Source organism: Sceloporus occidentalis, unplaced genomic scaffold (genome assembly GCF_023333645.1).
Source record: "Sceloporus occidentalis isolate IW3139 unplaced genomic scaffold, rSceOcc1.0.p SCAF_56, whole genome shotgun sequence".
NCBI classification, from domain to species: Eukaryota; Metazoa; Chordata; class Lepidosauria; order Squamata; family Phrynosomatidae; genus Sceloporus; species Sceloporus occidentalis.
Genome location: NW_028317036.1, coordinates 4,713,404 through 4,782,825, shown reverse-complemented (window position 1 = coordinate 4,782,825; position 69,422 = coordinate 4,713,404). Strand labels below are relative to the sequence as shown.

General features: G+C 44.2%; 3 protein-coding genes across 3 annotated transcripts; all 3 read left to right on the top strand.

Moving 5' to 3' along the window:
- The first annotated feature begins 8,753 nt into the window (after nucleotides 1–8,753).
- LOC149287849 (protein kinase C theta type-like) lies at nucleotides 8,754–15,160 on the top strand. The gene is made up of 8 exons (XM_089492442.1): nucleotides 8,754–9,035; nucleotides 9,924–10,085; nucleotides 10,224–10,315; nucleotides 10,691–10,799; nucleotides 11,422–11,613; nucleotides 11,919–12,047; nucleotides 14,867–14,890; nucleotides 15,107–15,160. The coding sequence occupies exons 1-8, from the start codon at nucleotides 8,754–8,756 to the stop codon at nucleotides 15,158–15,160; spliced, it is 1,044 nt and encodes a 347-aa protein (XP_089348568.1).
- A 5,467-nt stretch (nucleotides 15,161–20,627) lies between these two features.
- Nucleotides 20,628–27,033, top strand: LOC149287848 (protein kinase C theta type-like). Its single transcript, XM_089492441.1, has 8 exons — nucleotides 20,628–20,909; nucleotides 21,798–21,959; nucleotides 22,098–22,189; nucleotides 22,563–22,671; nucleotides 23,294–23,485; nucleotides 23,789–23,917; nucleotides 26,740–26,763; nucleotides 26,980–27,033. The coding sequence occupies exons 1-8, from the start codon at nucleotides 20,628–20,630 to the stop codon at nucleotides 27,031–27,033; spliced, it is 1,044 nt and encodes a 347-aa protein (XP_089348567.1).
- Nucleotides 27,034–37,004: 9,971 nt separating this feature from the next.
- Nucleotides 37,005–43,407, top strand: LOC149287847 (protein kinase C theta type-like). The gene is made up of 8 exons (XM_089492440.1): nucleotides 37,005–37,286; nucleotides 38,175–38,336; nucleotides 38,475–38,566; nucleotides 38,940–39,048; nucleotides 39,671–39,862; nucleotides 40,166–40,294; nucleotides 43,114–43,137; nucleotides 43,354–43,407. Exons 1-8 carry the CDS (start codon nucleotides 37,005–37,007, stop codon nucleotides 43,405–43,407), a joined length of 1,044 nt encoding a protein of 347 aa, XP_089348566.1.
- The last annotated feature ends 26,015 nt before the right edge of the window (nucleotides 43,408–69,422 follow it).

The window sequence follows — 69,422 nt, the reverse complement described above, 5'->3', positions numbered from 1 at the left end:
CTCCCCTAAATCATGCTGTGCCCCCCGGTGTGCCCCCCCAATTGAAACGCCGTCTTTTTTTTTTTTTTTTTAATAGATCCGGAGGAGAGAGAGAGAGGCGCCGAACTTATTCCTCAGCGACCGTTCGGCGCCTCTCACTCTTTTCCGCGACCGCGAGGCCTCTGCCTTGGTCGCAGTGCCGGCATTTCAAGCCGAGCGCCGGTATATGATGTCATATCCGGCGCTCAGCAATGAAGCCGCGCACACTGCGGCAGAACCAGGAAGACAGAGACCTCGCGATCCCGCCGCTGGACTTCTACAAGCCCAAGGTAAGTGAACTTCAAAGGGGGGGGAGGAGGGTAGAAAGTTAGGAGGGGGTTAGAGAGTGAAAAGAGGTAGATAGGAAGTGAGAAGAGGTAGATAGGGATACATTGGGAGGGAGAGAGGGGGTAGATAGGATAGATTGGGAGGGAGAGGGGGTAGTTAGGATAGATTGGGAGGGAGAGGGGGTAGTTAGGATAGATTGGGAGGGAGAGGGGGTAGTTAGGATAGATTGGAAGGGTGAGGGGGTAGTTAGGATAGATTGGGAGGGAGAGGGGGTAGTTAGGATAGTTTGGGAGGGAGAGGGAGATATTAACATATATTGGCAGCAGGGGCTAATATTAATATTAATTGGCAGCAGGGTCTAGTATTTATATTCATATTGGCAGCAGGGTCTAGTATTTATATATATATCGGCAGCAGGGGCTAATATTAATATATATTGGCTGCAGGGGCTAAGTTTATATATATATTGGCTGCAGGGACTAATAATATATATTGGTAGTAGGGGCTAATATTAATATATACTGGTAGCAGGGTCAAATATTAATATATATCGGCAGCAGGGTATAATTGTTATGTATATCGGCAGCAGGGTATAATATAAGTATATATCCGCAGCAGGGGCTAATATCAATATATATCCGCAGCAGGGGTTAATATTAATATATATCAGAAGCAGGGTGTAATATTTCTATATATTGTCATCAGCAGGGGCTAATATTAAAGAATGAGAAATAACTGCCTAACGTGTGTGTGTATATATGTGTATATATATATATATATATATATATATATAGTGTATATGTACCGTTTTATAATTGGCCCCCAACTTTGGTTCCTGGCCCCCCATGTGCCCCCCCTAAATATGAAAGCTGGAGACGCCACTGGGTACAGGGCATCCCGTCACATTGGTGGCAAGCGGCGGGACATTTCCTTTCTACCGTGATTGACTGACAGGACGGCAGACTTTGGTCGCCTAGACTCAGGGCTGGTGCAACGATTTTTTCCACCCTAGGCAAAACATAATTTTGCCACCCCCTGGCTCCACCCCCACAAGCCCCTCCCATTTTATCACACACACTTATACCCCACCTCATTTAATGCTTGTTATGCTGGGCCGCCCCCAACCAAGCCTCAGCAGACAGCAGCTCAGCAACATCTATGCGCAGGGCAGGGGTGTAATAACAATAGGCCAATGCCACTAGTTTGCCCTGAGAAGGAGCAAACTGACCTGGAGATGCGGCGAAGTATGATGTTTACCATAAATGCCAAAGGCCGCAATTTTCCCACAAACAGCTAAAGAAGTCCTACATGTAGTAACTGTAACTGGAGTTTATATAATGTTTAGCCCTTGATTTCGAGATATATACACATACAAAACCATTCTATAAAATCCAGTTACAGTTACCACATGTATTTGCTGTGAAGGATACATGTTCTGCCCTATCGGATTGTGTCTCTATGAGCCCAGGCTGTGCATTTTATGAAAATAACATCAATTTTGCATAGGTGTCACATTATTCTGCCTCACTGCCGGGACTGGAAACCTGTGGACACCGAGGAATACAGAAAACTTAAATGAAGCTGCATTCGCCATGCACAGGGAGGCGATAAATCTCTACTGCCCACAGAAACCTGTGAGTGATGTTCGCGGAACCGCAAAAGGTTTAAATGTAACCGAAAGTGGTATATCTGACGTCGCGTGCCGCGACGCTCTCATAAGGTCCTCCTAACCGGCTGACTCGCTCCCACTCCTTCCCATAGTGACTGCGAGCCGCGGCCGCGCTTCTAATGAATGACCGCGGCCGGGGCCGGACTGGGAATGAAAAGCAGTCCTGGAAACATTTGAAGACCAGCACCATATTTTAGTTTATCTCGCGGTGAAGCTCACGTACCCACACGCACCCCTAATGCATACCCGAGTCACACTATTTGCCATACAAATAACTATAAACCATTGTTTTTATCACACTATTTGTATTAAAATGCCAGAAAGCAAAAGTGTTAAAAGGCCCTAATAAATTAAATTTGAAAAGTTCCATTTTATTCAGTGATCACATTATTCTTCACGATATTCTTGTAAGAAACTTTTATTTCTTTATTAATTCATTTAAACTATTTTTTAATATTTAATAAAAGCTATGATTGAGAAATTTTTTTTCTTGTTTTTATTTACTTTTATTTGCCAGCCTGCCCCCCCCCAGTTATGCACATCTGCCCCAGGCTTGCCACTCTGCCCCCCAAAATGCCTTATACACCCTATATGCCACTATGCCTCCATAATATGCCTTATACACTCCTATATGCCACTCTGCCCCATGATATGCCTTAACCCCCTATATGCCACTCTGCATCCAGAAATGCCTTATACCCCCTATATGCCACTCTGCTTCCAGAAATGCCTTATACCCCTATATGCCACTCTGGCACATCATGGGACAGAGTGGCATGTAGGGGGATATAAGGCATTTCTAGAGGCAGAGTGGCACAAAGGGGGTTAAAAGGCATTTCTGGAGGCACAGTGGCATAAAGGGGGTTAAAAGGCATATTATGGGGCCCCTCTGCGGGCGCCTACTTTGCCTATAGGTGGCGCCGGCCCTGCCTAGACAGGGACACGGACGTGGCCTCAGAATACCAGGGGCTGCTGCGGGTCATCCCCTCCTGCTCTGCCTCCGGAACAATATCAGGAACTGAGGCAACAGATTCAAGGGTCACTATGGGAGGTGGCCCTCCAGGAGGCTATTAACCCCTTAATGACAAAGCCCGTACATGTACAGGCTCAAAATGCATTGTTTTCAATGGGTTTAGGGACCGCCCATTGTCCTTAAGGGGTTATATGCTGAGGTCAGTGTATTCCAAGCTCCAGACAAAGGATTAGGGACCAGCGGGACCGATGGATGACATTCCTGGGATAGCAACCCCAGGAGCAATGGGTATCCGAATTGGACAAGCTGGTACAACAGGAGGTAGAGCTGGACAACCGATATCGGGCTCTGCAGCGGCATGCACAGCAAGCATATTTGGGGAATGTGACAGAATGGTCTCCAGAGGGAGAGGATTTTGATGGCCCTGGATTGTTGTGGGAGAGTCTCACTGATTTCTTTGAATTCCGCAGTGAAGGGGACTCTGATCTGGAGGACATTGGAGAATACAGAGGCTATGCTTGGTCTCGAAGAAGACCTGATCTGGACTATCTGGTCATAAAAGGGCGGCAGCTGGAAAGGGCATACCGACAGCTGCTAGACAGTGTTTGGCGGACTGCCCCAGAGCCTGGGTATTACAGCACCAGCAGAAGAGCTGGCATCGGGGCAGAGTACCGCTGGCCTCTGCTCACCTCTCTCTGTGGCCCCAGAGACTGTGGTAGTGGATGGGACTGCGGTCTCCACTAGCACAGTACCAGTGCCAGCAGAAGCACTTGCCTCTGCCCTCACCAGAGGATTGTACAAGACAAGCACTGGGGGAACATGTAACTCACACAGGTGGGTGAGACTGTGGTTATATCCGCATAAAATACATTTAAAACACTTGCTTGCCTAAATGAGGGCTCAACAAATCCCGGGTGCCCTCTGTAAAAGATGACAGGCACCTTAGCACACTCAGCACTCTTCGGATCTAAACTTGGAGCATTAGCCGCAAGTGCTAAACTCCTCTGTACTATGCACTGGATACAAAGTTATACCGTGCAGCTATGACGAAATACTTCAGAAATCAATGTACCGCAGCTACTGTTTTCTATATGTTATGCGTCAATCTGTATTTAAAGAGATTAATGTTATATTTGACGTCAGATATACCACTTTTGGTTACATTTAAACCATTTGCGGTTCCGTGAACATCACTCACAGGTTTCTGTGGGCAGTAGAGATTTATCGCCTCCCTGTGCATGGCGAATGCAGCTTCATTTAAGTTTTCTGTATTCATCGGTGTCCACAGGTTTCCAGTCCCGGCAACGAGGCAGAATAATGTGACACCTATGCAAAATTGATGTTATTTTCATAAAATGCACAGCCTGGGCTCATAGGGACACAATCCGATAGGGCAGAACATGTATCCTTCACAGCAAATACATGTGGTAACTGTAACTGGATTTTATAGAATGGTTTTGTATGTGTATATATCTCGAAATCAAGGGCTAAACATTATATAAACTCCAGTTACAGTTACTACACGTAGGACTTCTTTAGCTGTTTGTGGGAAAATTGCGGCCTTTGGCATTTATGGTAAACATCATACTTCGCCGCATCTCCAGGTCAGTTTGCTCCTTCTCAGGGCAAACTAGTGGCATTGGCCCTACAGAGATCACTGCCTATCCTACTCCACTCCAACATAAGGATGTCTGGAGATAGCCCTCCTTGTGCCCTCAGCATGCATGGATCTTCCCGGAAGTGAGGGAGCCTTCACAGGGAAGGTCCCAGGTTCTTAACAACATCCATCCTCTCTTATATCCATCAGTTAGTGAAATCTCATAAGCACAGTGTCCATAGCGCATCATTAAGTCTCCCACCAGAGACCCCTGTAAATGCCCACCATGAGCAATGTGGGGGGCCTCGATGAGATTTCTCCAGAGTCCCCTCACCCATTTTATTATGAAGTATACAGGCCGGCTCAGCCCTTCTGCTATGTAAATATGTTAGCGTTGGACCATGATAATGAATAGCGGAGTGAGAATGTTCAAACCAAGCCTCTCCTACAAATGCTCCTTACCGTCTTCACACCCCTGGATAAATTCCCCAACAAGGATTTGTTCCCTTCTATTATCAGTGTAACCCATTTACCAATTCCTCTTTTGCCCCCTCACCCCACCTTTTGGGACTCATTAAAACAATTTAACAACAAAACAAAACGAAAATGACCTCGAATAGGTTTCTTCAAAAGCTCCAATAACTGAAAATGAGTTTGAGGATTCAGTTTCAATTCCATACAGAAAGCTATATCCATGCATTTGAACTTAATTGGTTTAACTGGAAAGCTACAGGAATATACTTTCTTATGATCATATGATTCATATTATCCTTGAGTACTTCTCTCCAACCTAGTGCTGTAACACAAACCAGTATTGTTCCTCTGTCAGCTTTTCTAAAGGTCCTACTCCATGACTATGTGTAAGAACACATGTGAAAATTGCTATATCTAAGTTAATTGCTTCACACTTATCAAAAGGGGGACACTGGCATTAGCTATTCCCACTTGAGGCATCTGGGGGCAGAGTGGCATATCAGGGGAGCAAAGGGAAATCTCTGTAAGTCAGGTGCATTATGAATTAAGGGGGGACCTTAAATGGCTATTGGTTTTTCCAAATTTCTGTTTGTATATAACATATGCTGACTAACTGCATAATAGATAACAAAAATGTAAAAATACTCGTATTCCTGTGTATTAGGTAAAATACCGTTTTACCGTTCCACTACGGTGTATTTTTTCTTTACCCATAACTGCCCCTAAATTAACCCTAAACACCCCATTAACCATACCTGCCCCTAAATTAACCCTAAACACCCCATTATCCATACCTGCCCCTAAATTAACCCTAAACACCCCACTAACCATAGCTGCCCCTAAATTAACCCTTAGCAGCCCATCAACCATAATTGCCCCTCAATGGGGTGTTTAGGGTTAATTTAGTTGCAGTTATGGTTAATGGGGTGTTAAGAGTTAATTTAGGGGCAGCTATGGTTAATGGGGTGTTTAGGGTTAATTTAGTGCTGAGGACCGAGGGTTAATTTAATTAATTTAATAACGTTAATTTAAGGGGCAGTTAGAGGTAAAGGTGGGCAAACTAAGGGGAATCTAAATCCTGGGGGGCAGTGAAGATTATTAATGTATTTATTTATAAAAGTATGGTGTCAGTGGTATTCTCTGAATGATTCGAACCTCTGTAAGATACGATTCTCTGAACGATTCTCTGCCTTCAGTGACATCACCAGAGTAGGCAGGCAGGAGGGTTCATGAACTCTAATGAAAGGGGCGGGGCCAGTCATCAGTGTGACTGCAGGGAGGGACTGGGAAACAGTAACTCCTGTGAGGCACACTGCGTGATCCAAAGATTCGGATCATGAATCGGATCATTTCAACGAACGACTCGAAATTATCCGATTCACTTTACTGATCCAAACTTCCCATCACTTAGCCAAACTAACCCTTAAGAAGGGACCAAAGTGTCCTGAATGCCTGAGTTTATTGTCCTCTCACTTAACCACTAAAATTATTGTTTTGGCTTCACTTTTGTGACTTCTTTCTCAGTCTTCATGTCAGATACTGGCCCTAACCACTCACAGACCACTTTAACCATGACCTACCTATTTCTAGTGATCCACTGCCACCAACTGTCTCCTGGCTCCGAAGAATAACCAGCTGATAAAACTGCTTTAAAAGTATTTAAACCTAGTAGTTCTGTAACAGTAGGAACGTACTTCAAAGTGTATTATCCATATACTGCGACAAAAACCCTACATAAAATTGGGTGAGCTGTATTTAAAGAGATCAATGTTATATTTGACGTCAGGTATACCACTTTCAGTTACGTTTAAACCTTTTGCGGTTCTATGAACATCACTGACAGGTTTCTGTGGGCAGTAGAGATTTATCGCCTCCCTGTGCACGGGGAATGCAGGGTCATTTAAAGTTTCCGTATTCCTCGGTGTCCACAGGTTTCCAGTCCCGGCAATGAGGCAGAATAATGTGACACCTATGCAAAATTGATGTTATTTTCATAAAACGCGCAGCCTGGGCTCATAGGGACACAATCCGATAGGGCAGAACATGTATCCTTCACAGCAAATAGCTGAAGAGATGGTCGGAAAGGATAACAGCATATGGGGGATTCTACAGAATTTCCCCAACTATGTATAATGGGGGGGGGGGGGGATGTGTCAGCACAAAAATTAGAAGTTACCTCCCAACTATCATATGCATTTAACTGTATGTGATGGCTGCAATGTTTATTGAAACCGTTCTATGAAGATAGGGATCGGTGCTATGAATCAAGCCTCCTGCTGCTTTGAGTTTTGTTTTCGATTCGACAGGACCTTGTTGGGCATGTTCCACATGTGGTAACTGTAACGGGATTTTATAGCACGGTTTTGTATGTATATACCTCGAAAGCAAGGGATAAACATTCTATAAACTCCAGTTACAGTTACTACATGTAGGACTTCCCTCTAGGACTTTGGACATATTGAATGCATTGTCCATAATGATTTTGCAATAAATAATTTTTATTTACAAATGTTTTGGTGACAAACTTGCTTTGAGGATGACAAACACTGCCTGTAGAAACCAGGTGATCTCGGCCCTACAGAGATCACTGCCTATCCTACTCCACTCCAACATAAGGATGTCTGGAGATAGCCCTCCTTGTGCCCTCAGCATGCATGGATCTTCCCGGAAATGAGGGAGCCTTCACAGGGAAGGTCCCAGGTACTTCACAACATCCATCCTCTCTTATATCCATCAGTTAGTGAAATCTCATAAGCACAGTGTCCATAGCGCATCATTAAGTCTCCCACCAGAGACCCCTGTAAATGCCCACCATGAGCAATGTGGGGGGCCTCGATGAGATTTCTCCAGAGTTCCCTCACCCATTTTATTATGAAGTATACAGGCCGGCTCAGCCCTTCTGCTATGTAAATATGTTAGCGTTGGACCATCATAAAGAATAGCGGTGTGAGAATGTTCATACCAAGCCTCTCCTACAAATGCTCCTTACCGTCTTCACACCCCTGGATAAATGCCCCAACAAGGATTTGTTCCCTTTTCTTATCTGTGTAACTAATTTACCAATTCCTCTTTTGCCCCCTCACCCCACCTTATGGGACTCTAAAGGTAAATACACACACATATACACACAACTATATATATATATATATATATATATATATATATATATATATATATATATATATTTAAATAGTGAAAAATAGATTATTTAACTAAAGTTCAAAGGGTGCACAGAAAATAGTTATTTTTTGCAACATACTTTATAAGAGATGGCTATATGAAAAGTGTTATAATTACCCATTAGCCTAACTTACCTGCCTTTAAAAATTATATACATACAGTTAGAGACACATGAACCTCTCTACATCATCATTAATATATATATTTTTAAAAAACCACACACAAAACTCCATAATATTTAATAGTTAAAAAGACAAAGCATGGTTTGCACGTGTTAATAACAAAGCAGTTTATCTTACATTTGTTTTGGTATCATTTTTTTAATTAGGGATTTACTAACATACATGTTTGTAAGATGTACAAAAAAAACAACTGAGAAAAAAAAACCAAACAAAGATGGCCGCCATCGCCGCATGCCAGTTTACTGGTCATTTGCGATGACATCATCAACACAAACCTATATATATAGGGCGCCGCCTGGCATATCCTTGTGCTTTTCCGAGCACTGTACGTGGCAGCTGAGTTTTTCGAGGCTTTGCACGTATACCCAAGGAATGGCTTTTGTTGCTATTTGGAAGACCAAGAGAAGAGTTGAGGAGAAGAGCCAAGCTTCACCTGAGCAGAGAGACCTTCAAGCAAGATCAAAGAAGAAGACCGGAGACGGGAACCCCAAGAAGAGGAAGAGGGAAGCGGACGGCGACGACAGCAGCAGCCCCCGAAGAGATGCAGAAAAGAAGAGGAGGCCATCGAGCGCATCAACGGATGGACCGGCGAGGAGCCTCTCTGTACAGGACTTCGCATACCACCGCCAACTGGGGAGAGGAGGATTTGGCCGAGTAAGTCCATAAGCTTTTCTTCTATCCAGTTTAAATTCCATCCAGAAAGTTATATCCATGTATTTGAGCTTAATTGGTTGATCTGGAAAGCTACAGGAAGATAGTTTGTATGATAATCATTACATGGGAGGGAGCAGACTGAGGAGCTAACAGACATTTCCGTGGCAGTTAGGCAGCAGGCAAGGCAGCCATTGGCTGATGGAGCTTTCAATCACTACTGTATTGGGCATGTAACAATGTATCATTGATGCTAAATAGAACACAGAAGGAAATCCATATTTACAAATACCACATCAACCAGCCCTCAGAGTGCAACCCTTTCAGTGACAACCTTGTGAGTTTCCCATAGTTGGCAACATAATCCTGGAAAACCAGACATGTTAGCTACAATTTACTGTTCAAGGAAATCCCAGGATATCTAAAATATATTAGACTACATTAGAACATTCAGAAAGAGTGGGGATTGGATGAAAACATTTACTTTTTAAATAATAATTCAAATATCTATTATACTGGTTTTTTTGTTTTGTTTTCAAATAGAAAATGAGTAACAGTCTCACTGTAAGAAATACACTGCCCGTACTTCAGCTCATTGGCCATTTGTGCAGCCTAATCCAGATGCCAATTGGTCACTTCACATTAAATATGGCTATTTTTAACTAGGCTATGAAGCCTAGTGCTTAAAAGCGCTATGACCGGGTCATTTATTGTATATGTGCCACCAGTGCCAAGTTGCAGTAATGAGTAGCCAAATAACTGGGCACCCTGAGAACTGGGCCATTCCCTGGCCCAGGTCAGCCGTTTTATTAATGCTAAGCTTTAAGCAAATGCAATTACTGATCATCATGTACTTGACCTAACCGTATCTCCCATCTGTGTTTCATTCAGGTCATGCTGGCTTCCTGGAGGAACGCTGGACTGCTGGTGGCTGTAAAAGTCATCAGGAAAAGAGCGGCGAGTACCAGCAGCATCCTGCGAGAAAGAAGAATACTGGAGCTCGCAGGAGAGAGCGCCTTTTTGTGCCGTGGCTTTGCCGCTTTCCAGTCACCAGTAGGAGATTTCATTTGAAAGCCTTGTCCACTTGAATATATGGCTGGCATTATGCTCCTTCTCCAGATCTAACCGGGCATCTATATCTAGAATGCTTCAACATATGGTCATGTGCTTTTTTTGTGTCTTTTTCATCAGGACCACGCATTCCTCGTGATGGAGTACCTCAGCGCAGGGAGCCTGGACAGGTATCTCCAGAAAGCCGGCCGGTTGCAGCCCCAATCAGCGCAGTAAGTTATGACGTGAAAGAGAAGGGGTCTGAGAGAAGGGGAACTGTGACTGGGCAGAGGTAAAAGGGTCAGGGGTGGATACCTATTAGTGGACACAGTTTCATAATGTATATCACTATGCTCCATACAATGATCCATATGTCCGTAACTAGCCTGTTCATCTCTTTTTTTTTTTTTTTCTTCTACCAGGTTTTATTCGGCAGAGATCATCTGTGGCCTCCAATTTCTACACAGACGTGGAGTCATTCATCGGTTGTTTTTATAGTGACCTCTCATATCTGAACTCTCTTCTCTCTTCTGTTTCCCTGCTTTTGTTTTTGCACTTTTTAAAAAAATGTAATTTTAAAAATAAATAATGTTTATCTTTCGGATTAGGGACCTCAAGCCTGACAACGTGATGATGGACGGCGATGGACATTTGAAGATCGCGGACTTTGGCCTGGTTGCAGAGGACATCACCGGGGACACCACAACCAGAGGAGCAGCAGGGACACACACCCATATGGCCCCAGAGGTGAGAATTTCTATTTTTATATATTGTGCTTTCAAATTTTGCTGAATATTGGTAGAAGCAAAGGGAACACAAGGAAAAGGGAACACAATTTAACCCTCTGGATGCTAGGGTTAGTTAACAGGCATCTAAATTAGGATAAACTACTGCAGCACAACATATTGGTAAAAATGTTTAAAACACCCCATTATTTCCCTATAAACACCAAATCAAATAGTAAAAGTAATAAATGAAACTATTTAAAAGCCCCTCCCCCTTAGTAGATGTATCCAATGTATGTTGCAGGAATTACATGTAGATTACACGTGCAGCCCATGAACCTCAGAGTATACCATATAGTGCAGGGAAGGACTATACCAGAAAGGGTTAAATTAGAAATGTATACTAAAGACCAACGTCCACCAAGAAATGGGTTTGTTTTTAAGTCCAACAGGCTTACTTTTTGAATTCTTGGTATAGTGCCACATAAAAATGCCACATTCGTTTCTTTTGTATTATTCTGTAGTTTAGGAGCTGATATAATCATGAGATCTATTTTGTTTCTAAAGAAGGTCAGAGAAAAGGTTATCTCAAATTATAACTTTTTTTCTTGCAGGTGTTTCTTAACAAGGCGTACGGCGCTACAGCGGACTGGTGGTCTTTTGGTGTCATCCTCTACAGCATGTTGGCGGGGCGCCTCCCATTCTCAGAATGGCTGCCCAAGAGGGATTACTTCTACCTCATCGTCACCGAGGAGTACTGGTACCCAAGCCAGCTAACAGAAGAGAGCAAGGACATCTTAACTAAGGTGAGTGGGACACACCGATGTCTACACCTGGGGACCGTTCTGTAAAGAGGGTAATCTGACTAGGTACGTGGCAACAATGTTAAAGGCCACAGAGTCACGTTAGGGGCATTCATTTAGTTAGAGTGGGATCAGGATCCATATACTTTTTGACAGCAATTATCCCCTTCTGTCAACCATTCTCTTTGATGCGCCAGTCCTAATGGGAGTATAAGGTGTTCCAAAATGTTGGCAATGAGGGACAATGGGCCCAAGTGTCAGAAAAGAGTGGTATTCAGCAATTGCTTTTTTTTTTTTTTTATTTATAGCTCTTGATGAAAGATCCAAGATGCCGACTTGGTGCCAGCGATGACATCAGATTGCATCCATTCTACAGCAGCCTAAACTGGGAGGACTTGGAGGCGCGTAAAATCTTGCCACCGTACCTTCCACTGTCGGTAAGTACACACACGTTTAGGGCTGCAACTAACGATTATTTTCATAATCGATTAGTTGGCCGATTATTTTTTCGATTAATCGATTAATCGGGTAAAAAAAAAATATGCAAATTTTTCGTTTATTTTAAATAAAAACGTATAATTTACAATGGCATTTCACGATTCGCCTTCTTATTTTACTGACATAATAATTAAAGCTATATTTTAACAAGAACTAAAAAAATACCAAAAAAAGCTTTACTAGTAAATATTCATGTCAACTATTTTTGCCCAGTTATGCACATCTCACCCCCAGCTTGCCTCTCTGTCCCAGAAATGCATATCAGGAGGGGTATAAGGCATATCAGGGGACAGAGTGGCATATAGGAGGTATAAGGGGATACCTCCTATATGCCACTCTGTCCCCTGATATGCATTATACCCCTCCTGATATGCCTTATAGCCCCCTATATGCCACTGATATGCCACTTTGTCCCCTAATATGCCACTGTGCCCCCTGATATGCCTTATAGCCCCATATATGCCACAGTGCCCCGATATGCCACTGTGCCCTCCTGATATGCCTTATAGCCCCCTATATACCTTTACCCTTGATATGCCACCATGCCCCGATATGCCTTTTACCCCTATATGCCACTGAGATGCCACTGTGCCCCCTGATATGCCTTATAGTGCCTTCATGCCACTGTCCCCCCTGATACACCTTATAGCCCCTTTATGCCACTGTCCCCCCTGATACACCTTATAGCCCCTTTATGCCACTGTCCCCCCTGATATGCCTTATAGCCCCTTTATGCCACTGTCCCCCCTGATATGCCTTATAGCCCCTTTATGCCACTGTCCCCCCTGATACACCTTATAGCGCCTTCATGCCACTGTCCCCCCTGATACACCTTATAGCCCCTTTATGCCACTGTCCCCCCTGATATGCCTTATAGCCCCTTTATGCCACTGTGCCCCCTGATATGTCCTATGCCCCCCCCGATATAAGAAAAACTGACATCACTAAAATTGTTTTTTATATTTATATTTATTAAATATAGACAAAAAAAATACACAATACAATATAAATATATATAAATATATGGACAATAAATCAAATATTATAGACATAAAAAAACCCCACAAATGCACATAATTAATAGATCCCGCAAAAATTCTACCTGCCCCACCAGGGGTTAATATATCAACAGAAGAAACACAGGGCAAATGAGCATAAAAATAAAGATAATACTTACCCAGTGCTGCTTACTTGTCCTGTTTTTCTTCTGTTGATATATTAACCCCTGGTGGGGCAGGTGGAAGTGGCAGCGAGATGAAGTACCGGAGGTTGCGCACATCGCCCACTTAAATCCAAATCCCCTGCAGGCGCTGCAGCGGGACCTGGATCCTCTCCGGCAGCCGGTAGGGGTCTGTGTGATGCGCGCAGACAGCCGCTTCTCCCCTCCGCTTCCGTTGGGGCTTCCATGATGGAAGCCGCACCGGAAGGTCACATGACGCCGGGTTCAGTAATAGAAGCCCCGGCGGAAGTGGAGGGGAGAAGCGGAGGATGTCTGTGTGTTTTGCACAGACCCTCACCGGGTGGCAGAGAGGATCCAGGTCTCCTGCAGCTTTGCGGGGGGTCTGGATTCTACAGTTATAATCCGATCTCTGTTTGAGATCGGATTATAGAAGGACGGGAGTTTTTCAGAGCGTTTGCTCTGAAAAACATAATTTTATAAATCGATAAAAATCGATTCAACTAATCGATTATGAAAATCGTTGACAACGATTTTCATAATCGATTATTATCGATTTTATCGATTCGTTGTTGCAGCCCTACACACGTTATACTAAACCATCCGAGACTTTCTAGCAATAGTTCAAAAGTTTTGTAAGAACTGTTGACATGTTCTTTAAATCAGGGTATAATCTTTCTTCTTTCAACAGCTTTCAACAACTGAGGATCTCCATCAACAACTGAGGAACGACCTCTCATTCTTGGAGGCTAATTGCACCAGACCATCAGAGGACACCCATGCTGTGCCTGGACTGTCTTTTATCAATAGTAGTATAGTAGTAGTAGTTTAATCTTTTTTTTTTTTCTTCTTCAGAAATTAGTTACAGAAGATTGTTGCTGAAGTCACCAGATTGGGACACCACCTCCTTGCTGCATCACATCAAGCATTGAAGGCGCAACAAACGACAACAGAACCTACCATCCGAGCAGAGCATACCATCCTCCACCATCAACCATCGCAGCTGAGGACACCATCCTCCACCATCCAACCATCCCAGCCGAGCATACCATCCTCCACCATCCAACCATCCCAGCCGAGCATACCATCCTCCACCATCCAACCATCCCAGCCGAGCATACCATCCTCCACCATCCAACCATCGCAGCCGAGCATACCATCCTCCACCATCCAACCATCCCAGCCGAGCATACCATCCTCCACCATCCAACCATCCCAGCCGAGCATACCATCCTCCACCATCCAACCATCGCAGCCGAGCATACCATCCTCCGCCATCAACCATCCCAGCCGAGCATACCATCCTCCGCCAACAACCATCTCAGCAGAGCACACCATCCTCCGCCATATACCATCACAGCAGAGCATACCACCCTCTGCCACCTACCATCCCAGCAGGGCACATCACCCTCTGCCATCTACTATGCCAGCAGAGCACATCACCCTCTGCCATCTACCATCACAGCGCAGCTCATCCACCATCACACATGACATCATGCTTTTAAACTTTTAGAAATACCAAAATAGTTTCTATACTTGTAATGCATGACTCCTGAAACTGTCCTTTTTTGTTGTCCACAGGTGCGCAGCTGGTTTGCCCGCAACGTCAGTCGGACCACCTACACACATTCCGCAAGGGAGGGGCTCCGGGTAGCCGGAGCCAGAAAAATCGCAGATATGATCATCGCACTGATCATACAACAGAGTATGTCTGCTGGCCCCTACCATTAAACAACAGAGCAGCTCTCCGACCGCTTAACAGCGTTTACTGGATCTAGTCCTTTACATCAGTACTGCTTCTGTCTATATTATTTGTTCTAGGGCCCAGCCTGGCTGACGGAAAGAGATGGCATCCTTCTCAACACCAAGCTGTGAAATGCTGATCAAGTGGGCCCAACAAAGACCACTCATTCAGTAAATCCACTTCTACGGTAAGCTTTTAAACTTCTAGAAATAATAAAGCAGCTCCTGTACCTGCACTGCCTGACTCCTGAAACTGTCCTTCTTTGTTGTCCACAGGTGCCCAGCTGGACTGCCCGCAACGTCAGTCGGACCACCTACACACATTCCGCAAGGGAGGGGCTCCGGGTAGCCGGAGCCAGAAAAATCGCAGATATGATCATCGCACCATCAGAGTATGTCTGCTGGCCCCTACGATTACACAACGGAGCAGCTCTCCGTCATTGTAACAGAAGCCTCCATCACTGGGGCCCCTGAAGAGGCCTGAGGGCCAGCATTCTCCATACCGACTATGCGCCCTGGCCTTCTAAAAGACATCTGTGTTTATGTACAGGGGGTCAGTTCCTATTGATTTTCCCCTGGAACAGGTTTTACCATATTTCCCAAACATTAGAGACTCTGAGGACTGTGGAGCGGTACAATTCTGGAGCCTCATTAGATGCCTTCAAAAGGGGTCTGGATATTTTTTTTTAGAAAGGCATGACATACAGGGCTATAAGTAGAGTAACATTAATATCCTTGATCCAAGGAGAAATCCGATTGCCTCCTGGAGTCAAGAAGGAATTTTTTTCCCCTGATGGCAGAATTCGAATTAGCTTAATTAGGGGTTTTTTTTTGCCTTCTTTTGGATCAAGAGTAGGAAAGTTAGGTAGAAGGGTTGAACTTGATGGTCTTATTTCAACCTTATGAACTATGTAACTATGGAGCGCTGATATTGATTTGGGATTGGTTGTGTACTTTGCCAACACAGATGATGTTTTGCAATTATTTATTGTACGTCATAACTTTTGCAACCAGAGAGTGACAAACCATTGTTTCAGTTAATCTGTTTAAATGTCCGACCCCCCACCACCATGTTGCACTAATATGCTGTTAAAACCAGTCTTTCCCCTGCCTTCCCTTCATTGTATTACACTATGTTGAAAATGCATTTATGTCTGTATTTAAAACCCTGCATGTCACTCTGAATAAACAGTTCTTGTACTTCGTCCTGCATTAAGCTTCGGCTAGTGATTTGTGTGACTGGAGAGTCGGTGCTTTGGAGTGTGCCCCTATACAGTTCTTGTAAGAGCTGGGAAGCAGCGATTGAGGGATGTACCAAGTCGGGGTACAGGCAGTGGCGTCGGCAGGGGGGGGCCAGAGGGGGCCATGGCCTCCCCTAAATCATGCTGTGCCCCCCGGTGTGCCCCCCCAATTGAAACGCCGTCTTTTTTCTTTTTTTTTAATAGATCCGGAGGAGAGAGAGAGAGGCGCCGAGCGGTCGCTGAGGAATAAGTTCTCAGCGACCGTTCGGCGCCTCTCACTCTTTTCCGCGACCGCGAGGCCTCTGCCTTGGTCGCAGTGCCGGCATTTCAAGCCGAGCGCCGGTATATGATGTCATATCCGGCGCTCAGCAATGAAGCCGCGCACACTGCGGCAGAACCAGGAAGACAGAGACCTCGCGATCCCGCCGCTGGACTTCTACAAGCCCAAGGTAAGTGAACTTCAAAGGGGGGGGAGGAGGGTAGAAAGTTAGGAGGGGGTTAGAGAGTGAAAAGAGGTAGATAGGAAGTGAGAAGAGGTAGATAGGGATACATTGGGAGGGAGAGAGGGGGTAGATAGGATAGATTGGGAGGGAGAGGGGGTAGTTAGGATAGATTGGGAGGGAGAGGGGGTAGTTAGGATAGATTGGGAGGGAGAGGGGGTAGTTAGGATAGATTGGGAGGGAGAGGGGGTAGTTAGGATAGATTGGGAGGGAGAGGGGGTAGTTAGGATAGTTTGGGAGGGAGAGGGAGATATTAACATATATTGGCAGCAGGGGCTAATATTAATATTAATTGGCAGCAGGGTCTAGTATTTATATTCATATTGGCAGCAGGGTCTAGTATTTATATATATATCAGCAGCAGGGGCTAATATTAATATATATTGGCTGCAGGGGCTAAGTTTATATATATATTGGCTGCAGGGACTAATAATATATATTGGCAGTAGGGGCTAATATTAATATATACTGGTAGCAGGGTCAAATATTAATATATATCGGCAGCAGGGTATAATTTTTATGTATATCGGCAGCAGGGTATAATATAAGTATATATCCGCAGCAGGGGCTAATATCAATATATATCCGCAGCAGGGGTTAATATTAATATATATCAGAAGCAGGGTGTAATATTTCTATATATTGTCATCAGCAGGGGCTAATATTAAAGAATGAGAAATAACTGCCTAACGTGTGTGTGTATATATGTGTATATATATATATATATATATATAGTGTATATGTACCGTTTTATAATTGGCCCCCAACTTTGGTTCCTGGCCCCCCATGTGCCCCCCCTAAATATGAAAGCTGGAGACGCCACTGGGTACAGGGCATCCCCTCACATTGGTGGCAAGCGGCGGGACATTTCCTTTCTAACGTGATTGACTGACAGGACGGCAGACTTTGGTCGCCTAGACTGAGGGCTGGTGCAACGATTTTTTCCACTCTAGGCAAAACATAATTTTGCCACCCCCTGGCTCCACCCCCACAAGCCCCTCCCATTTTATCACACACACTTATACCCCACCTCTTTTAATGCTTGTTATGCTGGGCCGCCCCCAACCAAGCCTCAGCAGACAGCAGCTCAGCAACATCTATGCGCAGGGCAGGGGTGTAATAACAATAGGCCAATGCCACTAGTTTGCCCTGAGAAGGAGCAAACTGACCTGGAGATGCGGCGAAGTATGATGTTTACCATAAATGCCAAAGGCCGCAATTTTCCCACAAACAGCTAAAGAAGTCCTACATGTAGTAACTGTAACTGGAGTTTATATAATGTTTAGCCCTTGATTTCGAGATATATACACATACAAAACCATTCTATAAAATCCAGTTACAGTTACCACATGTATTTGCTGTGAAGGATACATGTTCTGCCCTATCGGATTGTGTCTCTATGAGCCCAGGCTGTGCATTTTATGAAAATAACATCAATTTTGCATAGGTGTCACATTATTCTGCCTCATTGCCGGGACTGGAAACCTGTGGACACCGAGGAATACAGAAAACTTAAATGAAGCTGCATTCGCCATGCACAGGGAGGCGATAAATCTCTACTGCCCACAGAAACCTGTGAGTGATGTTCGCGGAACCGCAAAAGGTTTAAATGTAACCGAAAGTGGTATATCTGACGTCGCGTGCCGCGACGCTCTCATAAGGTCCTCCTAACCGGCTGACTCGCTCCCACTCCTTCCCATAGTGACTGGGTATTACAGCACCAGCAGAAGAGCTGGCATCGGGGCAGAGTACCGCTGGCCTCTGCTCACCTCTCTCTGTGGCCCCAGAGACTGTGGTAGTGGATGGGACTGCGGTCTCCACTAGCACAGTACCAGTGCCAGCAGAAGCACTTGCCTCTGCCCTCACCAGAGGATTGTACAAAACAAGCACTGGGGGAACATGTAACTCACACAGGTGGGTGAGACTGTGGTTATATCCGCATAAAATACATTTAAAACACTTGCTTGCCTAAATGAGGGCTCAACAAATCCCGGGTGCCCTCTGTAAAAGATGACAGGCACCTAAGCACACTCAGCACTCTTCGGATCTAAACTTGGAGCATTAGCCGCAAGTGCTAAACTCCTCTGTACTATGCACTGGATACAAAGTTATACCGTGCAGCTATGACGAAATACTTCAGAAATCAATGTACCGCAGCTACTGTTTTCTATATGTTATGCGTCAATCTGTATTTAAAGAGATTAATGTTATATTTGACGTCAGATATACCACTTTTGGTTACATTTAAACCATTTGCGGTTCCGTGAACATCACTCACAGGTTTCTGTGGGCAGTAGAGATTTATCGCCTCCCTGTGCATGGCGAATGCAGCTTCATTTAAGTTTTCTGTATTCATCGGTGTCCACAGGTTTCCAGTCCCGGCAACGAGGCAGAATAATGTGACACCTATGCAAAATTGATGTTATTTTCATAAAATGCACAGCCTGGGCTCATAGGGACACAATCCGATAGGGCAGAACATGTATCCTTCACAGCAAATACATGTGGTAACTGTAACTGGATTTTATAGAATGGTTTTGTATGTGTATATATCTCGAAATCAAGGGCTAAACATTATATAAACTCCAGTTACAGTTACTACACGTAGGACTTCTTTAGCGGTTTGTGGGAAAATTGCGGCCTTTGGCATTTATGGTAAACATCATACTTCGCCGCATCTCCAGGTCAGTTTGCTCCTTCTCAGGGCAAACTAGTGGCATTGGCCCTACAGAGATCACTGCCTATCCTACTCCACTCCAACATAAGGATGTCTGGAGATAGCCCTCCTTGTGCCCTCAGCATGCATGGATCTTCCCGGAAGTGAGGGAGCCTTCACAGGGAAGGTCCCAGGTTCTTAACAACATCCATCCTCTCTTATATCCATCAGTTAGTGAAATCTCATAAGCACAGTGTCCATAGCGCATCATTAAGTCTCCCACCAGAGACCCCTGTAAATGCCCACCATGAGCAATGTGGGGGGCCTCGATGAGATTTCTCCAGAGTCCCCTCACCCATTTTATTATGAAGTATACAGGCCGGCTCAGCCCTTCTGCTATGTAAATATGTTAGCGTTGGACCATCATAATGAATAGCGGTGTGAGAATGTTCATACCAAGCATCTCCTACAAATGCTCCTTACCATCTTCACACCCCTGGATAAATTCCCCAACAAGGATTTGTTCCCTTTTCTTATCTGTGTAACTAATTTACCAATTCCTCTTTTGCCCCCTCACCCCACCTTATGGGACTCTAAAGGTAAATACACACACATATACACACAACTATATATATATATATATATATATATATTTAAATAGTGAAAAATAGATTATTTAACTAAAGTTCAAAGGGTGCACAGAAAATAGTTATTTTTTGCAACATACTTTATAAGAGATGGCTATATGAAAAGTGTTATAATTACCCATTAGCCTAACTTACCTGCCTTTAAAAATTATATACATACAGTTAGAGACACATGAACCTCTCACCATCATCATTAATATATATATTTTTAAAAAACCACACACAAAACTCCATAATATTTAATAGTTAAAAAGACAAAGCATGGTTTGTACGTGTTAATAACAAAGCAGTTTATCTTACATTTGTTTTGGTATCATTTTTTTAATTAGGGATTTACTAACATACATGTTTGTAAGATGTACAAAAAAAACAACTGAGAAAAAAAAACCAAACAAAGATGGCCGCCATCGCCGCATGCCAGTTTACTGGTCATTTGCGATGACATCATCAACACAAACCTATATATATAGGGCGCCGCCTGGCATATCCTTGTGCTTTTCCGAGCACTGTACGTGGCAGCTGAGTTTTTCGAGGCTTTGCACGTATACCCAAGGAATGGCTTTTGTTGCTATTTGGAAGACCAAGAGAAGAGTTGAGGAGAAGAGCCAAGCTTCACCTGAGCAGAGAGACCTTCAAGCAAGATCAAAGAAGAAGACCGGAGACGGGAACCCCAAGAAGAGGAAGAGGGAAGCGGACGGCGACGACAGCAGCAGCCCCCGAAGAGATGCAGAAAAGAAGAGGAGGCCATCAAGCGCATCAACGGATGGACCGGCGAGGAGCCTCTCTGTACAGGACTTCGCATACCACCGCCAACTGGGGAGAGGAGGATTTGGCCGAGTAAGTCCATAAGCTTTTCTTCTATCCAGTTTAAATTCCATCCAGAAAGTTATATCCATGTATTTGAGCTTAATTGGTTGATCTGGAAAGCTACAGGAAGATAGTTTGTATGATAATCATTACATGGGAGGGAGCAGACTGAGGAGCTAACAGACATTTCCGTGGCAGTTAGGCAGCAGGCAAGGCAGCCATTGGCTGATGGAGCTTTCAATCACTACTGTATTGGGCATGTAACAATGTATCTTTGATGCTAAATAGAACACAAAAGGAAATCCATATTTACAAATACCACATCAACCAGCCCTCAGAGTGCAACCCTTTCAGTGACAACCTTGTGAGTTTCCCATAGTTGGCAACATAATCCTGGAAAACCAGACATGTTAGCTACAATTTACTGTTCAAGGAAATCCCAGGATATCTAAAATATATTAGACTACATTAGAACATTCAGAAAGAGTGGGGATTGGATGAAAACATTTACTTTTTAAATAATAATTCAAATATCTATTATACTGGTTTTTTTGTTTTGTTTTCAAATAGAAAATGAGTAACAGTCTCACTGTAAGAAATACACTGCCCGTACTTCAGCTCATTGGCCATTTGTGCAGCCTAATCCAGATGCCAATTGGTCACTTCACATTAAATATGGCTATTTTTAACTAGGCTATGAAGCCTAGTGCTTAAAAGCGCTATGACCGGGTCATTTATTGTATATGTGCCACCAGTGCCAAGTTGCAGTAATGAGTAGCCAAATAACTGGGCACCCTGAGAACTGGGCCATTCCCTGGCCCAGGTCAGCCGTTTTATTAATGCTAAGCTTTAAGCAAATGCAATTACTGATCATCATGTACTTGACCTAACCGTATCTCCCATCTGTGTTTCATTCAGGTCATGCTGGCTTCCTGGAGGAACGCTGGACTGCTGGTGGCTGTAAAAGTCATCAGGAAAAGAGCGGCGAGTACCAGCAGCATCCTGCGAGAAAGAAGAATACTGGAGCTCGCAGGAGAGAGCGCCTTTTTGTGCCGTGGCTTTGCCGCTTTCCAGTCACCAGTAGGAGATTTCATTTGAAAGCCTTGTCCACTTGAATATATGGCTGGCATTATGCTCCTTCTCCAGATCTAACCGGGCATCTATATCTAGAATGCTTCAACATATGGTCATGTGCTTTTTTTGTGTCTTTTTCATCAGGACCATGCATTCCTCGTGATGGAGTACCTCAGCGCAGGGAGCCTGGACAGGTATCTCCAGAAAGCCGGCCGGTTGCAGCCCCAATCAGCGCAGTAAGTTATGACGTGAAAGAGAAGGGGTCTGAGAGAAGGGGAACTGTGACTGGGCAGAGGTAAGGGTCAGGGGTGGATACCTATTAGTGGACACAGTTTCATAATGTATATCACTATGCTCCATACAATGATCCATATGTCCGTAACTAGCCTGTTCATCTCTTTTTTTTTTTTTTTCTTCTACCAGGTTTTATTCGGCAGAGATCATCTGTGGCCTCCAATTTCTACACAGACGTGGAGTCATTCATCGGTTGTTTTTATAGTGACCTCTCATATCTGAACTCTCTTCTCTCTTCTGTTTCCCTGCTTTTGTTTTTGCACTTTTTAAAAAAATGTAATTTTAAAAATAAATAATGTTTATCTTTCGGATTAGGGACCTCAAGCCTGACAACGTGATGATGGACGGCGATGGACATTTGAAGATCGCGGACTTTGGCCTGGTTGCAGAGGACATCACCGGGGACACCACAACCAGAGGAGCAGCAGGGACACACACCCATATGGCCCCAGAGGTGAGAATTTCTATTTTTATATATTGTGCTTTCAAATTTTGCTGAATATTGGTAGAAGCAAAGGGAACACAAGGAAAAGGGAACACAATTTAACCCTCTGGATGCTAGGGTTAGTTAACAGGCATCTAAATTAGGATAAACTACTGCATCACAACATATTGGTAAAAATGTTTAAAACACCCCATTATTTCCCTATAAACACCAAATCAAATAGTAAAAGTAATAAATGAAACTATTTAAAAGCCCCTCCCCCTTAGTAGATGTATCCAATGTATGTTGCAGGAATTACATGTAGATTACACGTGCAGCCCATGAACCTCAGAGTATACCATATAGTGCAGGGAAGGACTATACCAGAAAGGGTTAAATTAGAAATGTATACTAAAGACCAACGTCCACCAAGAAATGGGTTTGTTTTTAAGTCCAACAGGCTTACTTTTTGAATTCTTGGTATAGTGCCACATAAAAATGCCACATTCGTTTCTTTTGTATTATTCTGTAGTTTAGGAGCTGATATAATCATGAGATCTATTTTGTTTCTAAAGAAGGTCAGAGAGAAGGTTATCTCAAATTATAACTTTTTTTCTTGCAGGTGTTTCTTAACAAGGCGTACGGCGCTACAGCGGACTGGTGGTCTTTTGGAGTCATCCTCTACAGCATGTTGGCGGGGCGCCTCCCATTCTCAGAATGGCTGCCCAAGAGGGATTACTTCTACCTCATCGTCACCGAGGAGTACTGGTACCCAAGCCAGCTAACAGAAGAGAGCAAGGACATCTTAACTAAGGTGAGTGGGACACACCGATGTCTACACCTGGGGACCGTTCTGTAAAGAGGGTAATCTGACTAGGTACGTGGCAACAATGTTAAAGGCCACAGAGTCACGTTAGGGGCATTCATTTAGTTAGAGTGGGATCAGGATCCATATACTTTTTGACAGCAATTATCCCTTTCTGTCAACCATTCTCTTTGATGCGCCAGTCCTAATGGGAGTATAAGGTGTTCCAAAATGTTGGCAATGAGGGACAATGGGCCCAAGTGTCAGAAAAGAGTGGTATTCAGCAATTGCTTTTTTTTATTTTATTTATAGCTCTTGATGAAAGATCCAAGATGCCGACTTGGTGCCAGCGATGACATCAGATTGCATCCATTCTACAGCAGCCTAAACTGGGAGGACTTGGAGGCGCGTAAAATCTTGCCACCGTACCTTCCACTGTCGGTAAGTACACACACGTTTAGGGCTGCAACTAACGATTATTTTCATAATCGATTAGTTGGCCGATTATTTTTTCGATTAATCGATTAATCGGGTACAAAAAAAATATGCAAATTTTTCGTTTATTTTAAATAAAAACGTATAATTTACAATGGCATTTCACGATTCGCCTTCTTATTTTACTGACATAATAATTAAAGCTATATTTTAACAAGAACTCAAAAAATACCAAAAAAAGCTTTACTAGTAAATATTCATGTCAACTATTTTTGCCCAGTTATGCACATCTCACCCCCAGCTTGCCTCTCTGTCCCAGAAATGCATATCAGGAGGGGTATAAGGCATATCAGGGGACAGAGTGGCATATAGGAGGTATAAGGGGATACCTCCTATATGCCACTCTGTCCCCTGATATGCATTATACCCCTCCTGATATGCCTTATAGCCCCCTATATGCCACTGATATGCCACTTTGTCCCCTAATATGCCACTGTGCCCCCTGATATGCCTTATAGCCCCATATATGCCACAGTGCCCCGATATGCCACTGTGCCCTCCTGATATGCCTTATAGCCCCCTATATACCTTTACCCTTGATATGCCACCATGCCCCGATATGCCTTTTACCCCTATATGCCACTGAGATGCCACTGTGCCCCCTGATATGCCTTATAGTGCCTTCATGCCACTGTCCCCCCTGATACACCTTATAGCCCCTTTATGCCACTGTCCCCCCTGATACACCTTATAGCCCCTTTATGCCACTGTCCCCCCTGATATGCCTTATAGCCCCTTTATGCCACTGTCCCCCCTGATATGCCTTATAGCCCCTTTATGCCACTGTCCCCCCTGATACACCTTATAGCGCCTTCATGCCACTGTCCCCCCTGATACACCTTATAGCCCCTTTATGCCACTGTCCCCCCTGATATGCCTTATAGCCCCTTTATGCCACTGTGCCCCCTGATATGTCCTATGCCCCCCCCGATATAAGAAAAACTGACATCACTAAAATTGTTTTTTATATTTATATTTATTAAATATAGACAAAAAAAATACACAATACAATATAAATATATATAAATATATGGACAATAAATCAAATATTATAGACATAAAAAAAACCCACAAATGCACATAATTAATAGATCCCGCAAAAATTCTACCTGCCCCACCAGGGGTTAATATATCAACAGAAGAAACACAGGGCAAATGAGCATAAAAATAAAGATAATACTTACCCAGTGCTGCTTACTTGTCCTGTTTTTCTTCTGTTGATATATTAACCCCTGGTGGGGCAGGTGGAAGTGGCAGCGAGATGAAGTACCGGAGGTTGCGCACATCGCCCACTTAAATCCAAATCCCCTGCAGGCGCTGCAGCGGGACCTGGATCCTCTCCGGCAGCCGGTAGGGGTCTGTGTGATGCGCGCAGACAGCCGCTTCTCCCCTCCGCTTCCGTTGGGGCTTCCATGATGGAAGCCGCACCGGAAGGTCACATGACGCCGGGTTCAGTAATAGAAGCCCCGGCGGAAGTGGAGGGGAGAAGCGGAGGATGTCTGTGTGTTTTGCACAGACCCTCACCGGGTGGCAGAGAGGATCCAGGTCTCCTGCAGCTTTGCGGGGGGTCTGGATTCTACAGTTATAATCCGATCTCTGTTTGAGATCGGATTATAGAAGGACGGGAGTTTTTCAGAGCGTTTGCTCTGAAAAACATAATTTTATAAATCGATAAAAATCGATTCAACTAATCGATTATGAAAATCGTTGACAACGATTTTCATAATCGATTATTATCGATTTTATCGATTCGTTGTTGCAGCCCTACACACGTTATACTAAACCATCCGAGACTTTCTAGCAATAGTTCAAAAGTTTTGTAAGAACTGTTGACATGTTCTTTAAATCAGGGTATAATCTTTCTTCTTTCAACAGCTTTCAACAACTGAGGATCTCCATCAACAACTGAGGAACGACCTCTCATTCTTGGAGGCTAATTGCACCAGACCATCAGAGGACACCCATGCTGTGCCTGGACTGTCTTTTATCAATAGTAGTATAGTAGTAGTAGTTTAATCTTTTTTTTTTTTCTTCTTCAGAAATTAGTTACAGAAGATTGTTGCTGAAGTCACCAGATTGGGACACCACCTCCTTGCTGCATCACATCAAGCATTGAAGGCGCAACAAACGACAACAGAACCTACCATCCGAGCAGAGCATACCATCCTCCACCATCAACCATCGCAGCTGAGGACACCATCCTCCACCATCCAACCATCCCAGCCGAGCATACCATCCTCCACCATCCAACCATCCCAGCCGAGCATACCATCCTCCACCATCCAACCATCCCAGCCGAGCATACCATCCTCCACCATCCAACCATCGCAGCCGAGCATACCATCCTCCACCATCCAACCATCCCAGCCGAGCATACCATCCTCCACCATCCAACCATCCCAGCCGAGCATACCATCCTCCACCATCCAACCATCGCAGCCGAGCATACCATCCTCCGCCATCAACCATCCCAGCCGAGCATACCATCCTCCGCCAACAACCATCTCAGCAGAGCACACCATCCTCCGCCATATACCATCACAGCAGAGCATACCACCCTCTGCCACCTACCATCCCAGCAGGGCACATCACCCTCTGCCATCTACTATGCCAGCAGAGCACATCTCTGCCCTCTGCCATCTACCATCACAGCGCAGCTCATCCACCATCACACATGACATCATGCTTTTAAACTTTTAGAAATACCAAAATAGTTTCTATACTTGTAATGCATGACTCCTGAAACTGTCCTTTTTTGTTGTCCACAGGTGCGCAGCTGGTTTGCCCGCAACGTCAGTCGGACCACCTACACACATTCCGCAAGGGAGGGGCTCCGGGTAGCCGGAGCCAGAAAAATCGCAGATATGATCATCGCACTGATCATACAACAGAGTATGTCTGCTGGCCCCTACCATTAAACAACAGAGCAGCTCTCCGACCGCTTAACAGCGTTTACTGGATCTAGTCCTTTACATCAGTACTGCTTCTGTCTATATTATTTGTTCTAGGGCCCAGCCTGGCTGACGGAAAGAGATGGCATCCTTCTCAACACCAAGCTGTGAAATGCTGATCAAGTGGGCCCAACAAAGACCACTCATTCAGTAAATCCACTTCTACGGTAAGCTTTTAAACTTCTAGAAATAATAAAGCAGCTCCTGTACCTGCACTGCCTGACTCCTGAAACTGTCCTTCTTTGTTGTCCACAGGTGCCCAGCTGGACTGCCCGCAACGTCAGTCGGACCACCTACACACATTCCGCAAGGGAGGGGCTCCGGGTAGCCGGAGCCAGAAAAATCGCAGATATGATCATCGCACCATCAGAGTATGTCTGCTGGCCCCTACGATTACACAACGGAGCAGCTCTCCGTCATTGTAACAGAAGCCTCCATCACTGGGGCCCCTGAAGAGGCCTGAGGGCCAGCATTCTCCATACCGACTATGCGCCCTGGCCTTCTAAAAGACATCTGTGTTTATGTACAGGGGGTCAGTTCCTATTGATTTTCCCCTGGAACAGGTTTTACCATATTTCCCAAACATTAGAGACTCTGAGGACTGTGGAGCGGTACAATTCTGGAGCCTCATTAGATGCCTTCAAAAGGGGTCTGGATATTTTTTTTTAGAAAGGCATGACATACAGGGCTATAAGTAGAGTAACATTAATATCCTTGATCCAAGGAGAAATCCGATTGCCTCTTGGAGTCAAGAAGGAATTTTTTTCCCCTGATGGCAGAATTCGAATTAGCTTAATTAGGGTTTTTTTTTTGCCTTCTTTTGGATCAAGAGTAGGAAAGTTAGGTAGAAGGGTTGAACTTGATGGTCTTATTTCAACCTTATGAACTATGTAACTATGGAGCGCTGATATTGATTTGGGATTGGTTGTGTACTTTGCCAACACAGATGATGTTTTGCAATTATTTATTGTACGTCATAACTTTTGCAACCAGAGAGTGACAAACCATTGTTTCAGTTAATCTGTTTAAATGTCCGACCCCCCACCACCATGTTGCACTAATATGCTGTTAAAACCAGTCTTTCCCCTGCCTTCCCTTCATTGTATTACACTATGTTGAAAATGCATTTATGTCTGTATTTAAAACCCTGCATGTCACTCTGAATAAACAGTTCTTGTACTTCGTCCTGCATTAAGCTTCGGCTAGTGATTTGTATGACTGGAGAGTCGGTGCTTTGGAGTGTGCCCCTATACAGTTCTTGTAAGAGCTGGGAAGCAGCGATTGAGGGATGTACCAAGTCGGGGTACAGGCAGTGGCGTCGGCAGGGGGGGGCCAGAGGGGGCCATGGCCTCCCCTAAATCATGCTGTGCCCCCCGGTGTGCCCCCCCAATTGAAACGCCGTCTTTTTTTTTTTTTTTTAATAGATCCGGAGGAGAGAGAGAGAGGCGCCGAGCGGTCGCTGAGGAATAAGTTCTCAGCGACCGTTCGGCGCCTCTCACTCTTTTCCGCGACCGCGAGGCCTCTGCCTTGGTAGCAGTGCCGGCATTTCAAGCCGAGCGCCGGTATATGATGTCATATCCGGCGCTCAGCAATGAAGCCGCGCACACTGCGGCAGAACCAGGAAGACAGAGACCTCGCGATCCCGCCGCTGGACTTCTACAAGCCCAAGGTAAGTGAACTTCAAAGGGGGGGGAGGAGGGTAGAAAGTTAGGAGGGGGTTAGAGAGTGAAAAGAGGTAGATAGGAAGTGAGAAGAGGTAGATAGGGATACATTGGGAGGGAGAGAGGGGGTAGATAGGATAGATTGGGAGGGAGAGGGGGTAGTTAGGATAGATTGGGAGGGAGAGGGGGTAGTTAGGATAGATTGGGAGGGAGAGGGGGTAGTTATGATAGATTGGGAGGGAGAGGGGGTAGTTAGGATAGTTTGGGAGGGAGAGGGAGATATTAACATATATTGGCAGCAGGGGCTAATATTAATATTAATTGGCAGCAGGGTCTAGTATTTATATTCATATTGGCAGCAGGGTCTAGTATTTATATATATATCGGCAGCAGGGGCTAATATTAATATATATTGGCTGCAGGGGCTAAGTTTATATATATATTGGCTGCAGGGACTAATAATATATATTGGTAGTAGGGGCTAATATTAATATATACTGGTAGCAGGGTCAAATATTAATATATATCGGCAGCAGGGTATAATTGTTATGTATATCGGCAGCAGGGTATAATATAAGTATATATCCGCAGCAGGGGCTAATATCAATATATATCCGCAGCAGGGGTTAATATTAATATATATCAGAAGCAGGGTGTAATATTTCTATATATTGTCATCAGCAGGGGCTAATATTAAAGAATGAGAAATAACTGCCTAACGTGTGTGTGTATATATGTGTATATATATATATATATATATATATAGTGTATATGTACCGTTTTATAATTGGCCCCCAACTTTGGTTCCTGGCCCCCCATGTGCCCCCCCTAAATATGAAAGCTGGAGACGCCACTGGGTACAGGGCATCCCGTCACATTGGTGGCAAGCGGCGGGACATTTCCTTTCTACCGTGATTGACTGACAGGACGGCAGACTTTGGTCGCCTAGACTCAGGGCCGGTGCAACGATTTTTTCCACCCTAGGCAAAACATAATTTTGCCACCCCCTGGCTCCACCCCCACAAGCCCCTCCCATTTTATCACACACACTTATACCCCACCTCTTTTAATGCTTGTTATGCTGGGCCGCCCCCAACCAAGCCTCAGCAGACAGCAGCTCAGCAACATCTATGCGCAGGGCAGGGGTGTAATAACAATAGGCCAATGCCACTAGTTTGCCCTGAGAAGGAGCAAACTGACCTGGAGATGCGGCGAAGTATGATGTTTACCATAAATGCCAAAGGCCGCAATTTTCCCACAAACAGCTAAAGAAGTCCTACGTGTAGTAACTGTAACTGGAGTTTATATAATGTTTAGCCCTTGATTTCGAGATATATACACATACAAAACCATTCTATAAAATCCAGTTACAGTTACCACATGTATTTGCTGTGAAGGATACATGTTCTGCCCTATCGGATTGTGTCTCTATGAGCCCAGGCTGTGCATTTTATGAAAATAACATCAATTTTGCATAGGTGTCACATTATTCTGCCTCACTGCCGGGACTGGAAACCTGTGGACACCGAGGAATACAGAAAACTTAAATGAAGCTGCATTCGCCATGCACAGGGAGGCGATAAATCTCTACTGCCCACAGAAACCTGTGAGTGATGTTCGCGGAACCGCAAAAGGTTTAAATGTAACCGAAAGTGGTATATCTGACGTCGCGTGCCGCGACGCTCTCATAAGGTCCTCCTAACCGGCTGACTCGCTCCCACTCCTTCCCATAGTGACTGCGAGCCGCGGCCGCGCTTCTAATGAATGACCGCGGCCGGGGCCGGACTGGGAATGAAAAGCAGTCCTGGAAACATTTGAAGACCAGCACCATATTTTAGTTTATCTCGCGGTGAAGCTCATGTACCCACACGCACCCCTAATGCATACCCGAGTCACACTATTTGCCATACAAATAACTATAAACCATTGTTTTTATCACACTATTTGTATTAAAATGCCAGAAAGCAAAAGTGTTAAAAGGCCCTAATAAATTAAATTTGAAAAGTTCCATTTTATTCAGTGATCACATTATTCTTCACGATATTCTTGTAAGAAACTTTTATTTCTTTATTAATTCATTTAAACTATTTTTTAATATTTAATAAAAGCTATGATTGAGAAATTTTTTTTCTTGTTTTTATTTACTTTTATTTGCCAGCCAGCCTGCCCCTCCCCCAGTTATGCACATCTGCCCCAGGCTTGCCACTCTGCCCCCCAAAATGCCTTATACACCCTATATGCCACTATGCCTCCATAATATGCCTTATACACTCCTATATGCCACTCTGCCCCATGATATGCCTTAACCCCCTATATGCCACTCTGCATCCAGAAATGCCTTATACCCCCTATATGCCACTCTGCTTCCAGAAATGCCTTATACCCCTATATGCCACTCTGGCACATCATGGGACAGAGTGGCATGTAGGGGGATATAAGGCATTTCTAGAGGCAGAGTGGCACAAAGGGGGTTAAAAGGCATTTCTGGAGGCACAGTGGCATAAAGGGGGTTAAAAGGCATATTATGGGGCCCCTCTGCGGGCGCCTACTTTGCCTATAGGTGGCGCCGGCCCTGCCTAGACAGGGACACGGACGTGGCCTCAGAATACCAGGGGCTGCTGCGGGTCATCCCCTCCTGCTCTGCCTCCGGAACAATATCAGGAACTGAGGCAACAGATTCAAGGGTCACTATGGGAGGTGGCCCTCCAGGAGGCTATTAACCCCTTAATGACAAAGCCCGTACATGTACAGGCTCAAAATGCATTGTTTTCAATGGGTTTAGGGACCGCCCATTGTCCTTAAGGGGTTATATGCCGAGGTCAGTGTATTCCAAGCTCCAGACAAAGGATTAGGGACCAGCGGGACCGATGGATGACATTCCTGGGATAGCAACCCCAGGAGCAATGGGTATCCGAATTGGACAAGCTGGTACAACAGGAGGTAGAGCTGGACAGCCGATATCGGGCTCTGCAGCGGCATGCACAGCAAGCATATTTGGGGAATGTGACAGAATGGTCTCCAGAGGGAGAGGATTTTGATGGCCCTGGATTGTTGTGGGAGAGTCTCACTGATTTCTTTGAATTCCGCAGTGAAGGGGACTCTGATCTGGAGGACATTGGAGAATACAGAGGCTATGCTTGGTCTCGAAGAAGACCTGATCTGGACTATGTGGTCATAAAAGGGCGGCAGCTGGAAAGGGCATACCGACAGCTGCTAGACAGTGTTTGGCGGACTGCCCCAGAGCCTGGGTATTACAGCACCAGCAGAAGAGCTGGCATCGGGGCAGAGTACCGCTGGCCTCTGCTCACCTCTCTCTGTGGCCCCAGAGACTGTGGTAGTGGATGGGACTGCGGTCTCCACTAGCACAGTACCAGTGCCAGCAGAAGCACTTGCCTCTGCCCTCACCAGAGGATTGTACAAGACAAGCACTGGGGGAACATGTAACTCACACAGGTGGGTGAGACTGTGGTTATATCCGCATAAAATACATTTAAAACACTTGCTTGCCTAAATGAGGGCTCAACAAATCCCGGGTGCCCTCTGTAAAAGATGACAGGCACCTTAGCACACTCAGCACTCTTCGGATCTAAACTTGGAGCATTAGCCGCAAGTGCTAAACTCCTCTGTACTATGCACTGGATACAAAGTTATACCGTGCAGCTATGACGAAATACTTCAGAAATCAATGTACCGCAGCTACTGTTTTCTATATGTTATGCGTCAATCTGTATTTAAAGAGATTAATGTTATATTTGACGTCAGATATACCACTTTTGGTTACATTTAAACCATTTGCGGTTCCGTGAACATCACTCACAGGTTTCTGTGGGCAGTAGAGATTTATCGCCTCCCTGTGCATGGCGAATGCAGCTTCATTTAAGTTTTCTGTATTCATCGGTGTCCACAGGTTTCCAGTCCCGGCAACGAGGCAGAATAATGTGACACCTATGCAAAATTGATGTTATTTTCATAAAATGCACAGCCTGGGCTCATAGGGACACAATCCGATAGGGCAGAACATGTATCCTTCACAGCAAATACATGTGGTAACTGTAACTGGATTTTATAGAATGGTTTTGTATGTGTATATATCTCGAAATCAAGGGCTAAACATTATATAAACTCCAGTTACAGTTACTACACGTAGGACTTCTTTAGCTGTTTGTGGGAAAATTGCGGCCTTTGGCATTTATGGTAAACATCATACTTCGCCGCATCTCCAGGTCAGTTTGCTCCTTCTCAGGGCAAACTAGTGGCATTGGCCCTACAGAGATCACTGCCTATCCTACTCCACTCCAACATAAGGATGTCTGGAGATAGCCCTCCTTGTGCCCTCAGCATGCATGGATCTTCCCGGAAGTGAGGGAGCCTTCACAGGGAAGGTCCCAGGTTCTTAACAACATCCATCCTCTCTTATATCCATCAGTTAGTGAAATCTCATAAGCACAGTGTCCATAGCGCATCATTAAGTCTCCCACCAGAGACCCCTGTAAATGCCCACCATGAGCAATGTGGGGGGACTCGATGAGATTTCTCCAGAGTCCCCTCACCCATTTTATTATGAAGTATACAGGCCGGCTCAGCCCTTCTGCTATGTAAATATGTTAGCGTTGGACCATGATAATGAATAGCAGAGTGAGAATGTTCAAACCAAGCCTCTCCTACAAATGCTCCTTACCGTCTTCACACCCCTGGATAAATTCCCCAACAAGGATTTGTTCCCTTCTATTATCAGTGTAACCCATTTACCAATTCCTCTTTTGCCCCCTCACCCCACCTTTTGGGACTCATTAAAACAATTTAACAACAAAACAAAACGAAAATGACCTCGAATAGGTTTCTTCAAAAGCTCCAATAACTGAAAATGAGTTTGAGGATTCAGTTTCAATTCCATACAGAAAGCTATATCCATGCATTTGAACTTAATTGGTTTAACTGGAAAGCTACAGGAATATACTTTCTTATGATCATATGATTCATATTATCCTTGAGTACTTCTCTCCAACCTAGTGCTGTAACACAAACCAGTATTGTTCCTCTGTCAGCTTTTCTAAAGGTCCTACTCCATGACTATGTGTAAGAACACATGTGAAAATTGCTATATCTAAGTTAATTGCTTCACACTTATCAAAAGGGGGACACTGGCATTAGCTATTCCCACTTGAGGCATCTGGGGGCAGAGTGGCATATCAGGGGAGCAAAGGGAAATCTCTGTAAGTCAGGTGCATTATAAATTAAGGGGGGACCTTAAATGGCTATTGGTTTTTCCAAATTTCTGTTTGTATATAACATATGCTGACTAACTGCATAATAGATAACAAAAATGTAAAAATACTCGTATTCCTGTGTATTAGGTAAAATACCGTTTTACCGTTCCACTACGGTGTATTTTTTCTTTACCCATAACTGCCCCTAAATTAACCCTAAACACCCCATTAACCATACCTGCCCCTAAATTAACCCTAAACACCCCATTATCCATACCTGCCCCTAAATTAACCCTAAACACCCCACTAACCATAGCTGCCCCTAAATTAACCCTTAGCAGCCCATCAACCATAATTGCCCCTCAATGGGGTGTTTAGGGTTAATTTAGTTGCAGTTATGGTTAATGGGGTGTTAAGAGTTAATTTAGGGGCAGCTATGGTTAATGGGGTGTTTAGGGTTAATTTAGTGCTGAGGACCGAGGGTTAATTTAATTAATTTAATAACGTTAATTTAAGGGGCAGTTAGAGGTAAAGGTGGGCAAACTAAGGGGAATCTAAATCCTGGGGGGCAGTGAAGATTATTAATGTATTTATTTATAAAAGTATGGTGTCAGTGGTATTCTCTGAATGATTCGAACCTCTGTAAGATACGATTCTCTGAACGATTCTCTGCCTTCAGTGACATCACCAGAGTAGGTAGGCAGGAGGGTTCATGAACTCTAATGAAAGGGGCGGGGCCAGTCATCAGTGTGACTGCAGGGAGGGACTGGGAAACAGTAACTCCTGTGAGGCACACTGCGTGATCCAAAGATTCGGATCATGAATCGGATCATTTCAACGAACGACTCGAAATGATCCGATTCACTTTACTGATCCAAACTTCCCATCACTTAGCCAAACTAACCCTTAAGAAGGGACCAAAGTGTCCTGAATGCCTGAGTTTATTGTCCTCTCACTTAACCACTAAAATTATTGTTTTGGCTTCACTTTTGTGACTTCTTTCTCAGTCTTCATGTCAGATACTGGCCCTAACCACTCACAGACCACTTTAACCATGACCTACCTATTTCTAGTGATCCACTGCCACCAACTGTCTCCTGGCTCCGAAGAATAACCAGCTGATAAAACTGCTTTAAAAGTATTTAAACCTAGTAGTTCTGTAACAGTAGGAACGTACTTCAAAGTGTATTATCCATATACTGCGACAAAAACCCTACATAAAATTGGGTGAGCTGTATTTAAAGAGATCAATGTTATATTTGACGTCAGGTATACCACTTTCAGTTACGTTTAAACCTTTTGCGGTTCTATGAACATCACTGACAGGTTTCTGTGGGCAGTAGAGATTTATCGCCTCCCTGTGCACGGGGAATGCAGGGTCATTTAAAGTTTCCGTATTCCTCGGTGTCCACAGGTTTCCAGTCCCGGCAATGAGGCAGAATAATGTGACACCTATGCAAAATTGATGTTATTTTCATAAAACGCGCAGCCTGGGCTCATAGGGACACAATCCGATAGGGCAGAACATGTATCCTTCACAGCAAATAGCTGAAGAGATGGTCGGAAAGGATAACAGCATATGGGGGATTCTACAGAATTTCCCCAACTATGTATAATGGGGGGGGGGGATGTGTCAGCACAAAAATTAGAAGTTACCTCCCAACTATCATATGCATTTAACTGTATGTGATGGCTGCAATGTTTATTGAAACCGTTCTATGAAGATAGGGATCGGTGCTATGAATCAAGCCTCCTGCTGCTTTGAGTTTTGTTTTCGATTCGACAGGACCTTGTTGGGCATGTTCCACATGTGGTAACTGTAACGGGATTTTATAGCACGGTTTTGTATGTATATACCTCGAAAGCAAGGGATAAACATTCTATAAACTCCAGTTACAGTTACTACATGTAGGACTTCCCTCTAGGACTTTGGACATATTGAATGCATTGTCCATAATGATTTTGCAATAAATAATTTTTATTTACAAATGTTTTGGTGACAAACTTGCTTTGAGGATGACAAACACTGCCTGTAGAAACCAGGTGATCTCGGCCCTACAGAGATCACTGCCTATCCTACTCCACTCCAACATAAGGATGTCTGGAGATAGCCCTCCTTGTGCCCTCAGCATGCATGGATCTTCCCGGAAATGAGGGAGCCTTCACAGGGAAGGTCCCAGGTACTTCACAACATCCATCCTCTCTTATATCCATCAGTTAGTGAAATCTCATAAGCACAGTGTCCATAGCGCATCATTAAGTCTCCCACCAGAGACCCCTGTAAATGCCCACCATGAGCAATGTGGGGGGCCTCGATGAGATTTCTCCAGAGTTCCCTCACCCATTTTATTATGAAGTATACAGGCCGGCTCAGCCCTTCTGCTATGTAAATATGTTAGCGTTGGACCATCATAAAGAATAGCGGTGTGAGAATGTTCATACCAAGCCTCTCCTACAAATGCTCCTTACCGTCTTCACACCCCTGGATAAATGCCCCAACAAGGATTTGTTCCCTTTTCTTATCTGTGTAACTAATTTACCAATTCCTCTTTTGCCCCCTCACCCCACCTTATGGGACTCTAAAGGTAAATACACACACATATACACACAACTATATATATATATATATATATATATATATATATATATATATATATATATATATTTAAATAGTGAAAAATAGATTATTTAACTAAAGTTCAAAGGGTGCACAGAAAATAGTTATTTTTTGCAACATACTTTATAAGAGATGGCTATATGAAAAGTGTTATAATTACCCATTAGCCTAACTTACCTGCCTTTAAAAATTATATACATACAGTTAGAGACACATGAACCTCTCTACATCATCATTAATATATATATTTTTAAAAAACCACACACAAAACTCCATAATATTTAATAGTTAAAAAGACAAAGCATGGTTTGTACGTGTTAATAACAAAGCAGTTTATCTTACATTTGTTTTGGTATCATTTTTTTAATTAGGGATTTACTAACATACATGTTTGTAAGATGTACAAAAAAAACAACTGAGAAAAAAAAAACAAACAAAGATGGCCGCCATCGCCGCATGCCAGTTTACTGGTCATTTGCGATGACATCATCAACACAAACCTATATATATAGGGCGCCGCCTGGCATATCCTTGTGCTTTTCCGAGCACTGTACGTGGCAGCTGAGTTTTTCGAGGCTTTGCACGTATACCCAAGGAATGGCTTTTGTTGCTATTTGGAAGACCAAGAGAAGAGTTGAGGAGAAGAGCCAAGCTTCACCTGAGCAGAGAGACCTTCAAGCAAGATCAAAGAAGAAGACCGGAGACGGGAACCCCAAGAAGAGGAAGAGGGAAGCGGACGGCGACGACAGCAGCAGCCCCCGAAGAGATGCAGAAAAGAAGAGGAGGCCATCAAGCGCATCAACGGATGGACCGGCGAGGAGCCTCTCTGTACAGGACTTCGCATACCACCGCCAACTGGGGAGAGGAGGATTTGGCCGAGTAAGTCCATAAGCTTTTCTTCTATCCAGTTTAAATTCCATCCAGAAAGTTATATCCATGTATTTGAGCTTAATTGGTTGATCTGGAAAGCTACAGGAAGATAGTTTGTATGATAATCATTACATGGGAGGGAGCAGACTGAGGAGCTAACAGACATTTCCGTGGCAGTTAGGCAGCAGGCAAGGCAGCCATTGGCTGATGGAGCTTTCAATCACTACTGTATTGGGCATGTAACAATGTATCTTTGATGCTAAATAGAACACAGAAGGAAATCCATATTTACAAATACCACATCAACCAGCCCTCAGAGTGCAACCCTTTCAGTGACAACCTTGTGAGTTTCCCATAGTTGGCAACATAATCCTGGAAAACCAGACATGTTAGCTACAATTTACTGTTCAAGGAAATCCCAGGATATCTAAAATATATTAGACTACATTAGAACATTCAGAAAGAGTGGGGATTGGATGAAAACATTTACTTTTTAAATAATAATTCAAATATCTATTATACTGGTTTTTTTGTTTTGTTTTCAAATAGAAAATGAGTAACAGTCTCACTGTAAGAAATACACTGCCCGTACTTCAGCTCATTGGCCATTTGTGCAGCCTAATCCAGATGCCAATTGGTCACTTCACATTAAATATGGCTATTTTTAACTAGGCTATGAAGCCTAGTGCTTAAAAGCGCTATGACCGGGTCATTTATTGTATATGTGCCACCAGTGCCAAGTTGCAGTAATGAGTAGCCAAATAACTGGGCACCCTGAGAACTGGGCCATTCCCTGGCCCAGGTCAGCCGTTTTATTAATGCTAAGCTTTAAGCAAATGCAATTACTGATCATCATGTACTTGACCTAACCGTATCTCCCATCTGTGTTTCATTCAGGTCATGCTGGCTTCCTGGAGGAACGCTGGACTGCTGGTGGCTGTAAAAGTCATCAGGAAAAGAGCGGCGAGTACCAGCAGCATCCTGCGAGAAAGAAGAATACTGGAGCTCGCAGGAGAGAGCGCCTTTTTGTGCCGTGGCTTTGCCGCTTTCCAGTCACCAGTAGGAGATTTCATTTGAAAGCCTTGTCCACTTGAATATATGGCTGGCATTATGCTCCTTCTCCAGATCTAACCGGGCATCTATATCTAGAATGCTTCAACATATGGTCATGTGCTTTTTTTGTGTCTTTTTCATCAGGACCACGCATTCCTCGTGATGGAGTACCTCAGCGCAGGGAGCCTGGACAGGTATCTCCAGAAAGCCGGCCGGTTGCAGCCCCAATCAGCGCAGTAAGTTATGACGTGAAAGAGAAGGGGTCTGAGAGAAGGGGAACTGTGACTGGGCAGAGGTAAGGGTCAGGGGTGGATACCTATTAGTGGACACAGTTTCATAATGTATATCACTATGCTCCATACAATGATCCATATGTCCGTAACTAGCCTGTTCATCTCTTTTTTTTTTTTTTTCTTCTACCAGGTTTTATTCGGCAGAGATCATCTGTGGCGTCCAATTTCTACACAGACGTGGAGTCATTCATCGGTTGTTTTTATAGTGACCTCTCATATCTGAACTCTCTTCTCTCTTCTGTTTCCCTGGTTTTGTTTTTGCACTTTTTAAAAAAATGTAATTTTAAAAATAAATAATGTTTATCTTTCGGATTAGGGACCTCAAGCCTGACAACGTGATGATGGACGGCGATGGACATTTGAAGATCGCGGACTTTGGCCTGGTTGCAGAGGACATCACCGGGGACACCACAACCAGAGGAGCAGCAGGGACACACACCCATATGGCCCCAGAGGTGAGAATTTCTATTTTTATATATTGTGCTTTCAAATTTTGCTGAATATTGGTAGAAGCAAAGGGAACACAAGGAAAAGGGAACACAATTTAACCCTCTGGATGCTAGGGTTAGTTAACAGGCATCTAAATTAGGATAAACTACTGCATCACAACATATTGGTAAAAATGTTTAAAACACCCCATTATTTCCCTATAAACACCAAATCAAATAGTAAAAGTAATAAATGAAACTATTTAAAAGCCCCTCCCCCTTAGTAGATGTATCCAATGTATGTTGCAGGAATTACATGTAGATTACACGTGCAGCCCATGAACCTCAGAGTATACCATATAGTGCAGGGAAGGACTATACCAGAAAGGGTTAAATTAGAAATGTATACTAAAGACCAACGTCCACCAAGAAATGGGTTTGTTTTTAAGTCCAACAGGCTTACTTTTTGAATTCTTGGTATAGTGCCACATAAAAATGCCACATTCGTTTCTTTTGTATTATTCTGTAGTTTAGGAGCTGATATAATCATGAGATCTATTTTGTTTCTAAAGAAGGTCAGAGAGAAGGTTATCTCAAATTATAACTTTTTTTCTTGCAGGTGTTTCTTAACAAGGCGTACGGCGCTACAGCGGACTGGTGGTCTTTTGGAGTCATCCTCTACAGCATGTTGGCGGGGCGCCTCCCATTCTCAGAATGGCTGCCCAAGAGGGATTACTTCTACCTCATCGTCACCGAGGAGTACTGGTACCCAAGCCAGCTAACAGAAGAGAGCAAGGACATCTTAACTAAGGTGAGTGGGACACACCGATGTCTACACCTGGGGACCGTTCTGTAAAGAGGGTAATCTGACTAGGTACGTGGCAACAATGTTAAAGGCCACAGAGTCACGTTAGGGGCATTCATTTAGTTAGAGTGGGATCAGGCTCCATATACTTTTTGACAGCAATTATCCCCTTCTGTCAACCATTCTCTTTGATGCGCCAGTCCTAATGGGAGTATAAGGTGTTCCAAAATGTTGGCAATGAGGGACAATGGGCCCAAGTGTCAGAAAAGAGTGGTATTCAGCAATTGCTTTTTTTTATTTTATTTATAGCTCTTGATGAAAGATCCAAGATGCCGACTTGGTGCCAGCGATGACATCAGATTGCATCCATTCTACAGCAGCCTAAACTGGGAGGACTTGGAGGCGCGTAAAATCTTGCCACCGTACCTTCCACTGTCGGTAAGTACACACACGTTTAGGGCTGCAACTAACGATTATTTTCATAATCGATTAGTTGGCCGATTATTTTTTCGATTAATCGATTAATCGGGTACAAAAAAAATATGCAAATTTTTCGTTTATTTTAAATAAAAACGTATAATTTACAATGGCATTTCACGATTCGCCTTCTTATTTTACTGACATAATAATTAAAGCTATATTTTAACAAGAACTCAAAAAATACCAAAAAAAGCTTTACTAGTAAATATTCATGTCAACTATTTTTGCCCAGTTATGCACATCTCACCCCCAGCTTGCCTCTCTGTCCCAGAAATGCATATCAGGAGGGGTATAAGGCATATCAGGGGACAGAGTGGCATATAGGAGGTATAAGGGGATACCTCCTATATGCCACTCTGTCCCCTGATATGCATTATACCCCTCCTGATATGCCTTATAGCCCCCTATATGCCACTGATATGCCACTTTGTCCCCTAATATGCCACTGTGCCCCCTGATATGCCTTATAGCCCCATATATGCCACAGTGCCCCGATATGCCACTGTGCCCTCCTGATATGCCTTATAGCCCCCTATATACCTTTACCCTTGATATGCCACCATGCCCCGATATGCCTTTTACCCCTATATGCCACTGAGATGCCACTGTGCCCCCTGATATGCCTTATAGTGCCTTCATGCCACTGTCCCCCCTGATACACCTTATAGCCCCTTTATGCCACTGTCCCCCCTGATACACCTTATAGCCCCTTTATGCCACTGTCCCCCCTGATATGCCTTATAGCCCCTTTATGCCACTGTCCCCCCTGATATGCCTTATAGCCCCTTTATGCCACTGTCCCCCCTGATACACCTTATAGCGCCTTCATGCCACTGTCCCCCCTGATACACCTTATAGCCCCTTTATGCCACTGTCCCCCCTGATATGCCTTATAGCCCCTTTATGCCACTGTGCCCCCTGATATGTCCTATGCCCCCCCCGATATAAGAAAAACTGACATCACTAAAATTGTTTTTTATATTTATATTTATTAAATATAGACAAAAAAAATACACAATACAATATAAATATATATAAATATATGGACAATAAATCAAATATTATAGACATAAAAAAAACCCACAAATGCACATAATTAATAGATCCCGCAAAAATTCTACCTGCCCCACCAGGGGTTAATATATCAACAGAAGAAACACAGGGCAAATGAGCATAAAAATAAAGATAATACTTACCCAGTGCTGCTTACTTGTCCTGTTTTTCTTCTGTTGATATATTAACCCCTGGTGGGGCAGGTGGAAGTGGCAGCGAGATGAAGTACCGGAGGTTGCGCACATCGCCCACTTAAATCCAAATCCCCTGCAGGCGCTGCAGCGGGACCTGGATCCTCTCCGGCAGCCGGTAGGGGTCTGTGTGATGCGCGCAGACAGCCGCTTCTCCCCTCCGCTTCCGTTGGGGCTTCCATGATGGAAGCCGCACCGGAAGGTCACATGACGCCGGGTTCAGTAATAGAAGCCCCGGCGGAAGTGGAGGGGAGAAGCGGAGGATGTCTGTGTGTTTTGCACAGACCCTCACCGGGTGGCAGAGAGGATCCAGGTCTCCTGCAGCTTTGCGGGGGGTCTGGATTCTACAGTTATAATCCGATCTCTGTTTGAGATCGGATTATAGAAGGACGGGAGTTTTTCAGAGCGTTTGCTCTGAAAAACATAATTTTATAAATCGATAAAAATCGATTCAACTAATCGATTATGAAAATCGTTGACAACGATTTTCATAATCGATTATTATCGATTTTATCGATTCGTTGTTGCAGCCCTACACATGTTATACTAAACCATCCGAGACTTTCTAGCAATAGTTCAAAAGTTTTGTAAGAACTGTTGACATGTTCTTTAAATCAGGGTATAATCTTTCTTCTTTCAACAGCTTTCAACAACTGAGGATCTCCATCAACAACTGAGGAACGACCTCTCATTCTTGGAGGCTAATTGCACCAGACCATCAGAGGACACCCATGCTGTGCCTGGACTGTCTTTTATCAATAGTAGTATAGTAGTAGTAGTTTAATCTTTTTTTTTTTTCTTCTTCAGAAATTAGTTACAGAAGATTGTTGCTGAAGTCACCAGATTGGGACACCACCTCCTTGCTGCATCACATCAAGCATTGAAGGCGCAACAAACGACAACAGAACCTACCATCCGAGCAGAGCATACCATCCTCCACCATCAACCATCGCAGCTGAGGACACCATCCTCCACCATCCAACCATCCCAGCCGAGCATACCATCCTCCACCATCCAACCATCCCAGCCGAGCATACCATCCTCCACCATCCAACCATCCCAGCCGAGCATACCATCCTCCACCATCCAACCATCGCAGCCGAGCATACCATCCTCCACCATCCAACCATCCCAGCCGAGCATACCATCCTCCACCATCCAACCATCCCAGCCGAGCATACCATCCTCCACCATCCAACCATCGCAGCCGAGCATACCATCCTCCGCCATCAACCATCCCAGCCGAGCATACCATCCTCCGCCAACAACCATCTCAGCAGAGCACACCATCCTCCGCCATATACCATCACAGCAGAGCATACCACCCTCTGCCACCTACCATCCCAGCAGGGCACATCACCCTCTGCCATCTACTATGCCAGCAGAGCACATCACCCTCTGCCATCTACCATCACAGCGCAGCTCATCCACCATCACACATGACATCATGCTTTTAAACTTTTAGAAATACCAAAATAGTTTCTATACTTGTAATGCATGACTCCTGAAACTGTCCTTTTTTGTTGTCCACAGGTGCGCAGCTGGTTTGCCCGCAACGTCAGTCGGACCACCTACACACATTCCGCAAGGGAGGGGCTCCGGGTAGCCGGAGCCAGAAAAATCGCAGATATGATCATCGCACTGATCATACAACAGAGTATGTCTGCTGGCCCCTACCATTAAACAACAGAGCAGCTCTCCGACCGCTTAACAGCGTTTACTGGATCTAGTCCTTTACATCAGTACTGCTTCTGTCTATATTATTTGTTCTAGGGCCCAGCCTGGCTGACGGAAAGAGATGGCATCCTTCTCAACACCAAGCTGTGAAATGCTGATCAAGTGGGCCCAACAAAGACCACTCATTCAGTAAATCCACTTCTACGGTAAGCTTTTAAACTTCTAGAAATAATAAAGCAGCTCCTGTACCTGCACTGCCTGACTCCTGAAACTGTCCTTCTTTGTTGTCCACAGGTGCCCAGCTGGACTGCCCGCAACGTCAGTCGGACCACCTACACACATTCCGCAAGGGAGGGGCTCCGGGTAGCCGGAGCCAGAAAAATCGCAGATATGATCATCGCACCATCAGAGTATGTCTGCTGGCCCCTACGATTACACAACGGAGCAGCTCTCCGTCATTGTAACAGAAGCCTCCATCACTGGGGCCCCTGAAGAGGCCTGAGGGCCAGCATTCTCCATACCGACTATGCGCCCTGGCCTTCTAAAAGACATCTGTGTTTATGTACAGGGGGTCAGTTCCTATTGATTTTCCCCTGGAACAGGTTTTACCATATTTCCCAAACATTAGAGACTCTGAGGACTGTGGAGCGGTACAATTCTGGAGCCTCATTAGATGCCTTCAAAAGGGGTCTGGATATTTTTTTTTAGAAAGGCATGACATACAGGGCTATAAGTAGAGTAACATTAATATCCTTGATCCAAGGAGAAATCCGATTGCCTCTTGGAGTCAAGAAGGAATTTTTTTCCCCTGATGGCAGAATTCGAATTAGCTTAATTAGGGTTTTTTTTTTGCCTTCTTTTGGATCAAGAGTAGGAAAGTTAGGTAGAAGGGTTGAACTTGATGGTCTTATTTCAACCTTATGAACTATGTAACTATGGAGCGCTGATATTGATTTGGGATTGGTTGTGTACTTTGCCAACACAGATGATGTTTTGCAATTATTTATTGTACGTCATAACTTTTGCAACCAGAGAGTGACAAACCATTGTTTCAGTTAATCTGTTTAAATGTCCGACCCCCCACCACCATGTTGCACTAATATGCTGTTAAAACCAGTCTTTCCCCTGCCTTCCCTTCATTGTATTACACTATGTTTAAAATGCATTTATGTCTGTATTTAAAACCCTGCATGTCACTCTGAATAAACAGTTCTTGTACTTCGTCCTGCATTAAGCTTCGGCTAGTGATTTGTGTGACTGGAGAGTCGGTGCTTTGGAGTGTGCCCCTATACAGTTCTTGTAAGAGCTGGGAAGCAGCGATTGAGGGATGTACCAAGTCGGGGTACAGGCAGTGGCGTCGGCAGGGGGGGGCCAGAGGGGGCCATGGCCTCCCCTAAATCATGCTGTGCCCCCCGGTGTGCCCCCCCAATTGAAACGCCGTCTTTTTTTTTTTTTTTTAATAGATCCGGAGGAGAGAGAGAGAGGCGCCGAGCGGTCGCTGAGGAATAAGTTCTCAGCGACCGTTCGGCGCCTCTCACTCTTTTCCGCGACCGCGAGGCCTCTGCCTTGGTCGCAGTGCCGGCATTTCAAGCCGAGCGCCGGTATATGATGTCATATCCGGCGCTCAGCAATGAAGCCGCGCACACTGCGGCAGAACCAGGAAGACAGAGACCTCGCGATCCCGCCGCTGGACTTCTACAAGCCCAAGGTAAGTGAACTTCAAAGGGGGGGGAGGAGGGTAGAAAGTTAGGAGGGGGTTAGAGAGTGAAAAGAGGTAGATAGGAAGTGAGAAGAGGTAGATAGGGATACATTGGGAGGGAGAGAGGGGGTAGATAGGATAGATTGGGAGGGAGAGGGGGTAGTTAGGATAGATTGGGAGGGAGAGGGGGTAGTTAGGATAGATTGGGAGGGAGAGGGGGTAGTTAGGATAGATTGGGAGGGAGAGGGGGTAGTTAGGATAGATTGGGAGGGAGAGGGGGTAGTTAGGATAGTTTGGGAGGGAGAGGGAGATATTAACATATATTGGCAGCAGGGGCTAATATTAATATTAATTGGCAGCAGGGTCTAGTATTTATATTCATATTGGCAGCAGGGTCTAGTATTTATATATATATCAGCAGCAGGGGCTAATATTAATATATATTGGCTGCAGGGGCTAAGTTTATATATATATTGGCTGCAGGGACTAATAATATATATTGGCAGTAGGGGCTAATATTAATATATACTGGTAGCAGGGTCAAATATTAATATATATCGGCAGCAGGGTATAATTTTTATGTATATCGGCAGCAGGGTATAATATAAGTATATATCCGCAGCAGGGGCTAATATCAATATATATCCGCAGCAGGGGTTAATATTAATATATATCAGAAGCAGGGTGTAATATTTCTATATATTGTCATCAGCAGGGGCTAATATTAAAGAATGAGAAATAACTGCCTAACGTGTGTGTGTATATATGTGTATATATATATATATATATATATAGTGTATATGTACCGTTTTATAATTGGCCCCCAACTTTGGTTCCTGGCCCCCCATGTGCCCCCCCTAAATATGAAAGCTGGAGACGCCACTGGGTACAGGGCATCCCGTCACATTGGTGGCAAGCGGCGGGACATTTCCTTTCTACCGTGATTGACTGACAGGACGGCAGACTTTGGTCGCCTAGACTCAGGGCTGGTGCAACGATTTTTTCCACCCTAGGCAAAACATAATTTTGCCACCCCCTGGCTCCACCCCCACAAGCCCCTCCCATTTTATCACACACACTTATACCCCACCTCTTTTAATGCTTGTTATGCTGGGCCGCCCCCAACCAAGCCTCAGCAGACAGCAGCTCAGCAACATCTATGCGCAGGGCAGGGGTGTAATAACAATAGGCCAATGCCACTAGTTTGCCCTGAGAAGGAGCAAACTGACCTGGAGATGCGGCGAAGTATGATGTTTACCATAAATGCCAAAGGCCGCAATTTTCCCACAAACAGCTAAAGAAGTCCTACATGTAGTAACTGTAACTGGAGTTTATATAATGTTTAGCCCTTGATTTCGAGATATATACACATACAAAACCATTCTATAAAATCCAGTTACAGTTACCACATGTATTTGCTGTGAAGGATACATGTTCTGCCCTATCGGATTGTGTCTCTATGAGCCCAGGCTGTGCATTTTATGAAAATAACATCAATTTTGCATAGGTGTCACATTATTCTGCCTCGTTGCCGGGACTGGAAACCTGTGGACACCGATGAATACAGAAAACTTAAATGAAGCTGCATTCGCCATGCACAGGGAGGCGATAAATCTCTACTGCCCACAGAAACCTGTGAGTGATGTTCGCGGAACCGCAAAAGGTTTAAATGTAACCGAAAGTGGTATATCTGACGTCGCGTGCCGCGACGCTCTCATAAGGTCCTCCTAACCGGCTGACTCGCTCCCACTCCTTCCCATAGTGACTGGGTATTACAGCACCAGCAGAAGAGCTGGCATCGGGGCAGAGTACCGCTGGCCTCTGCTCACCTCTCTCTGTGGCCCCAGAGACTGTGGTAGTGGATGGGACTGCGGTCTCCACTAGCACAGTACCAGTGCCAGCAGAAGCACTTGCCTCTGCCCTCACCAGAGGATTGTACAAAACAAGCACTGGGGGAACATGTAACTCACACAGGTGGGTGAGACTGTGGTTATATCCGCATAAAATACATTTAAAACACTTGCTTGCCTAAATGAGGGCTCAACAAATCCCGGGTGCCCTCTGTAAAAGATGACAGGCACCTAAGCACACTCAGCACTCTTCGGATCTAAACTTGGAGCATTAGCCGCAAGTGCTAAACTCCTCTGTACTATGCACTGGATACAAAGTTATACCGTGCAGCTATGACGAAATACTTCAGAAATCAATGTACCGCAGCTACTGTTTTCTATATGTTATGCGTCAATCTGTATTTAAAGAGATTAATGTTATATTTGACGTCAGATATACCACTTTTGGTTACATTTAAACCATTTGCGGTTCCGTGAACATCACTCACAGGTTTCTGTGGGCAGTAGAGATTTATCGCCTCCCTGTGCATGGCGAATGCAGCTTCATTTAAGTTTTCTGTATTCATCGGTGTCCACAGGTTTCCAGTCCCGGCAACGAGGCAGAATAATGTGACACCTATGCAAAATTGATGTTATTTTCATAAAATGCACAGCCTGGGCTCATAGGGACACAATCCGATAGGGCAGAACATGTATCCTTCACAGCAAATACATGTGGTAACTGTAACTGGATTTTATAGAATGGTTTTGTATGTGTATATATCTCGAAATCAAGGGCTAAACATTATATAAACTCCAGTTACAGTTACTACACGTAGGACTTCTTTAGCTGTTTGTGGGAAAATTGCGGCCTTTGGCATTTATGGTAAACATCATACTTCGCCGCATCTCCAGGTCAGTTTGCTCCTTCTCAGGGCAAACTAGTGGCATTGGCCCTACAGAGATCACTGCCTATCCTACTCCACTCCAACATAAGGATGTCTGGAGATAGCCCTCCTTGTGCCCTCAGCATGCATGGATCTTCCCGGAAGTGAGGGAGCCTTCACAGGGAAGGTCCCAGGTTCTTAACAACATCCATCCTCTCTTATATCCATCAGTTAGTGAAATCTCATAAGCACAGTGTCCATAGCGCATCATTAAGTCTCCCACCAGAGACCCCTGTAAATGCCCACCATGAGCAATGTGGGGGGCCTCGATGAGATTTCTCCAGAGTCCCCTCACCCATTTTATTATGAAGTATACAGGCCGGCTCAGCCCTTCTGCTATGTAAATATGTTAGCGTTGGACCATGATAATGAATAGCGGAGTGAGAATGTTCAAACCAAGCCTCTCCTACAAATGCTCCTTACCGTCTTCACACCCCTGGATAAATTCCCCAACAAGGATTTGTTCCCTTCTATTATCAGTGTAACCCATTTACCAATTCCTCTTTTGCCCCCTCACCCCACCTTTTGGGACTCATTAAAACAATTTAACAACAAAACAAAACGAAAATGACCTCGAATAGGTTTCTTCAAAAGCTCCAATAATGAAGCTGCATTTATTTCTAATAACTGAAAATGAGTTTGAGGATTCAGTTTCAATTCCATACAGAAAGCTATATCCATGCATTTGAACTTAATTGGTTTAACTGGAAAGCTACAGGAATATACTTTCTTATGATCATATGATTCATATTATCCTTGAGTACTTCTCTCCAACCTAGTGCTGTAACACAAACCAGTATTGTTCCTCTGTCAGCTTTTCTAAAGGTCCTACTCCATGACTATGTGTAAGAACGCATGTGAAAATTGCTATATCTAAGTTAATTGCTTCACACTTATCAAAAGGGGGACACTGGCATTAGCTATTCCCACTTGAGGCATCTGGGGGCAGAGTGGCATATCAGGGGAGCAAAGGGAAATCTCTGTAAGTCAGGTGAATTATGAATTAAGGGGGGACCTTAAATGGCTATTGGTTTTTCCAAATTTCTGTTTGTATATAACATATGCTGACTAACTGCATAATAGATAACAAAAATGTAAAAATACTCGTATTCCTGTGTATTAGGTAAAATACCGTTTTACCGTTCCACTACGGTGTATTTTTTCTTTACCCATAACTGCCCCTAAATTAACCCTAAACACCCCATTAACCATAGCTGCCCCTAAATTAACCCTAAACACCCCATTATCCATACCTGCCCCTAAATTAACCCTAAACACCCCACTAACCATAGCTGCCCCTAAATTAACCCTTAGCAGCCCATCAACCATAATTGCCCCTCAATGGGGTGTTTAGGGTTAATTTAGTTGCAGTTATGGTTAATGGGGTGTTAAGAGTTAATTTAGGGGCAGCTATGGTTAATGGGGTGTTTAGGGTTAATTTAGTGCTGAGGACCGAGGGTTAATTTAATTAATTTAATAACGTTAATTTAAGGGGCAGTTAGAGGTAAAGGTGGGCAAACTAAGGGGAATCTAAATCCTGGGGGGCAGTGAAGATTATTAATGTATTTATTTATAAAAGTATGGTGTCAGTGGTATTCTCTGAATGATTCGAACCTCTGTAAGATACGATTCTCTGCCTTCAGTGACATCACCAGAGTAGGCAGGCAGGAGGGTTCATGAACTCTAATGAAAGGGGCGGGGCCAGTCATCAGTGTGACTGCAGGGAGGGACTGGGAAACAGTAACTCCTGTGAGGCACACTGCGTGATCCAAAGATTCGGATCATGAATCGGATCATTTCAACGAACGACTCGAAATGATCCGATTCACTTTACTGATCCAAACTTCCCATCACTTAGCCAAACTAACCCTTAAGAAGGGACCAAAGTGTCCTGAATGCTTGAGTTTATTGTCCTCTCACTTAACCACTAAAATTATTGTTTTGGCTTCACTTTTGTGACTTCTTTCTCAGTCTTCATGTCAGATACTGGCCCTAACCACTCACAGACCACTTTAACCATGACCTACCTATTTCTAGTGATCCACTGCCACCAACTGTCTCCTGGCTCCGAAGAATAACCAGCTGATAAAACTGCTTTAAAAGTATTTAAACCTAGTAGTTCTGTAACAGTAGGAACGTACTTCAAAGTGTATTATCCATATACTGCGACATAAACCCTACATAAAATTGGGTGAGCTGTATTTAAAGAGATCAATGTTATATTTGACGTCAGGTATACCACTTTCAGTTACGTTTAAACCTTTTGCGGTTCTATGAACATCACTGACAGGTTTCTGTGGGCAGTAGAGATTTATCGCCTCCCTGTGCACGGGGAATGCAGGGTCATTTAAAGTTTCCGTATTCCTCGGTGTCCACAGGTTTCCAGTCCCGGCAATGAGGCAGAATAATGTGACACCTATGCAAAATTGATGTTATTTTCATAAAACGCGCAGCCTGGGCTCATAGGGACACAATCCGATAGGGCAGAACATGTATCCTTCACAGCAAATAGCTGAAGAGATGGTCGGAAAGGATAACAGCATATGGGGGATTCTACAGAATTTCCCCAACTATGTATAATGGGGGGGGGGGATGTGTCAGCACAAAAATTAGAAGTTACCTCCCAACTATCATATGCATTTAACTGTATGTGATGGCTGCAATGTTTATTGAAACCGTTCTATGAAGATAGGGATCGGTGCTATGAATCAAGCCTCCTGCTGCTTTGAGTTTTGTTTTCGATTCGACAGGACCTTGTTGGGCATGTTCCACATGTGGTAACTGTAACGGGATTTTATAGCACGGTTTTGTATGTATATACCTCGAAAGCAAGGGATAAACATTCTATAAACTCCAGTTACAGTTACTACATGTAGGACTTCCCTCTAGGACTTTGGACATATTGAATGCATTGTCCATAATGATTTTGCAATAAATAATTTTTATTTACAAATGTTTTGGTGACAAACTTGCTTTGAGGATGACAAACACTGCCTGTAGAAACCAGGTGATCTCGGCCCTACAGAGATCACTGCCTATCCTACTCCACTCCAACATAAGGATGTCTGGAGATAGCCCTCCTTGTGCCCTCAGCATGCATGGATCTTCCCGGAAGTGAGGGAGCCTTCACAGGGAAGGTCCCAGGTACTTCACAACATCCATCCTCTCTTATATCCATCAGTTAGTGAAATCTCATAAGCACAGTGTCCATAGCGCATCATTAAGTCTCCCACCAGAGACCCCTGTAAATGCCCACCATGAGCAATGTGGGGGGCCTCGATGAGATTTCTCCAGAGTTCCCTCACCCATTTTATTATGAAGTATACAGGCCGGCTCAGCCCTTCTGCTATGTAAATATGTTAGCGTTGGACCATCATAATGAATAGCGGTGTGAGAATGTTCATACCAAGCATCTCCTACAAATGCTCCTTACCATCTTCACACCCCTGGATAAATTCCCCAACAAGGATTTGTTCCCTTTTCTTATCTGTGTAACTAATTTACCAATTCCTCTTTTGCCCCCTCACCCCACCTTATGGGACTCTAAAGGTAAATACACACACATATACACACAACTATATATATATATATATATTTAAATAGTGAAAAATAGATTATTTAACTAAAGTTCAAAGGGTGCACAGAAAATAGTTATTTTTTGCAACATACTTTATAAGAGATGGCTATATGAAAAGTGTTATAATTACCCATTAGCCTAACTTACCTGCCTTTAAAAATTATATACATACAGTTAGAGACACATGAACCTCTCTACATCATCATTAATATATATATTTTTAAAAAACCACACACAAAACTCCATAATATTTAATAGTTAAAAAGACAAAGCATGGTTTGTACGTGTTAATAACAAAGCAGTTTATCTTACATTTGTTTTGGTATCATTTTTTTAATTAGGGATTTACTAACATACATGTTTGTAAGATGTACAAAAAAAACAACTGAGAAAAAAAAAACAAACAAAGATGGCCGCCATCGCCGCATGCCAGTTTACTGGTCATTTGCGATGACATCATCAACACAAACCTATATATATAGGGCGCCGCCTGGCATATCCTTGTGCTTTTCCGAGCACTGTACGTGGCAGCTGAGTTTTTCGAGGCTTTGCACGTATACCCAAGGAATGGCTTTTGTTGCTATTTGGAAGACCAAGAGAAGAGTTGAGGAGAAGAGCCAAGCTTCACCTGAGCAGAGAGACCTTCAAGCAAGATCAAAGAAGAAGACCGGAGACGGGAACCCCAAGAAGAGGAAGAGGGAAGCGGACGGCGACGACAGCAGCAGCCCCCGAAGAGATGCAGAAAAGAAGAGGAGGCCATCAAGCGCATCAACGGATGGACCGGCGAGGAGCCTCTCTGTACAGGACTTCGCATACCACCGCCAACTGGGGAGAGGAGGATTTGGCCGAGTAAGTCCATAAGCTTTTCTTCTATCCAGTTTAAATTCCATCCAGAAAGTTATATCCATGTATTTGAGCTTAATTGGTTGATCTGGAAAGCTACAGGAAGATAGTTTGTATGATAATCATTACATGGGAGGGAGCAGACTGAGGAGCTAACAGACATTTCCGTGGCAGTTAGGCAGCAGGCAAGGCAGCCATTGGCTGATGGAGCTTTCAATCACTACTGTATTGGGCATGTAACAATGTATCTTTGATGCTAAATAGAACACAGAAGGAAATCCATATTTACAAATACCACATCAACCAGCCCTCAGAGTGCAACCCTTTCAGTGACAACCTTGTGAGTTTCCCATAGTTGGCAACATAATCCTGGAAAACCAGACATGTTAGCTACAATTTACTGTTCAAGGAAATCCCAGGATATCTAAAATATATTAGACTACATTAGAACATTCAGAAAGAGTGGGGATTGGATGAAAACATTTACTTTTTAAATAATAATTCAAATATCTATTATACTGGTTTTTTTGTTTTGTTTTCAAATAGAAAATGAGTAACAGTCTCACTGTAAGAAATACACTGCCCGTACTTCAGCTCATTGGCCATTTGTGCAGCCTAATCCAGATGCCAATTGGTCACTTCACATTAAATATGGCTATTTTTAACTAGGCTATGAAGCCTAGTGCTTAAAAGCGCTATGACCGGGTCATTTATTGTATATGTGCCACCAGTGCCAAGTTGCAGTAATGAGTAGCCAAATAACTGGGCACCCTGAGAACAGGGCCATTCCCTGGCCCAGGTCAGCCGTTTTATTAATGCTAAGCTTTAAGCAAATGCAATTACTGATCATCATGTACTTGACCTAACCGTATCTCCCATCTGTGTTTCATTCAGGTCATGCTGGCTTCCTGGAGGAACGCTGGACTGCTGGTGGCTGTAAAAGTCATCAGGAAAAGAGCGGCGAGTACCAGCAGCATCCTGCGAGAAAGAAGAATACTGGAGCTCGCAGGAGAGAGCGCCTTTTTGTGCCGTGGCTTTGCCGCTTTCCAGTCACCAGTAGGAGATTTCATTTGAAAGCCTTGTCCACTTGAATATATGGCTGGCATTATGCTCCTTCTCCAGATCTAACCGGGCATCTATATCTATAATGCTTCAACATATGGTCATGTGCTTTTTTTGTGTCTTTTTCATCAGGACCACGCATTCCTCGTGATGGAGTACCTCAGCGCAGGGAGCCTGGACAGGTATCTCCGGAAAGCCGGCCGGTTGCAGCCCCAATCAGCGCAGTAAGTTATGACGTGAAAGAGAAGGGGTCTGAGAGAAGGGGAACTGTGACTGGGCAGAGGTAAAAGGGTCAGGGGTGGATACCTATTAGTGGACACAGTTTCATAATGTATATCACTATGCTCCATACAATGATCCATATGTCCGTAACTAGCCTGTTCATCTCTTTTTTTTTTTTTTCTTCTACCAGGTTTTATTCGGCAGAGATCATCTGTGGCCTCCAATTTCTACACAGACGTGGAGTCATTCATCGGTTGTTTTTATAGTGACCTCTCATATCTGAACTCTCTTCTCTCTTCTGTTTCCCTGGTTTTGTTTTTGCACTTTTTAAAAAAAATGTAATTTTAAAAATAAATAATGTTTATCTTTCGGATTAGGGACCTCAAGCCTGACAACGTGATGATGGACGGCGATGGACATTTGAAGATCGCGGACTTTGGCCTGGTTGCAGAGGACATCACCGGGGACACCACAACCAGAGGAGCAGCAGGGACACACACCCATATGGCCCCAGAGGTGAGAATTTCTATTTTTATATATTGTGCTTTCTAATTTTGCTGAATATTGGTAGAAGCAAAGGGAACACAAGGAAAAGGGAACACAATTTAACCCTCTGGATGCTAGGGTTAGTTAACAGGCATCTAAATTAGGATAAACTACTGCATCACAACATATTGGTAAAAATGTTTAAAAGCACCCCATTATTTCCCTATAAACACCAAATCAAATAGTAAAAGTAATGAATGAAACTATTTAAAAGCCCCTCCCCCTTAGTAGATGTATCCAATGTATGTTGCAGGAATTACATGTAGATTACACGTGCAGCCCATGAACCTCAGAGTATACCATATAGTGCGGGGAAGGACTATACCAGAAAGGGTTAAATTAGAAATGTATACTAAAGACCAACGTCCACCAAGAAATGGGTTTGTTTTTAAGTCCAACAGGCTTACTTTTTGAATTCTTGGTATAGTGCCACGTAAAAATGCCACATTCGTTTATTTTGTACTATTCTGTAGTTTAGGAGCTGATATAATCATGAGATCTATTTTGTTTCTAAAGAAGGTCAGAGAAAAGGTTATCTCAAATTATTACTTTTTTTCTTGCAGGTGTTTCTTAACAAGGCGTACGGCGCTACAGCGGACTGGTGGTCTTTCGGAGTCATCCTCTACAGCATGTTGGCGGGGCGCCTCCCATTCTCAGAATGGCTGCCCAAGAGGGATTACTTCTACCTCATCGTCACCGAGGAGTACTGGTACCCAAGCCAGCTAACAGAAGAGAGCAAGGACATCTTAACTAAGGTGAGTGGGACACACCGATGTCTACACCTGGGGACCGTTCTGTAAAGAGGGTAATCTGACTAGGTACGTGGCAACAATGTTAAAGGCCACAGAGTCACGTTAGGGGCATTCATTTAGTTAAGAGTGGGATCAGGATCCATATACTTTTTGACAGCAATTATCCCCTTCTGTCAACCATTCTCTTTGATGCGCCAGTCCTAATGGGAGTATAAGGTGTTCCAAAATGTTGGCAATGAGGGACAATGGGCCCAAGTGTCAGAAAAGAGTGCTATTCAGCAATTGCTTTTTTTTTTTTTATTTATAGCTCTTGATGAAAGATCCAAGATGCCGACTTGGTGCCAGCGATGACATCAGATTGCATCCATTCTACAGCAGCCTAAACTGGGAGGACTTGGAGGCGCGTAAAATCTTGCCACCGTACCTTCCACTGTCGGTAAGTACACACACGTTATACTAAACCATCCGAGACTTTCTAGCAATAGTTCAAAAGTTTTGTAAGAACTGTTGACATGTTCTTTAAATCAGGGTATAATCTTTCTTCTTTCAACAGCTTTCAACAACTGAGGATCTCCATCAACAACTGAGGAACGACCTCTCATTCTTGGAGGCTGATTGCACCAGACCATCAGAGGACACCCATGCTGTGCCTGGACTGTCTTTTATCAATAGTAGTATAGTAGTAGTAGTTTAATCTTTTTTTTTTTTTTTTCTTCAGAAATTAGTTACAGAAGATTGTTGCTGAAGTCACCAGATTGGGACACCACCTCCTTGCTGCATCACATCAAGCATTGAAGGCGCAACAAACGACAACAGAACCTACCATCCCAGCAGAGCATACCATCCTCCACCATCAACCATCGCAGCTGAGGACACCATCCTCCACCATCCAACCATCCCAGCCGAGCATACCATCCTCCACCATCCAACCATCCCAGCCGAGCATACCATCCTCCACCATCCAACCATCGCAGCCGAGCATACCATCCTCCACCATCCAACCATCCCAGCCGAGCATACCATCCTCCACCATCCAACCATCCCAGCCGAGCATACCATCCTCCACCATCCAACCATCGCAGCCGAGCATACCATCCTCCGCCATCAACCATCCCAGCCGAGCATACCATCCTCCACCATCCAACCATCGCAGCCGAGCATACCATCCTCCACCATCCAACCATCCCAGCCGAGCATACCATCCTCCACCATCCAACCATCCCAGCCGAGCATACCATCCTCCACCATCCAACCATCCCAGCCGAGCATACCATCCTCCACCATCCAACCATCGCAGCCGAGCATACCATCCTCCGCCATCAACCATCCCAGCCGAGCATACCATCCTCCGCCAACAACCATCTCAGCAGAGCACACCATCCTCCGCCATATACCATCCCAGCAGAGCATACCACCCTCTGCCACCTACCATCCCAGCAGGGCACATCACCCTCTGCCATCTACTATGCCAGCAGAGCACATCACCCTCTGCCATCTACCATCACAGCGCAGCTCATCCACCATCACACATGACATCATGCTTTTAAACTTTTAGAAATACCAAAATAGTTTCTATACTTGTAATGCATGACTCCTGAAACTGTCCTTTTTTGTTGTCCACAGGTGCGCGGCTGGTTTGCCCGCAACGTCAGTCGGACCACCTACACACATTCCGCAAGGGAGGGGCTCCGGGTAGCCGGAGCCAGAAAAATCGCAGATATGATCATCGCACTGATCATACAACAGAGTATGTCTGCTGGCCCCTACCATTAAACAACAGAGCAGCTCTCCGACCGCTTAACAGCGTTTACTGGATCTAGTCCTTTACATCAGTACTGCTTCTGTCTATATTATTTGTTCTAGGGCCCAGCCTGGCTGACGGAAAGAGATGGCATCCTTCTCAACACCAAGCTGTGAAATGCTGATCAAGCGGGCCCAACAAAGACCACTCATTCAGTAAATCCACTTCTACGGTAAGCTTTTAAACTTCTAGAAATAATAAAGCAGCTCCTGTACCTGCACTGCCTGACTCCTGAAACTGTCCTTCTTTGTTGTCCACAGGTGCCCAGCTGGACTGCCCGCAACGTCAGTCGGACCACCTACACACATTCCGCAAGGGAGGGGCTCCGGGTAGCCGGAGCCAGAAAAATCGCAAGATATGATCATCGCACCATCAGAGTATGTCTGCTGGCCCCTACGATTTCACAACGGAGCAGCTCTCCGTCATTGTAACAGAAGCCTCCATCACTGGGGCCCCTGAAGAGGCCTGAGGGCCAGCATTCTCCATACCGACTATGCGCCCTGGCCTTCTAAAAGACATCTGTGTTTATGTACAGGGGGTCAGTTCCTATTGATTTTCCCCTGGAACAGGTTTTACCATATTTCCCAAACATTAGAGACTCTGAGGACTGTGGAGCGGTACAATTCTGGAGCCTCATTAGATGCCTTCAAAAGGGGTCTGGATATTTTTTTTTTAGTAAGGCATGACATACAGGGCTATAAGTAGAGTAACATTAATATCCTTGATCCAAGGAGAAATCCGATTGCCTCTTGGAGTCAAGAAGGAATTTTTTTCCCCTGATGGCAGAATTCGAATTAGCTTAATTAGGGTTTTTTTTGCCTTCTTTTGGATCAAGAGTAGGAAAGTTAGGTAGAAGGGTTGAACTTGATGGTCTTATTTCAACCTTATGAACTATGTAACTATGGAGCACTGATATTGATTTGGGATTGGTTGTGTACTTTGCCAACACAGATGATGTTTTGCAATTATTTATTGTACGTCATAACTTTTGCAACCAGAGAGTGACAAACCATTGTTTCAGTTAATCTGTTTAAATGTCCGACCCCCCACCACCATGTTGCACTAATATGCTGTTAAAACCAGTCTTTCCCCTGCCTTCCCTTCATTGTATTACACTATGTTGAAAATGCATTTATGTCTGTATTTAAAACCCTGCATGTCACTCTGAATAAACAGTTCTTGTACTTCGTCCTGCATTAAGCTTCGGCTAGTGATTTGTGTGACTGGAGAGTCGGTGCTTTGGAGTGTGCCCCTATACAGTTCTTGTAAGAGCTGGGAAGCAGCGATTGAGGGATGTACCAAGTCGGGGTACAGGGCATCCCGTCACATTGGTGGCAAGCGGCGGGACATTTCCTTCCTACCATGATTGACTGACAGGACGGCAGACTTTGGTCGCCTAGACTCAGGGCTGGTGCAAGGATTTTTGCCACCCTAGGCAAAACATAATTTTGCCACCCCCTGGCTCCACCCCCACAAGCCCCTCCCATTTTATCACACACACTTATACCCCACCTCTTTTAATGGTTGCTATGCTGGGCCGCCCCCAACCAAGTCTCAGCAGACAGCAGCTCAGCAACATCTATGCGCAGGGCAGGGGTGTAATTACAATAGGCCAATGCCACTAGTTTGCCCTGAGAAGGAGCAAACTGACCTGGAGATGCGGCGAAGTATGATGTTTACCATAAATGCCAAAGGCCGCAATTTTCCCACAAACAGCTAAAGAAGTCCTACGTGTAGTAACTGTAACTGGAGTTTATATAATGTTTAGCCCTTGATTTCGAGATATATACACATACAAAACCATTCTATAAAATCCAGTTACAGTTACCACATGTATTTGCTGTGAAGGATACATGTTCTGCCCTATCGGATTGTGTCCCTATGAGCCCAGGCTGTGCATTTTATGAAAATAACATCAATTTTGCATAGGTGTCACATTATTCTGCCTCATTGCCGGGACTGGAAACCTGTGGACACCGATGAATACAGGAAACTTAAATGAAGCTGCATTCGCCATGCACAGGGAGGCGATAAATCTCTACTGCCCACAGAAACCCGTGAGTGATGTTCACGGAACCGCAAAAGGTTTAAATGTAACCGAAAGTGGTATATCTGACGTCGCGTGCCGCGACGCTCCCATAAGGTCCTCCTAACTGGCTGACTCGCTCCCACTCCTTCCCATAGTGACTGCGAGCCGCGGCCGCGCTTCTAATGAATGACCGCGGCCGGGGCCGGACTGGGAATGAAAAGCAGTCCTGGAAACATTTGAAGACCAGCACCATATTTTAGTTTATCTCGCGGTGAAGCTCATGTACCCGCACGCACCCCTAATACATACCCGAGTCACACTATTTGCCATACAAATAACTATAAACCATTGTTTTTATCACATTCTTTGTATTAAAATGCCAGAAAGCAAAAGTGTTAAAAGGCCCTAATAAATTAAATTTGAAAAGTTCCATTTTATTCAGCGATCACATTATTCTTCACGATATTCTTGTAAGAAACTTTTATTTCTTTATTAATTCATTTAAACTATTTTTTTATATTTAATAAAAGCTATGATTGAGATTTTTTTTTTCTTGTTTTTATTTACTTTTATTTGCCAGCCTGCCCCCCCCCCCCAGTTATGCACATCTGCCCCAGGCTTGCCACTCTGGCCCCCAAAATGCCTTATACCCCCTATATGCCACTATGCCTCCATAATATGCCTTATACACTCCTATATGCCACTCTGCCCCATGATATGCCTTAACCCCCTATATGCCACTCTGCATCCAGAAATGCCTTATACCCCCTATATGCCACTCTGCTTCCAGAAATGCCTTATACCCCTATATGCCACTCTGGCACATCATGGGACAGAGTGGCATGTAGGGGGATATAAGGCATTTCTAGAGGCAGAGTGGCATAAAGGGGGTTAAAAGGCATTTCTGGAGGCACAGTGGCATAAAGGGGGTTAAAAGGCATATTATGGGGCCCCTCTGCGGGCGCCTACTTTGCCTATAGGTGGCGCCGGCCCCGCCTAGACAGGGACACGGACGTGGCCTCAGAATACCAGGGGCTGCTGCGGGTCATCCCCTCCTGCTCTGCCTCCGGAACAATATCAGGAACTGAGGCAACAGATTCAAGGGTCACTATGGGAGGTGGCCCTCCAGGAGGCTATTAACCCCTTAATGACAAAGCCCGTACATGTACAGGCTCAAAATGCATTGTTTTCAATGGGTTTAGGGACCGCCCATTGTCCTTAAGGGGTTATATGCCGAGGTCGGTGTATTCCAAGCTCCAGACAAAGGATTAGGGACCAGCGGGACCGATGGATGACATTCCTGGGATAGCAACCCCAGGAGCAATGGGTATCCGAATTGGACAAGCTGGTACAACAGGAGGTAGAGCTGGACAACCGATATCGGGCTCTGCAGCGGCATGCACAGCAAGCATATTTGGGGAATGTGACAGAATGGTCTCCAGAGGGAGAGGATTTTGATGGCCCTGGATTGTTGTGGGAGAGTCTCACTGATTTCTTTGAATTCCGCAGTGAAGGGGACTCTGATCTGGAGGACATTGGAGAATACAGAGGCTATGCTTGGTCTCGAAGAAGACCTGATCTGGACTATCTGGTTATAAAAGGGCGGCAGCTGGAAAGGGCATACCGACAGCTGCTAGACAGTGTTTGGCGGACTGCCCCAGAGCCTGGGTATTACAGCACCAGCAGAAGAGCTGGCATCGGGGCGGAGTACCGCTGGCCTCTGCTCACCTCTCTCTCTCTGTGGCCCCAGAGACTGTGGTAGTGGATGGGACTGCGGTCTCCACTAGCACAGTACCAGTGCCAGCAGAAGCACTTGCCTCTGCCCTCACCAGAGGATTGTACAAAACAAGCACTGGGGGAACATGTAACTCACACAGGTGGGTGAGACTGTGGTTATATCCGCATAAAATACATTTAAAAAACACTTGCTTGCCTAAATGAGGGCTCAACAAATCCCGGGTGCCCTCTGTAAAAGATGACAGGCACCTTAGCACACTCAGCACTCTTCGGATCTAAACTTGGAGCATTAGCCGCAAGTGCTAAACTCCTCTGTACTATGCACTGGATACAAAGTTATACCGTGCAGCTATGACGAAATACTTCAGAAATCAATGTACCGCAGCTACTGTTTTCTATATGTTATGCGTCAATCTGTATTTAAAGAGATTAATGTTATATTTGACGTCAGATATACCACTTTTGGTTACATTTAAACCATTTGCGGTTCCGTGAACATCACTCACAGGTTTCTGTGGGCAGTAGAGATTTATCGCCTCCCTGTGCATGGCGAATGCAGCTTCATTTAAGTTTTCTGTATTCATCGGTGTCCACAGGTTTCCAGTCCCGGCAACGAGGCAGAATAATGTGACACCTATGCAAAATTGATGTTATTTTCATAAAATGCACAGCCTGGGCTCATAGGGACACAATCCGATAGGGCAGAACATGTATCCTTCACAGCAAATACATGTGGTAACTGTAACTGGATTTTATAGAATGGTTTTGTATGTGTATATATATCTCGAAATCAAGGGCTAAACATTATATAAACTCCAGTTACAGTTACTACACGTAGGACTTCTTTAGCTGTTTGTGGGAAAATTGCGGCCTTTGGCATTTATGGTAAACATCATACTTCGCCGCATCTCCGGGTCAGTTTGCTCCTTCTCAGGGCAAACTAGTGGCATTGGCCCTACAGAGATCACTGCCTATCCTACTCCACTCCAACATAAGGATGTCTGGAGATAGCCCTCCTTGTGCCCTCAACATGCATCGATCTTCCCGGAAATGAGGGAGCCTTCACAAGGAAGGTCCCAGGTTCTTAACAACATCCATCCTCTCTTATATCCATCAGTTAGTGAAATCTCATAAGCACAGTGTCCATAGCGCATCATTAAGTCTCCCACCAGAGACCCCTGTAAATGCCCACCATGAGCAATGTGGGGGGCCTCGATGAGATTTCTCCAGAGTCCCCTCACCCATTTTATTATGAAGTATACGGGCCGGCTCAGCCCTTCTGCTATGTAAATATGTTAGCGTTGGACCATGATAATGAATAGCGGAGTGAGAATGTTCAAACCAAGCCTCTCCTACAAATGCTCCTTACCGTCTTCACACCCCTGGATAAATGCCCCAACAAGGATTTGTTCCCTTCTATTATCAGTGTAACCCATTTACCAATTCCTCTTTTGCCCCCTCACCCCACCTTTTGGGACTCATTAAAACAATTTAACAACAAAACGAAAATGACCTCAAATAGGTTTCTTCAAAAGCTCCAATAATGAAGCTGCATTTATTTCTAATAACTGAAAATGAGTTTGAGGATTCAGTTTCAATTCCATACAGAAAGCTATATCCATGCATTTGAACTTAATTGGTTTAACTGGAAAGCTACAGGAATATACTTTCTTATGATCATATGATTCATATTATCCTTGAGTACTTCTCTCCAACCTAGTGCTGTAACACAAACCAGTATTGTTCCTCTGTCAGCTTTTCTAAAGGTCCTACTCCATGACTATGTGTAAGAACGCATGTGAAAATTGCTATATCTAAGTTAATTGCTTCACACTTATCAAAAGGGGGACACTGGCATTAGCTATTCCCACTTGAGGCATCTGGGGGCAGAGTGGCATATCAGGGGAGCAAAGGGAAATCTCTGTAAGTCAGGTGCATTATGAATTAAGGGGGGACCTTAAATGGCTATTGGTTTTTCCAAATTTCTGTTTGTATATAACATATGCTGACTAACTGCATAATAGATAACAAAAAAAAAATGTAAAAATACTCGTATTCCTGTGTATTAGGTAAAATACCGTTTTACCGTTCCACTACGGTGTATTTTTTCTTTACCCATAACTGCCCCTAAATACCCCATTAACCATACCTGCCCCTAAATTAACCCTAAACACCCCACTAACCATAGCTGCCCCTAAATTAACCCTTAGCAGCCCATCAACCATAATTGCCCCTCAATGGGGTGTTTAGGGTTAATTTGGGGGCGGTTAGGGTTAATGAGGTCTTTAGGGTTAATTTAGTTGCAGTTATGGTTAATGGGGTGTTAAGAGTTAATTTAGGGGCAGCTATGGTTAATGGGGTGTTTAGGGTTAATTTAGTGCCGAGGACCGAGGGTTAATTTAATTAATTTAATAACGTTAATTTAAGGGGCAGTTAGAGGTAAAGGTAGGCAAACTAAGGGGAATCTTAATCCTGGGGGGCAGTGAAGATTATTAATGTATTTATTTATAAAAGTATGGTGTCAGTGGTATTCTCTGAATGATTCGAACCTCTGTAAGATACGATTCTCTGAACGATTCTCTGCCTTCAGTGACATCACCAGAGTAGGCAGGCAGGAGGGTTCATGAACTCTAATGAAAGGGGCGGGGCCAGTCATCAGTGTGACTGCAGGGAGGGACTGGGAAACAGTAACTCCTGTGAGGCACACTGCGTGATCCAAAGATTCGGATCATGAATCGGATCATTTCAACGAACGACTCGAAATGATCCGATTCACTTTACTGATCCAAACTTCCCATCACTTAGCCAAACTAACCCTTAAGAAGGGACCAAAGTGTCCTGAATGCTTGAGTTTATTGTCCTCTCACTTAACCACTAAAATTATTGTTTTGGCTTCACTTTTGTGACTTCTTTCTCAGTCTTCATGTCAGATACTGGCCCTAACCACTCACAGACCACTTTAACCATGACCTACCTATTTCTAGTGATCCACTGCCACCAACTGTCTCCTGGCTCCGAAGAATAACCAGCTGATAAAACTGCTTTAAAAGTATTTAAACCTAGTAGTTCTGTAACAGTAGGAACGTACTTCAAAGTGTATTATCCATATACTGCGACAAAAACCCTACATAAAATTGGGTGAGCTGTATTTAAAGAGATCAATGTTATATTTGACGTCAGGTATACCACTTTCAGTTACGTTTAAACCTTTTGCGGTTCTATGAACATCACTGACAGGTTTCTGTGGGCAGTAGAGATTTATCGCCTCCCTGTGCATGGGGAATGCAGGGTCATTTAAAGTTTCCGTATTCCTCGGTGTCCACAGGTGTCCAGTCCCGGCAATGAGGCAGAATAATGTGACACCTATGCAAAATTGATGTTATTTTCATAAAACGCGCAGCCTGGGCTCATAGGGACACAATCCGATAGGGCAGAACATGTATCCTTCGCAGCAAATAGCTGAAGAGATGGTCGGAAAGGATAACAGCATATGGGGGATTCTACAGAATTTCCCCAACTATGTATAATGGGGGGGGGGGGATTGGGGTGTCAGCACAAAAATTAGAAGTTACCTCCCAACTATCGTATGCATTTAACTGTATGTGATGGCTGCAATGTTTATTGAAAGCGTTCGGTGCTATGAATCAAGCCTCCTGCTGCTTTGAGTTTTGTTTTCGATTCGACAGGACCTTGTTGGGCATGTTCCACATGTGGTAACTGTAACGGGATTTTATAGCACGGTTTTGTATGTATATACCTCGAAAGCAAGGGATAAACATTCTATAAACTCCAGTTACAGTTACTGCATGTAGGACTTCCCTCTAGGACTTTGGACATATTGAATGCATTGTCCATAATGATTTTGCAATAAATAATTTTTATTTACAAATGTTTTGGGGACAAACTTGCTTTGAGGATGACAAACACTGCCTGTAGAAACCAGGTGATCTCGGCCCTACAGAGATCACTGCCTATCCTACTCCACTCCAACATAAGGATGTCTGGAGATAGCCCTCCTTGTGCCCTCAGCATGCATGGATCTTCCCGGAAATGAGGGAGCCTTCACAGGGAAGGTCCCAGGTTCTTAACAACATCCATCCTCTCTTATATCCATCAGTTAGTGAAATCTCATAAGCACAGTGTCCATAGCGCATCATTAAGTCTCCCACCAGAGACCCCTGTAAATGCCCACCATGAGCAATGTGGGGGGCCTCGATGAGATTTCTCCAGAGTTCCCTCACCCATTTTATTATGACGTATACGGGCCGGCTCAGCCCTTCTGCTATGTAAATATGTTAGCGTTGGACCATGATAATGAATAGCGGAGTGAGAATGTTCAAACCAAGCCTCTCCTACAAATGCTCCTTACCGTCTTCACACCCCTGGATAAATGCCCCAACAAGGATTTGTTCCCTTCTATTATCTGTGTAACTAATTTACCAATTCCTCTTTTGCCCCCTCACCCCACCTTATGGGACTCTAAAGGTAAATACACACACATATACACACAACTATATATATATATATATATATATATATATTTAAATAGTGAAAAATAGATTATTTAACTAAAGTTCAAAGGGTGCACAGAAAATGGTTATTTTTTGCAACATACTTTATAAGAGATGGCTATATGAAAAGTGTTATAATTACCCATTAGCCTAACTTATATACATACAGTTAGAGACACATGAACCTCTCTACATCATCATTAATATATATATTTTTAAAAAACCACACACAAAACTCCATAATATTTAATAGTTAAAAAGACAAAGCATGGTTTGCACGTGTTAATAACAAAGCAGTTTATCTTACATTTGTTTTGGTATCATTTTTTTTAATTAGGGATTTACTAACATACATGTTTGTAAGATGTACAAAAAAAACAACTGGAAAAAAAAAAACAAACAAAGATGGCCGCCATCGCCGCATGCCAGTTTACTGGTCATTTGCGATGACATCATCAACACAAACCTATATATATAGGGCGCCGCCTGGCATACCCTTGTGCTTTTCCGCGCACTGTACGTGGCAGCTGAGTTTTTCGAGGCTTTGCACGTATACCCAAGGAATGGCTTTTGTTGCTTTTTGGAAGACCAAGAGAAGAGTTGAGGAGAAGAGCCAAGCTTCACCTGAGCAGAGAGACCTTCAAGCAAGATCAAAGAAGAAGACCGGAGACGGGAACCCCAAGAAGAGGAAGAGGGAAGCGGACGGCGACGACAGCAGCAGCCCCCGAAGAGATGCAGAAAAGAAGAGGAGGCCATCAAGCGCATCAACGCATGGACCGGCGAGGAGCCTCTCTGTACAGGACTTCGCATACCACCGCCAACTGGGGAGAGGAGGATTTGGCCGAGTAAGTCCATAAGCTTTTCTTCTATCCAGTTTAAATTCCATCCAGAAAGTTATATCCATGTATTTGAGCTTAATTGGTTGATCTGGAAAGCTACAGGAAGATAGTTTGTATGATAATCATTACATGGGAGGGAGCAGACTGAGGAGCTAACAGACATCTCCGTGGCAGTTGGGCAGCAGGCAAGGCAGCCATTGGCTGATGGAGCTTTCAATCACTACTGTATTGGGCATGTAACAATGTATCTTTGATGCTAAATAGAACACAGAAGGAAATCCATATTTACAAATACCACATCAACCAGCCCTCAGAGTGCAACCCTTTCAGTGGCAACCTTGTGAGTTTCCCATAGTTGGCAACATAATCCTGGAAAACCAAACATGTTAGCTACAATTTACTGCTCAAGGAAATCCCAGGATATCTAAAATATATTAGACTACATTAGAACATTCAGAAAGAGTGGGGATTGGATGAAAACATTTACTTTTTAAATAATAATTAAAATATCTATTATACTGTTTTTTTGTTTTGTTTTCAAATAGAAAATGAGTAACAGTCTCACTGTAAGAAATACACTGCCCGTACTTCAGCTCATTGGCCATTTGTGCAGCCTAATCCAGATGCCAATTGGTCACTTCACATTAAATATGGCTATTTTTAACTAGGCTATGAAGCCTAGTGCTTAAAAGCGCTATGACCGGGTCATTTATTGTATATGTGCCACCAGTGCCAAGTTGCAGTAATGAGTAGCCAAATAACTGGGCACCCTGAGAACAGGGCCATTCCCTGGCCCAGGTCAGCCGTTTTATTAATGCTAAGCTTTAAGCAAATGCAATTACTGATCATCATGTACTTGACCTAACCGTATCTCCCATCTGTGTTTCATTCAGGTCATGCTGGCTTCCTGGAGGAACGCTGGACTGCTGGTGGCTGTAAAAGTCATCAGGAAAAGAGCGGCGAGTACCAGCAGCATCCTGCGAGAAAGAAGAATACTGGAGCTCGCAGGAGAGAGCGCCTTTTTGTGCCGTGGCTTTGCCGCTTTCCAGTCACCAGTAGGAGATTTCATTTGAAAGCCTTGTCCACTTGAATATATGGCTGGCATTATGCTCCTTCTCCAGATCTAACCGGGCATCTATATCTATAATGCTTCAACATATGGTCATGTGCTTTTTTTGTGTCTTTTTCATCAGGACCACGCATTCCTCGTGATGGAGTACCTCAGCGCAGGGAGCCTGGACAGGTATCTCCGGAAAGCCGGCCGGTTGCAGCCCCAATCAGCGCAGTAAGTTATGACGTGAAAGAGAAGGGGTCTGAGAGAAGGGGAACTGTGACTGGGCAGAGGTAAAAGGGTCAGGGGTGGATACCTATTAGTGGACACAGTTTCATAATGTATATCACTATGCTCCATACAATGATCCATATGTCCGTAACTAGCCTGTTCATCTCTTTTTTTTTTTTTTCTTCTACCAGGTTTTATTCGGCAGAGATCATCTGTGGCCTCCAATTTCTACACAGACGTGGAGTCATTCATCGGTTGTTTTTATAGTGACCTCTCATATCTGAACTCTCTTCTCTCTTCTGTTTCCCTGGTTTTGTTTTTGCACTTTTTAAAAAAAATGTAATTTTAAAAATAAATAATGTTTATCTTTCGGATTAGGGACCTCAAGCCTGACAACGTGATGATGGACGGCGATGGCCATTTGAAGATCGCGGACTTTGGCCTGGTTGCAGAGGACATCACCGGGGACACCACAACCAGAGGAGCAGCAGGGACACACACCCATATGGCCCCAGAGGTGAGAATTTCTATTTTTATATATTGTGCTTTCTAATTTTGCTGAATATTGGTAGAAGCAAAGGGAACACAAGGAAAAGGGAACACAATTTAACCCTCTGGATGCTAGGGTTAGTTAACAGGCATCTAAATTAGGATAAACTACTGCATCACAACATATTGGTAAAAATGTTTAAAAACACCCCATTATTTCCCTATAAACACCAAATCAAATAGTAAAAGTAATAAATGAAACTATTTAAAAGCCCCTCCCCCTTAGTAGATGTATCCAATGTATGTTGCAGGAATTACATGTAGATTACACGTGCAGCCCATGAACCTCAGAGTATACCATATAGTGCGGGGAATGAGGACTATACCAGAAAGGGTTAAATTAGAAATGTATACTAAAGACCAACGTCCACCAAGAAATGGGTTTGTTTTTAAGTCCAACAGGCTTACTTTTTGAATTCTTGGTATAGTGCCACGTAAAAATGCCACATTCGTTTCTTTTGTACTATTCTGTAGTTTAGGAGCTGATATAATCATGAGATCTATTTTGTTTCTAAAGAAGGTCAGAGAAAAGGTTATCTCAAATTATTACTTTTTTTCTTGCAGGTGTTTCTTAACAAGGCGTACGGCGCTACAGCGGACTGGTGGTCTTTCGGAGTCATCCTCTACAGCATGTTGGCGGGGCGCCTCCCATTCTCAGAATGGCTGCCCAAGAGGGATTACTTCTACCTCATCGTCACCGAGGAGTACTGGTACCCAAGCCAGCTAACAGAAGAGAGCAAGGACATCTTAACTAAGGTGAGTGGGACACACCGATGTCTACACCTGGGGACCGTTCTGTAAAGAGGGTAATCTGACTAGGTACGTGGCAACAATGTTAAAGGCCACAGAGTCACGTTAGGGGCATTCATTTAGTTAAGAGTGGGATCAGGATCCATATACTTTTTGACAGCAATTATCCCCTTCTGTCAACCATTCTCTTTGATGCGCCAGTCCTAATGGGAGTATAAGGTGTTCCAAAATGTTGGCAATGAGGGACAATGGGCCCAAGTGTCAGAAAAGAGTGCTATTCAGCAATTGCTTTTTTTTTTATTTATAGCTCTTGATGAAAGATCCAAGATGCCGACTTGGTGCCAGCGATGACATCAGATTGCATCCATTCTACAGCAGCCTAAACTGGGAGGACTTGGAGGCGCGTAAAATCTTGCCACCGTACCTTCCACTGTCGGTAAGTACACACACGTTATACTAAACCATCCGAGACTTTCTAGCAATAGTTCAAAAGTTTTGTAAGAACTGTTGACATGTTCTTTAAATCAGGGTATAATCTTTCTTCTTTCAACAGCTTTCAACAACTGAGGATCTCCATCAACAACTGAGGAACGACCTCTCATTCTTGGAGGCTGATTGCACCAGACCATCAGAGGACACCCATGCTGTGCCTGGACTGTCTTTTATCAATAGTAGTATAGTAGTAGTAGTTTAATCTTTTTTTTTTTTTTTTTCTTCAGAAATTAGTTACAGAAGATTGTTGCAGAAGTCACCAGATTGGGACACCACCTCCTTGCTGCATCACATCAAGCATTGAAGGCGCAACAAACGACAACAGAACCTACCATCCCAGCAGAGCATACCATCCTCCACCATCAACCATCGCAGCTGAGGACACCATCCTCCACCATCCAACCATCCCAGCCGAGCATACCATCCTCCACCATCCAACCATCCCAGCCGAGCATACCATCCTCCACCATCCAACCATCCCAGCCGAGCATACCATCCTCCACCATCCAACCATCCCAGCCGAGCATACCATCCTCCACCATCCAACCATCCCAGCCGAGCATACCATCCTCCACCATCCAACCATCGCAGCCGAGCATACCATCCTCCGCCATCAACCATCCCAGCCGAGCATACCATCCTCCGCCAACAACCATCTCAGCAGAGCACACCATCCTCCGCCATATACCATCACAGCA

Bases quoted from the DNA above. Each gene is read 5' to 3' on its own strand.
- LOC149287847 (XM_089492440.1), top strand. From the start codon at position 37,005: ATGGCTTTTGTTGCTATTTGGAAGACCAAGAGAAGAGTTGAGGAGAAG. The intron at 37,287-38,174 runs GTAAGTCCATAA...TGTTTCATTCAG, and splicing joins GGAGAGGAGGATTTGGCCGA to GTCATGCTGGCTTCCTGGAG. The intron at 39,863-40,165 runs GTGAGTGGGACA...TTTTATTTATAG, and splicing joins GCAAGGACATCTTAACTAAG to CTCTTGATGAAAGATCCAAG.
- LOC149287848 (XM_089492441.1), top strand. From the start codon at position 20,628: ATGGCTTTTGTTGCTATTTGGAAGACCAAGAGAAGAGTTGAGGAGAAG. The intron at 21,960-22,097 runs GTAGGAGATTTC...CTTTTTCATCAG, and splicing joins TTGCCGCTTTCCAGTCACCA to GACCATGCATTCCTCGTGAT. The intron at 26,764-26,979 runs GTCAGTCGGACC...TATTTGTTCTAG, and splicing joins GCAGCTGGTTTGCCCGCAAC to GGCCCAGCCTGGCTGACGGA.
- LOC149287849 (XM_089492442.1), top strand. From the start codon at position 8,754: ATGGCTTTTGTTGCTATTTGGAAGACCAAGAGAAGAGTTGAGGAGAAG. The intron at 10,086-10,223 runs GTAGGAGATTTC...CTTTTTCATCAG, and splicing joins TTGCCGCTTTCCAGTCACCA to GACCACGCATTCCTCGTGAT. The intron at 10,800-11,421 runs GCAGGGACACAC...TTTTTCTTGCAG, and splicing joins ACACCACAACCAGAGGAGCA to GTGTTTCTTAACAAGGCGTA.